The sequence below is a fragment of the Phasianus colchicus genome, chromosome 14 (assembly GCF_987193195.1).
Source record: "Phasianus colchicus chromosome 14, bPhaCol1.hap1.1, whole genome shotgun sequence".
Lineage (NCBI taxonomy): Eukaryota > Metazoa > Chordata > Aves > Galliformes > Phasianidae > Phasianus > Phasianus colchicus.
In genome coordinates, this window is record NC_143449.1 from 9,166,677 (window position 1) to 9,223,897 (window position 57,221).

General features: G+C 46.1%; 1 protein-coding gene and 1 long non-coding RNA gene across 9 annotated transcripts; one reads left to right on the forward strand and one right to left on the reverse strand.

The window, feature by feature from the left end:
* Positions 1-11,687: 11,687 nt before the first annotated feature.
* Positions 11,688-52,870, forward strand: LOC149916001 (uncharacterized). Of its 8 annotated transcripts, none has more exons than XR_016471049.1 (7): positions 11,688-12,004; positions 12,456-12,519; positions 14,785-14,877; positions 38,234-38,365; positions 39,793-41,149; positions 42,437-42,581; positions 50,424-52,870. XR_016471049.1 is itself a non-coding variant. In XM_090150198.1 (5 exons), exons 1-5 carry the CDS (start codon positions 11,978-11,980, stop codon positions 34,858-34,860), a joined length of 369 nt encoding a protein of 122 aa, XP_090006324.1. In that variant the 5' UTR covers positions 11,688-11,977; the 3' UTR covers positions 34,861-37,811. The 8 variants fall into 8 exon arrangements, 1 of the variants encoding a protein (XP_090006324.1); XR_016471050.1 differs by lacking the exon at positions 50,424-52,870 and adding an exon at positions 45,264-48,591; XR_016471052.1 differs by lacking the exon at positions 50,424-52,870 and adding an exon at positions 43,786-43,947.
* LOC149916002 (uncharacterized) lies at positions 22,438-22,997 on the reverse strand. Its single transcript, XR_016471055.1, has 3 exons — positions 22,910-22,997; positions 22,748-22,818; positions 22,438-22,518 (listed from the first exon to the last, which is right to left on the reverse strand). It is a non-coding gene; the product is annotated as an uncharacterized LOC149916002 (long non-coding RNA).
* Positions 52,871-57,221: the final 4,351 nt, after the last annotated feature.

Here is a 57,221-nt window from a genome sequence, read left to right on the forward strand (position 1 = left end):
TGTCCTTGGTGGAGGCCCTCTGGGCTGAGAAGTGCTCCTGGCTCTTCCTATTTCAGGAGAAAGAAGCAAGTGTAGAATAATAATTGGAATGAAAACCTACGAGCCTAATTCACCCTGGCAGTCTATGATGGAGTGGTGGCATTGTGCCAAGGGTAAGCTGGGTCCTTCCTGTTTATTTTTGTAGCTGAAGGCCGCCATGATCATGCCAGTTACTTAAAAGAAAAGTTTGTCTCCCCATCCTGCTAATTAACAGCCTCTGAGAGGCACCCAGAACCCATCTCTGGGGCCTGGAGCGCTGCAAAAGCATGGAAAGGTTAATTGAAGGCAATGGGAAAACAAGAATTCAAACTTTAACCTTCTTAGTCTGCCCTTGTTATGCTAACAGCGTGGGGCAGGAAGACTTAATGACTACTCATCACCCTGCTACCTAATTAACCTTCTGCTCTGAAACACAGAGAGCCTAAACAGGGATCTTGCTGCAAGGGTTAAGGAAGATATTGCTAAACTCAAATCTGCTTGGTCGGTGTCTCTTCAGCTTTTGTTATAGGAATTAAGTGTTTTTTCATGATACTTACTGCAATCTCCAGTAGTGCTGCTGAACACCTTGTTTTGCATCAGCTCTCTTCTAGGAGCAGCTGGGAGCTTTGGGGCAAAATAAGAGAATGAGCCGAAGTGTCTCAGTGGGCCACAGCCATGTGATGAGAAAGAAAAATACAGAAGCCAGAGCACAAGTGAAATTATGTCACCCCAAGCCCCCCTTGGAAGTGCAGTGTTCTGTAAGGCTTATCTCAGCTTTGTTGGCAGGGTATGAGCATCTTGCTTTGATGTGTCAATGAACTGGAGAGAAGAAAGAACTTTTTGGAATTCATTAATTCATCTTCCAGAACGCTTAACCAGAGTTTAACTTCTTTCAGAGCCGCTGCTTTGCTCATATCCTGCCTTGTCTGTACAGAGAGATATGAGGTCATTGGCACAGATGGACTTGGACTGCTGTAAGTCCTGGTGTCTGTACGGTATGTTGGTATGTGGTGTACTGGGAGAGTGTCTGGGAAGGGTATGAGCAGTGGTGAAGTAATGTTACAACTCTGTTTGCCTTTCTTCTCTCTCCCTTCCCAGAAGCTGCTTTTTTCTGGTGTCCTGCCACGGCATGGATGCCTCTCGTATCACATAATAATTGAGATTGGAAAAGATCTCTGGAGGCAATCTGGTCCAGCCTCACACTCAGCCAGAGTCTCCTGGGTGGCTGCCCACAACCCAGTGATAGCTGTGAATACTTGGCCTTCTGCTCATGCCTTTGTCTCCCTAACTCATGAATGTATTACTGTAGTACCAGGTTCCTCAGACCCCCAAACCATGATCAGGCATAACCAAAAAAGTTGACAGAGGTTAAAAAAAAAAAAAAAAGCATGGCTATGTACCAAAGCCAGAACAGGTGGTGGTCAGGATTTCCAAAGAGAAGAACCAGTCCCAGCTGGTGTGCATAAAACCTGCTGGCACCTGTGGCAGCTGGGACTAGGATTAAGGGGGCCCTTAGGTTCCTACTGTGGATGAAGCTTTCAGGAGACTTCACCTGTTATCAGCTGCAGCTCCAAAGTGACAGCTGTTTCATTTAAGCATAGTATCCCCTGCATGGGGGTGGTAAGAAGCTGAAAGTAGTTGCTGCCATTGCCTTATATCATTCAGTGTGTCTGGAGCAATTTGATATTTATGCTGGGAGCCACCAAAGAACTGGTAGAGGACCTTGGTAGGGATGTCCTTGGCAAGGTGATGAGGCTGGGAGGGAGGGCTGAAGGTAAAGCCTTCTGAATGTGACATCGAGCTGAATGACAACGGGTCTGAAAAGTGCACAGTGAATTTTTGGACTCCACGGCTATCAACTGCTGTGGCAGGAACATCAGGGACCAAGTCAAAGGACAGAATATGGGATAACTCCTGCTTTCCCTTTCCCATGAAGTGGGAAAAACTTCTCCATGGTGGGAACTGGAGCGAGGGATGAACAAGGAGGCCTTTTCTCCCCTTCAGAATGTGGGTTGCTGTTGGAGCTATTTGGAGATTGTCGCTGCTTGTTTTGGCCCTGACTTGAGTGCTTTGGCCACCACCTTGCTCAGGTGGCTATTTTTGGTCTTGCCAGGAATGGACTTCCTGAAGGGTAAAATGATGGAGGAGAGAAAATAAACTTCATGTTTTCTGATCTGTAAATAAATAGGAGTTTTTCTTAGTCTTTCCCAGGGTCGGTGGTGAATACAAGCAAGAGGTGGAGAGAGAGTCCTTGTGTCCCATGTCACTGGGTGGCCCTGGTGACAGAAAAGGTCCCTTTGGGCAGACCTGCCTGATTCATGAGGATAAAGAGTGAAAAATCACGGCCTTGTGGTGAGGGATAAGGGAAAATCAGCCTGCCTTTATGGGGTTTAAGAAGAATGAGGCCAGCGGTTTCGTTTTGACAAGCAGCCTTTTCCTTGGTTCTTGGCCTCTTGCTCATACTTGCCACATGTAGTTTCTCAAACAGGGATAATGGGGAGGAAATGGCTGCTAATTGCACAGTTAATCACAGATGCTAATCTGCATCCTTGCTCAGATCCCTGCCAACTTTCTGGCTGGAAAGAGCTGTGTGGCAGAGATGCAGCAAACCCATGGTGATTACAGCCCTGTGTGCAGGTGGGAAGGAAGATCTCATGGGGACTTGCTTCTCTAGACAGCAGGATATGGGAAAACTTACTGAAAGCAGGGAGGAAATGTGTGTACTTTGGGGAAAAATCAGTCTGGGGTGAGAGGTAAAACAGGTTTTCCCAGTTAGGGGGATTGGAAAGCAAAAATTAAGTCAAACTAGTTGTTCTGTTGGCAGCTTAAGCCTGGTGCTGGTTTCTTGGTTTGTAGTGTGATTTGTTCAGGGTGGCTCTGGGAGAACAGGAAAGTGTCTGGGCTGGGGATGCTTCTTGCTGGCTGCTGCCACCTCCTGGGGGCTGACTTTGGCCATGTGAAGCTTTGGGGCTGCTGCTATTGAGATCGTCCCAGGGAAAAGGAGAGGCTTCCAAGAAGAGGGGAACTTTTCCTGTTGGAAACACGTTTTCACAGCCTGTTTCCTTAATAAGCACAACGGGGAGATATAAGCATGGATGGAGGGTTGTCTGGGGAAGAGTTAGGGAGATCGCATAGCTGCCTTGCAATATCTGGTTTCGGGGCCGTGGCCTGAAAGTAGAGCTTGCAAATGACAGGAGCCCTGTTATGGGTCAGAAGCAGATCCTCGTGGAACAGCCCTGGCCCTGATTTCATTCAGCTCCTGCTGGAGACAATGTGTCCTGTGGCCACGCATTTCTGGGCATCCTGGCTGGCTTCTCCAGGACTTCTCCCAGCATTACCAGAGTGGGGAATCTAGACCACAGAGCTACAAATCTGAATGGCACCTTGGAGTAACGATGGTGAGAGCCTCTGCTCTGCACTGCAGCTGACTGCTGTGACCTCGATGCTGTTGGGCACATTGGGCACTGGGCATAGCGTTCTATGTGCTACCAAAGCCACCAGGAGCCCACTCACTCCTGCAACTTCCAGCTGCCAGCACCCAGCCTCAGGGCGAGGGGCTGGTGTCGGCCAGAAGATGGTGCTGGTAGGAAAGTGATTAAAGACGTCGCTCCGTTTCTGCCAGCAGAGTTTGGAATTGTTTCCCCCCCCCCCCCCCCATACGAGATGCTGTAAAAATAACTCAACATGTTTAATGGTCCCGAATCTACCACCAGAGTTATTTATTGCATCCAGCAGGTTACTGAGAGCTAAACTGCAGTAACTCGATACTTGCGAGGCAAAGGCTGCTTCTGGGCAGAGGATTCTCTGGGTCACTAATGGAAGCATAACCCTGATTGATAACGGTTTTAAGCTTATTTATTTTTCCCCAGGATCCTTCTCACAGCATCCTCCTGCCTGGCTTGGCCAGACTGCCCCTCGGTGGGCTAACTCTGGGGATTCCCCAAGAAGTAGCAAATAGTGAGCAGGGCTCCATTTCTGGGGAAGGTGTTTTATTTTTATTTTTGGATAGGTGAGATTCCTCTTCTGAAGGCAGTAGAAATGCAGAACTGCCTCTTTCTGTTGTAGCTATTGGCAGGCCTATGCAGTGCTGCTTTCGTGGGGTTCTGTCACTTCTGCAATAGGTAACGAAGCCACACCAGCATCTCTGATCCTTCTGGATGCTGCTGCTCACTGTGGCCATGCTCTGATTCTCCTGCCTGCAGGGATCTCAGTTCCTAGTGCAGAACATAACCTGCCCCTATCCTATGGTAGGAAGTGGTAAAGCCATTGACTATGTCAGTACAGACTCCTCACATCTATGCACCTGCCTGAGACTGTCAGGAGGCAGAGGTGGTGGCAGGTCCTTCTGGCCTTGAGCAACAGGGCAGGGACTGAGCCTATGACACTGCTCACATTGAGATGCACTCACCAAAGCTGCTTGAGTGAAAGCAGCACCCTTTTCTGCACATCCTTACCAGATACTAGCTCCAGTCTGACCCCTGCTGTATATGGAACCCGCCACTCACTGCCATTGTGGTGGCAAGATTCAAAAAGCTATTAGAGTGAGCAGAGCTCTGCTTTAGTTAGAGTGCTGTTTCTTTATCACAATCCTAAGCCTGCTAGTGGCTCTCATGTGGTTGTCTAGCAGCCTCTACACAGAACAGAGCTTATTGCATGCTGAGAGCTTGCACAGGAGCTGATTCTATGCCCAGTCTTTTAAGTGAGCCTTCCAAGCTGGGATAATTTAAATGGGAGATTTCCAGCTGCTTGATGGAGCATGTTGTTGAGTCCTCCTACCAGGATCACGCTTGAGCTAACTGGAGGCCCAATTCCATTGGGGCACCTTGGGGAGGCCACTGTGGGGCTCCACACTCCAAACTGCAAAATTGAGCCTTGAAGCCCTATTCCTGAAGCACCCAGGAGGCTTGCAGGTGACAAGGCAACCCTAAGCACACTAAGCCCTGCTCTCCAGGGTCAGAATGTGTTGCTCCAATTCCAACAAGACTGAGGGGACCAGTACGGTCTGTATGCTCCTGTTGGTGACTGAAAGCAGCTTTCCAGTACTAGCTGTGCCTTGGCATCCCTACCTTCATGTGGAGCTACTGAGGGTCAAGCAAAAGGTCCAGAGCTAAATCCTGCTTTTGTGTCCTGGGTTTTTTATTGAAGAAAACCCTCCTCTGATAAGCTGCAGGCCTCTGGCTGTGAGGGGGCATGTGGAGTTCTTTGTCTGAGCTGTCCTTGAGCCCTGCAAGCATCGCTTCTGGAGGTGATTCCTATTTGGCTTGGTTCCTATGCTGGGACCAAGCCAGTGTAGGGGCAGCTAAGGAATGTGTCCCTCTTCCAAGAGATGCTGAGACTGGCTGCTTTTCCATGTTCTCCTCTTCCAAATCTCGCACCATCCAAATCAGTCCTGCCACCATAATTCAGGCAGTCTGTAGGGATATCCCTTTATATCCACACTGGTTTTGAGGGCTTAATCCTGGACCCAGCCTGACCAACGATGCTATTTGAGAGCAGCTGGCAGCACCTCCTCTACTTGCCTAGCTCACTTCTGCCTGGCTCCTGCAGTTCTCTGGCTTCTCCAAGGCAGCACAGCAATCAGGGCTGTACAGCATCATTAGTGGGGCCAATCCTACGGTTTTTGTGTTTGGGGAAACAAATCAAACTCTGAAGGTTTTTGTGCTTGGATTACAAGCATCTATTATTCCTGAAGGTCAGTACTTGCTCTGGACGGTCTTGCATCTTCCTTGGGTACCTTTTCTCTGTAGAACTGTAGGGCAGGATGTAAAGGAAGATGGTGAGATGGGCTATGGAGCCTCCAAAGCTAGTACGTGCTGGTGTTGGTTCTTCATGTAGTTTGGTCTTCAGCCTTGAAGACCATCCATGTGCAGATGGCTTTGAGCACTGACTCAGGATGAGCTGGAGAGGCTCCAGCATGACTTGAATTATGTCCATGGAGCCAGGCTGTTCCAAGAGTCAAAAAGGGATCTGCACCCACAAATCTGCAGGGAAAGGGAATGTGACTGCTGCAGGGGATATAGCCCTCCTAGAAGGAGGGAATGGCTCTGGAACTGATTCTGATCTTATCAGAGAATTAAATCACTATCCTCTAGGATAAGTGCATGTTTATGGTCCCAAGGCTCCTGAACCACATCAAATAAGTAGGCGGGAGTCAGTCCCAGGTGCTGAGCAGTGTCAAAGGGAGAGGGGCTTGTCTTTGTATATTGGGACTGGAGCTCCTACAGGACTACTGTCCCTTCCGGAGTGGGGGATGCTCAGTTTGGACATCCTTTCTACTGCAAACCATCTCCACTGGGATCCCAGGGCCTATTATAGCCTGATTAAATATTAAAACAATTCATTTTGTACTTAAACTGTTTTGAAGGCTCCTGCTGATGATGACTTTGAAGTCTGTGGCAAAAGGGTTTGCTCTCATTTTTTCCTCCCCCCCTTCACCTCCATCCCCACCTTTCCCCAGGCAGGAAGCAGAGGGTATTTCTCTTCTACCGTTTGCCCTCATCCAAACCACGTGGCTCTGCACCAGAAGAAGATGCATGAAAGGCACCCAGTCACTGGGATATCCAGGACAGTGGGTGGCTTATAGGGGTGAGCTCAGGGATTGTCCATCTCTGTACTGCCTGGAGTCTACCTGTGGCCGCTTCTCCCTATCCTATGTTGCAGCAAGAAGGAGAGGATAGTTCCAAGGAGATCCAAACCTCCTGGGGGGAATGCCCAGGGTGGGACCCTATCACTGGAGGGATGTTTGAACACCTGGTGAGCTCAGGGCTTAAATTTCAGGTTGTACCCTATTTGTTTTTTCACCATCCGGTCCCAAGAGGCCTGTGCCTCCTCTGTCTGCTATAGATGAAGAAAAAGAAGCCAAATATTTTGTCTCTGCTGAAACAACCTTCCTTCTCATGCCTTCCCTCCCCCTCCTTCAGCCCCATCTTTTACATCTGTTGTATGTGAAATCCAGCAAACTCTCAGCAGAGCTCATTACTCACGGCCCACTGCTCTGAAGAGGGCTGAAAGGTCCTGCACGTAATGATTTGGAGGTGATTTGTATTTAAGATGCTTGGTTTTCAGATGCTGGGGGAGGAGGAGGGAAATTAAATAATTAAAATCTGGTGGGGAAGGGATGCAGAGAATCCTGGATAGAGGGAGAGGGCAGCAGCTTTTCCTGATCCAGAAGTGTTTGAGTTAATAGTTATCAGTTACACAGAGGCTGGGTTAAAACCTAAGAGTGGAGGAAAGTTATAGAATCAGTTGTGTTGAAAGAGACCCTTAATGGCCATCATTCCAACTCCCTCGCAGTGAGTAGGGAGACCCACAGCTCCATCAGATGCTCAGAGCCCCGTCTCCAAGGGATGGGGCACCACCACCTCTCTGGGCAAAATCTTCCTTGTGCCTATGTAGGATGAGAGCATGCCTCAGGTGTGAGGAAAATTGGTCTGTGTAAGGTGGAACAGAGTGCCATAGCAGTCTTGGTGGGATGTGGTCATGTTTTCAGCAATAAAGCCAATTTGCTTCTCACATCTTTGGGAAATCTTGCTGGTCCCAAGTGGTTGGCAAACTGCTTCCAAAAAGAGTGAGCAAGGCTGGAGAGTAGTACCCATGCAGGGCAGGCTTGGTGGCCCTGAGCCATACAAAGAATGTGGCTTGCTGATACAAAATGTGCTGTATGATCCTCATGGAGCAGTTCTCAAAGTCTCAAAGCAAAGGGAGAACCCATGGGTGCAGCTCATTTTGGGTGGAGAGACTGAAGCAGTGAGGGTGGGAATTAATTGCTTAGGAAAAGAGCTGGTCATCTGAATGCCACTTGCCTGAAAGTTCAACAAACTTAGCTATAGGGCTGGACTTGGTCTAAAACAGTTCCATTCAGCCTATTTCCTTCTCTTTTGAACAAATGAACAAAAAACCTTTGTCTGATTGCTCGTGCTGGGTCCCAGCAGGACTTGTTGGCTTCTGGAAGCCAAGGGACGCATTCATGGTTCATTCTGCCCTTGGACTTGAGGCTTCAGTTCCAAAGGCTGCATTTAACCTTGACCCTAACTTGTGCCTGGGAGGAACCTGTACCTCACCCTGGCAAACCCGCAGGTACAGATTTCCTTCCCGATGCCAACAAGCTGCCAACAAGCCCCTGGTCCCTGGAGGCATGCAGATAGCCCATTAGAGCTGGGGAGGCCACTTTTATTCAAATCCTCCAGCCTCAGATCTGAGAATCAAGTCAGATTAAGCTGCCTGATCCGAAGCTAACGAGTCGGGGAATTAGAGGCAGAAATCAATAGCTTGGGAAGATCTAATGCTTTTACACGTGCTGACCGTGTATTTACTGGCTCTGTACAAGGAGTACGTAAGTCTGAGGAACATCCCCTTAATTCTGGTGTTTAAACCCATGCAGGTTCTCCCCCTGATGTGGTTTTATCTCCCAAGGCACGGATGCTGGAAGTTGTTTTTTGCCTGCATCTTCTCTGAGCAACACACTTTCACTGAAAAATACAGTGCTGGAGCTATGAGCCTGGCCTTGAAATAAATAAGTGTAAGAAAATTAGTTTTTCTTAATCTGCCTGAATACCTCAAAAAGCCTTTTCTGCCGTTTTCTGGGGTGAGGACAAACAGCACTTTTGTTCTCCCTCCCCCCGGCGCTCCCAGGCTGTGCAGCTGGTGCCCCGCTCTGCCCGCAGCGGGAGGCTCTGTCTGTCCGTCCCTCCGTCGCTGCGTCCAGCAGTTGGAGCGGGTGCTGGCAGATGGCTGGGGAAGAGCAGGGCTTTCTCTTTGGAGGCTGCGATTAAAAGCGCTCCAGTGATGCTCGTGTGGGCTGTGGGTTGTCGCTCCCAGCAGCCGGTCAGGCTCCATTGGGGACTTAAAAGGGGAGATGTTAGTGTAGCAATGAAAGATGCTGTTGGAGCCCAGATCAGATCTCAGGCTCAGCAGCTCACTCACAGGGCTCATTGTGAGCACTGGTGCCCAGCAGATACGGCCCAAGACGTGGCTTAAGAGTGATGCTGAAAAGGGTAAATCATTTCAATTTCAGCAGAAGAAAAGTGTGTATTTAAGAGCAACCATTCCGATGTTTTTCTAGCTTCCAGCAATGGAGCATTTAGGGTGTCCCATATCAGCAGGTTAACTTGTTGCCTTAAACATCTTAGAAAACGTATTATGTTGCACATAAAGAATAAATAGAATAAAAACAAGAAATGTCTGAAGTACGGCACTGGTAGAAATATTTTCCTGGAAAACAAAAATCAGTCGTAAATAGTGTATTGCAGAGCTGCACATGAACAGCTGGAATGAGCCCTAAATATTTATTATTAATACCAAAGCTGTTTATTTTTTGACATATTAAATAGGTCATATATCTCATCTAATAAAACCTCTGTGTAAAGCACTGGCTCTGCTGGGCTGGGAAAAGATTTTCTTTTGAGGTCTGAATAGAGCGAGAATGTAGGAGTTCTTACGCTACTCAGAAAATAAAAATTAAAGCCTTTGGTCATATTTGCTCGGGTTGGTAAGATTCTCCTTCCCCTGTGACCCAGAAGTGTGCTCGGAGTAGGGGATATGGGTTCAAGTCTTGTCTTATCCAGGGATTCCTTGTGTCAGGATGGATAAACCACTTAACCTAGACTGGGCTTCATTCTAGAAATGGAACTGCACCAGTGCACCCACTGGGATGATAAAAGTGATGGGGAGGCACACAGTGACAGCAAGTACTCGTCTGCCGCCTAGGAGACATCATTAAGCAAATATCTACAAAGCTGCCCCAGCTTCAGAAGCAGAAAACTCAAAGTTGGCTGGATGCTTAAGGGCATTAGGACCTAGTTGCTGCCAAGTCTAAGTGCTGGGGGTGGAAGAAACATTGTACAACACCCCCTGCATTTTAAAATCCCCATCCAGTGGCATTAACCCCACATCAATCTGCCTAAGTCTTCCAGGAGCTCAGGAAAGCTGAGTATCCTCACTGAATTTCTTTCCAAATGCAATGAAGCCTCTATTGCTAGCCTCTCAGCAATGGCACTGAGATGGAGAGTTGACTCTCCTTTAGCCACCAGGTGGTATTGAGCAACCCATATCCACCTTTCCTGCCTCAGTTTCCCCACCTTCCAAATGACAAATTTCCTTTTGCTCTAAGAATTTAATATAATTGTATTAGCAATCCATGGCCTTAGAATCATAGAATCTTACAGATTGGAAAAGATCACTAAGATCATTAAGTCCAACCATCAATCCATCCTCACTAAACCATGTCTCTCAGTGCCACATCTCCAAAGAACACCTCCACAGATGGTGACTCCACCATTCTCTGGCCAGCCTGTGCCACTGCATTACTGCTCTTTCTGAGAAGAAATTTTTCCTAATATCCAACCTGAGCCTCCCCTGGCACAATTTATGGATGTTCCCTCTCTTCCTATTACTAGTTACCTGCCAGGATTATAAATATAGGAGAGCGGAGTTGGGAAGCATAAGGGAGTGAAATATAGGGGTTTCAACAAGTCTTGTAGGGTTATGATAGGCATTTGAGTTTAGTTTGCTGCCTTCAGACAGGTGTTGGTGTTTCTGAAAGACAGCTATTTCCAATAGAACATTTTTGTTCTTCAGAGCTGTAAGTAGCATTGGTTGAGCACGTCTTCCCCTGCTGCATCCTTGTGAATGCCCAAGCTCATCATTGCTGGTCCCACCATCCTCTCCTGGATACCATTAGGGCCTCCGACACTCTGCAAATTCTCTTTGCTATTTCTTGATTTGTTTTCTGCCCAATCTCGACCTCAATACAAGAGCCAGCCCTGGACTATCTGAGTGAAGCATGTCCACTGGCTCGGCTCATTATCATATCTTGGTGGAGATTCTGGGTTTTCAGCCGATTCAGTTTGTACTCAAGTCAGACTATGCATGTGTTTGGACACTCGCTGGCCTGGCTTGGCTTTGTGTATGTTTGAGCCTTACAGGATGCGTCCCAAGTAGGATTCAGGTGTGTTTAACCAGGGCAGACTCAACCATCTTTATTTTCATAGAATCGTTAAGGTTGGAAAGTTCTCTAAAATTATCTAGTCCAGTCATCAGCCCATTATCACCATGCCCACTAACGGTGTGCCTCAGTGCCACATCCTCACATTTCTTGAGTCTGTTCCAGTGCCTCACCATTCTTTCTGAGAAGAAATTTTTCCTAGACTAGAAATTTTTCAAGACTAATCTCATTATTCCCATCGACTGCTGCAATGAAACTTACATGCTCCCCCAAAAATTATTGAACCCCTTCCAGAGGAGCACGTGGGTTGTTGTAAAGCAAAAAAAAAAAAAAAAAAAAAAATCTTCTGCCACTCAAATCCCTCCTCTGTATTCCTGACATTGGCTACTCTATGCGTAAATTCACCCTGTGCTGGTTAACTCCTGCGCTAGGGCTGAGCTCTTTTCAATGCTCCACGTAAATGCTGCTCACTGTGTATTTACATTGAACGTGTTGCCCCACTGTACATTAACATTTAAAACAAAATCGCCAGCCCCATCACAAGCACCACTCTGAGGGAAGGCAGCACAGCGTAGACATCGTGTAAGTAATTTGTTCAACATTGGTGATAATAAGCTACGCGGAGCAATAAGAACGTAAACACAGGGCTTTGTGTGAGCGTGTGTGTTTATTTTTTTTTCTCCCTTTTTCTTCTTTTTCTTTTCTTTTTTTTTTTCCTGAGGAACCTCTGAGGGAAAAAAAAAAAAAAAAGCCATGAATGATTCATAGATGCAAGGGGGGAAAAAGACGAAGAGAGAGAGGGAGAGAAAGAGAGATTAAGAGAGAGAAGCTTCAAAGTGACTGGAGCGGATTTGAAGTCCTGAGCGTTCCTGTGCTGGGCAGGCCAGCAATTCACCAGAGAGACCCCGTCAAGCTCCCCCCATCCTTCGCCCCGGCCTCATCCCTGCTGCCTCCTCCTCCTCCTCCTCACCGCCAACGCAGCCTCCCAGTCGCAGGTTCAAAGTTCAGCAGCATCTAATGATGGGAAGGCCTCCCAAACCCTCTGTGAGTGGCATCTGTTTATAGGCACGGCCCTTCCCTGGTGGTTTAGCCTGGCTTAAAATAAAATAAAGTAAAAGAGGGGGAGGAAGAGTGGAACAAGATGCAGGGTTCTTTAAAAAAAAAAAAAAAAGTATAAAAAAATCTACTGGTGATGAAGTGCCTTTGATTCTGAATATTAAAAAAGCCCATTAGATTTAAATGTAGTGAGAATATTAACGCTACTGCCTTGATTTGTATTCACTGGCTACCACGGGTACACTTTGGGAACGTGAAAGAAAAATATGGCTCATGCCTGGGTGGGATGCTGGCTTTCCCAGCAAGGAGCAGCCAGGACAGAGGGTCGGGTTGTCCCCTCTCCATCCCATGCTCCTGGCCATCAGAAGCATGGGGACTTCCAAAAGCATGACTGGTGGGATCACCACCTGCATGGTTAAAACTCATTATTCTTTTGCAGAAAAATTCAGGCATTTCAAAACTTGGTTCTGCTGTGACCGGAATAAAGGAGTATTTTCTTCCAGGTAATCCAAGTCTCAAAATTATTTTTCCCCGTTTTATTTAACGTAATTACATTTTTGCTCCTTCAGCTTAATGATATAATTGAATTAAATGCATGAGCTATCATGGCAGACCTGCAGAGGAAGTGAGTGAAGTCGAGGGCAAATCCTGTAAGACCTGTTATTGTTTATATGTCACAAAATAAATGACACAACAATGAATGGCTAATACTCTAATTAGCATTACACGCTGACTTTATTTTATTAATCAAAGGCTGTAACAGTCAGTGGTCTAATGAAACAGCTTGATGTTTTAATTCTTCCAAAAGAGAAAAAGAGATAAGGGCTAAGCACTAATTAGAGTAGCAGCTGATTTCTAGAAAAAAAAAAATCTGAAATTGTTGCCTGGTTGAAACAAGGATATCAAACACTGCAAATATTCCAATTTACAAAATGAAAAGAACAAAAAATAAAACCAGAAGCTTTTAAGATGTTAAGAATAGAAGAAATAATAGGTAGCTGTTCTGTCATCTCATAGTATGTCCTGACTTGTCATTAGTACTACCAAGTACTGGGACATGAGGTGTTCCAAAAGAAATAGAAAGAAATCATATTGAACAAATAACACTGTTCCAAGTATTAGACCACAGTTAATATTTTGTATCATAGTGCAGTTTCAGGAATTTCTAAAATAGTTTTAGGATTTCGAATACCCTAAATCCAATGGAAATCAGAATCAAAAATTCTGGCAAAAATGTTTTCATTTTGGCTTGAGCTTTTTTAGAAGGAAAACTTCAGTGCTGAGGTTTTCTAAGGGGCCACATCTAAGCAAAGAGCTGGACAGTTGATGGAATCTCTAATGAATAGGTGCACAGAAAAGGTTTGTTGTCTATTTTAACGGGTGACTCCCTGGCAGCGTGTGTCCTCCATGCAAGTGGCCCATTGCTTAGCTTGCCCCTGGCAACTGGAAAGACAATATGGATGTAGACTGGACAGCCACACTGTGGGTGTTCCTTGCAAACAGCCAGCTGCCAAGTCTCAAAAAATTAAAGAAAAGTCAGACTGGAGTTGGAGCGAAGCAGCTGATCTCACCATAACAACGGCAAGCATTGAGTTAGACAAGTCCGGGTTTCCACTCACAGTTCTTTGATCAGTCTCAGCATACAGGTGGATTGCAAGGTAAGGAATAATTCATCATCAGCATGAGGTCTGGGTACATCAGGACACATTGATCATGATGTACTGATCAGTCCATTATCTCACGCTTCTCTTGTTCAGTTCTTGGCATGTTAGTGGACAACCACTTCTACTTTGTCTGGTTGTGTGCTTCACCCAACTTGCCTGCTGGACTTGCTGTGGACACGTGTCACTCAGTGTGACATTTACACTTTTCTTGAACACCTCCAGGAATGGAGACTCCACCACCCCTCCACGCAGCCTTCTGATCATCTGCAGAACTTACTGACCACTGTGTCTGAATCTCTAAGTATCTATAGAGCAGACAGGGCGTAGCAAATTTGCAGAGCAGATGGTCTGAGATGTTCTTGGACTTCAAACAGAGAAGTCTGAGGAGAGGGACTAAGCATAACTCTACTCCAAATTTGTTAGCAGTGCCTTGAAAATCCCATGTCTATGTGACAAACAATGCATAATAACTGGCATAAAGTGGGTTGTACCACCTCCCAGTTCCTCACTCTTGACGTCTGAGCTGAAGTTGTATTCTTTTAGCAAAAGCTCATGAAGTGGTTTATCTCAATGATGTTGGACCAGCTTGTACTAGCAGAGACTGTGTGGGTATGTTGCCACTGTGTAATGTGATTTCCCCCAGAGGAAAATTCCTGTTGCAATGCACAGGCATATAAGGAAGCACAATTAACTTCTCTGGAGGAGCCTAAAGCCTGCTTTCCTTGAGTGTTGTGTAATTAAAACCTCAGTCTTGTTAATACATTAGTGAGATGTTTGCATATAATTCATCAAATGTTTATGAAAATGCGTAACAAATAATCTTGACAAACAAGTTGCTTAATTGAGATAAGGGATGGGAAGCCTTGTGAATTTTTAATAAAAAGGGGGAAAGAAAGCACGCTACGTTAATCAGATGAAGTTATCTCATTCAATATTTTCAAGTGACTTCTCCAGTGCACATTTTATTTAATATATTATACAAAAGGAATAACTTGATCCCCCAATGAGATCTGTGTAGAAAATCCTCTCTTGCAACAAACACAGCATTTGGCTTAAGGCATTCCCGAGCTATTGATCAAAATCCTATTTTTTTGTTCTTGACAGATAAGAGCACTGAAATTTGCCTGGGATTTGCACTTTCTCTAGCTGGAAGAGGAATGACTAACGCCTGGCCAAAGCCTGAGTGTCTTTCTCCAAGTAGGTAGTTAACTGTTGAACAGAATCAGCAATGGCATCAATATACGCACCATGGAAGCTGGTTAAGCTTTGGAAAGAAAAGGGTTCCATTCAGATTAAAAGCTTCTCACCCATTGAATCAAGTGAGAACAGAGCTATCCCAGCATGACCACCTCCTCCACGGCTAATGCCCTTCCCACCATACTATTTTTCTGTTCAGTTCATTAACACAACAAAGTTCAATTAGGCATGTTTATTTTTGGCCTGAACTTTGCTTGGTAATTCTTGTTTCTATTTCAATCTTGAAAAAGAGCTTTTTAGTCCTAAAGCCTCCTTGTCTTGCCCAAAAGTGTCAGGCTTTTTTTTTTTCTAACTAGTTTGCAATGGCTTGGAGGAAGAGTGTGTGAATCTGTTCCTATTACAACACTGGTGTAAGAAATCTCCATCTACTAGATAGATACCTATGTGCCCCATAGGGAGAGACAGTCTGGACCCAGATTAGCTTGTTTTCCCCCCTCCCCCCTCCCACCTCCTTATAATTAAAACGGGATCTTACAAATATTTAAACCTGAATCCAATGGGAAGAGGTAATGGACTAGATGGTTCAGGGGCAGTTCTTCCCTCTCCTCTTCCTTCTTGTCCTATTGTGTGTGGGTAGGAAGAATAAATCCCACTTTTCTCCTTGGTCCTACACCTTGACCAGCTCTGTGGGGAGCATGACTGGGTTGTAATGGAATGGATGGAACGAATGACTTTGGTGCCAGCTTGGGTGGGAATTTGAGCAACCTGGTATAGAGGAAATGTCCCTGCACATGGCAGGGCAGGAAAAAGATAACCTTTAAGGTCATTTCCAATGCAAACCATTCTGCAATCCACAGAATCATAGAATCCCAGAATTATAGGGTTGGAAGGGACCTCTGGAGTCCAAGTCCATCTGCCTGCTCGAGCATGTTTGATGATTCTATGAATACCTGTGGAGGATATAGAAGGAGCAATGGCATAAAGTCCTCATTGTCACCTGTGATGCAGTTTGCTGACCATGCTGACAATTCCTCCTCTTCCCAAATGTCACTGTCACTGTTGCACTTCTGAGCTGATGTTTTGGTATCTGTCTGACTAAAGACTTCCAACCTTGCTTTCTTGGCCTCTACACTGGGACTGAGTATTTATTTATTACCAGCCTCACGGTGGGAAAGTTTAATTCTGAAACATGAAAACCTGCTGTTCAGTGGAAGTCCAGGGTCAATAATACTAATTCTCCCAAACACCACTACCATCATTGGCATTGGATCAGAAATGCCTGTGTCTTGGCTGAATACGGGGTTAAATCTGACCCATCAGATCTGGATTAGAGCACCAACACATCATCTTTCAGTCATTTTGTATTTTCCTGCTGGGCCCTTGTGTCTCCTGCACAATCCTTCTCTCATCCCAATTCCTGCCATCATCTTGTCCAGCTGCAGCCATCCAAGCACATCGTGTAGGCCTCTGTTGGTGGCCAGAAGCAGGCAAGAGGAAGCTGCAATTAGGAGCTGGAGGTGAAAATTGCTCAGAATCAACAAAGCTCATCCTGGCACGTATGATTGCACTCCAAAAGTACTTGCACAGAACAAGCCAGTGATGAAGAAACATAGACTACGTAGTTTAAAAAGCTCCCAGCCCAGAGTCAGCATTTCTACCCTGACCTGCCTCATGTATTATTTAGCACGGACTTGTTGATGCGCACTTATATTTTTTTCCCTGTGGAGTTGATGATCTTCCTTCCCCTTAACAGCCTTGCTGCTCTTTCTCTGCACAGACGCCATGATCAGTGGGCTGTGGATGGACCAGGGCTGGGCAAGTTCTCACCACTGGGGTTAAAGAACACAGGGTTAGAGGATGGGCATCATGGCCATACCGGCACTGGCAATGGTAGGGCAATGAAGTGTGCAGCAGAGATGGGAGAGGGGTCTATGGAAGAAAGAAAAGTGGGAGAAGTGCAGTTGGAAGTGAGTGGTGTTAATGAAATATTCAGCAGTGGTGGGCCTAGACGCATTGCCGAAATTGCAGAAGCAGAGATGATTAATATTTAACAGGGTAAGCTGCCACTTGGCTGCTTTCTGCACATAGATTCCACCCCCACGTACACACACACCACCTCCCTCCGACTTCCCACCCTCTAGCTCCCCCAAATTCCATCCTCTGCCACTCTACTCTGACTCAAGCCAATGGATCCCACCACCGTGCTCTGCTTGGGGGAGGTTCTCAGACCCTCCATGAGGTTTGCCCAAGGGAGATCAGGTCCAAGGGCTGCCTGGTGGGAAAAGTGCCAGGATGGGGGGAAGGTAGTCAAGAGAAAGCACATCATTTATTTTTCATGTGGATGGGAGAGCAGGTTGTCCTATTTAGTCACATTAGATGCTCTGTTAACACAACAGGAAGAAAAAAAAAAAAGAAATAGAAAGGATGAATTAATGCTTGCAGCAGAAGGAGGCTGCTCTCTGGTTCTCTGGGCAAACAGGAACTGGTCTTTCAGGGGGTTAAGTGTTTTGGCTCCAGTTGTGTCTCCCATGGGGTAACCCATGTAGGTGATGGACAGCTGAGAAAGGGAACGTGCAAGGCTCTTCGTCAGCTGGTTTGGTGCAGGTGGAATGGCCCTAGGTGTGGACTGATATTAGGTATACAACCACCTACCCCTTCATCTGCAGGGATAGGTGACTCCCTAGAAACTCTCTTCATGAACATCTGCACAGTTTCCTTCTGGTCATTTTGCAAACCCTCCTGAAACTCTTCTCTGCTTGGACACCTCAGGAGATGTGACAGTGTTTGTACTGTTAGTGTGCTCAACAAGCTGTCACTGCATTTTGAGCTTTTTAGAAATCAGTGTCCTTCTATCTGCTGCCTTCTGTTGTGCATTTAGGGAGGTGCTGTTCAATCTAGGAGTCATCTTTGTGTTCAGGATCTGTGATGCCCTTGGTACAGATAAGTCTTAGCCCATTTGTGCAACCTTAGTGTCATAAATCAACTGATTTATTAAACAAAAATTACAAGAATATTTGAGGTCCAGCTACTTACTGGAGTCATTAATTTGAAAATGACTTGGAGTAAATGAGTGTCTGAAGTTGCAACTGGGACTTGGAAAGATGTAGCAAGCCTGAATCGGTACAGATGAGATTTCTGAGAGCAGGTTCGTGTCCCACCACAGGGGTTCTGCAGATATACTCAGTGAGTAAACATGAATCTGTCATGGGACAGGTACGTAGGCTCTGTACAAATTACAGCTTCTTTAAGAGCAAAGTATGTTGTGGAAAGGCTGGTCTTATTCAGCTCTGTCCATGAAATCAGGTAGGAGTGTCCCACTAGAAAGGAAACCAGGATGTTTCAGTGCATTTTGAAAAGCTGAAGAAAACTAAATGAGGGTATGAGAAAAATCACTATACATATTTTCTTTCTCCCCGTATCTTGGTCTGTATTTGAAATGTTAGAAACACTGAAGCACCATCTTGAAGCCTTCTACTTGGCTTCAGTTCCAGGACCAGTTTTCAGGTATTTGAGCCAATTAAGCATCATCATCTAGTCCATTGTCTTCGCTTTTCAGCTCAAGGCAGAGCAGCAGCATACTGGAGGAGCTCTGGCATGCTTCAATGAAATGACTGCCTTTTTCCATGCATGTCAGGATGTGACCCAAAGGAGAGAATGGAAGGTGCCCTGGGGATCCAGGTAGCAGCTCCAAAAGTGGAAGCCAGGGTTGTTCATATCTTACAGGGACAGAATCAACCACTGGACAGAAAGGAAATCATAGACAACGTGGCTACTCGATTAGATATACAGATTAAAGGAAGAGGAGTCAAAGTTGTTGAGGAAATAGGATAAGATGGCCATATGCTTGATGTTCCCCATGCCTCATGGCTGTAGCCCACTCATCCCTTTTGCTGGCATGCCATGGCAAGGGTTAATGGGGATGGATGTAGAACGTGAAAACCAGATGCAGGCAGAAGCTGGGCCGTCTGTGGCAGGAGGAGGAACCCCTGTCGAACGTCCCAGAACTAGTGAGAACAGACAACTTGATTTCTATTGTGTAAGTGGGGATTTGTCCGCAATGGTATAGTAACAACTAGAATTAGAAAGGAAGAAAGAGTGAATTCTTCCTTCATCCCAAGTGTGTTCCCTCCAGGGCAAAGGTCAAGTGCATTGTGTGGCTGTGTTTGGATTCAGAATAAAATAAGTGACAAAGGCGAAAACCTGGGGCATGCACAGGGACTGAATAAAGAGAAGTGTGGGCTAGACACCAGAAACCACTCTCTCACCCTAGGGGTCATTAACATGTGCAATAGGTGACCTCATGACATAGTGCGGGGGCAATAGAGACACTAATGTGAGTCATTTATATGCTGGCTTGAGTGTATTCAGCTATCGATAACAGCATTTTTCTGAGCATAGTGACCAGCTCCTCTGGTAAAATGGAGATGGTCCCACTTGCTCATGCAGTATGCCAGCAGTTACTCTCAGCTGCTCAGCTGTCTTCTCTATTTCTTCATAGGGGAAAAAGGAAAAAATAAAAATAAAAAGGCAATGCACAGATTGTCTCCCTGTTCCATGTGGATTTCATAGACAGAGTCCATTCTGTGCTTGCTAGAGAAAATGCTAGGCAAAGGCTTCATCATAAAGCATGAAATGCTGATGGAGGTGAAATTTGTCCAAAGCTTTTTTAGAGAGAGAATTCACTGACCTAATAAAACTCTGGTAAATGGAGCAGGATGGAGGCCTCAGAAAATTCATCTTTTGTCTTGAAGGTTGTAAACCCCTTGCAGGTAAACATCTGTCTTACCATTCCTCAGCATCTCCCTTTCCCACCTCCTGACTAGCTCAATGCTGGCTGATTCACCCTTAGCCTGCTGCCCAACTTGATACCAAAGTAGGATGCTGCACTGCACAGACCTCACTTTCTTGGCTAAAGAGTGGTTCTGGCATAACAGAAACAGTTGTGGAAGAGGTGAGGGCAGGTGTAGTTTAATTCATGAGAGAGTTTCAGGATGCACTACATATGGAATAAGTTCTAGAAACTCTACAGAGATGCAAGTCCTTATTACATCTCCACTGTCCTTAGTCCTGCTTCCAGCATCTCCAGCATCTGCAAGGAGGCTCTCAAATGACAGCCTTTAGCCTTCTGAAATAGATTAGCTGGCCCCCACTTTGTCTGAAATGAAATCTCCACCAGGGGATGGCTGGTATGTCCCTCTTTTCAGCTGGAACGAGGTGAGGGACTGAGCCTCCTTGTATGAAGTGCTGGTCAGAGAAATGAGCATATACCCTGAACTGAAGGCTAGCCCCATCAATACACACCTCGTAAGCACACTTTGGGCGTGGAGAATTTGCATCTTTGCAGGCATTTCTGCAAAGCAATGCCTGCTAGTTTATCCTAGTTTTGTGAATAACTGTTGCCTGCACCATGGTGCCTTCTCTGTGTGTGTGCACACCTCCCTGCTCCACCACAGTAACAGCTAATCCTACAGGCCAATTTAACAGATTTGGCAGGAATATACAGATCTCAATGACACTGTGATCCTGAACATTTCATGGAAAATAGAAGCCATATGAAGAAACTGATCTCATGAACTTATTGAACGAGGGTCTGTTATCTCAGGCCAGCACTCATCAGGCACCTGAAAATTTGCCCAGTTGAGGCCCTGAATATCCCAAATGCCTGCTTCTTAATTATGTATAAGAGACTCCTGCCACACAATGGAAACTCATTGTGGAGAATATTCATTTAGCTGGTGGCCCACCAAGCGTTTGGTCTTCCTCCAGGATGAAGCACCTGTCCTGTGTGCAGCTTCAGTACAAAATCAAGTCTTCTCCTCTACTTGCCAAGAAGAAGAAGATGCACGAATGGAGGAAAATGTGATGGTGAACAGAAGAGCAACTATTTTCTGTCCTATCCTGAGTCTTAGCGCTTAGGGTGAGTTTTCACTACCGTAAAACACAGTGAAGAGCTTCTCTAGCACTATGACACAGCTTCAGGCTTGACCAAAAGAGTTCCTTAGACTACTGACTGATTTCACTTATTTATTTATTAGCCAAGGGCTCCTTTGAGGTCCTATCATCTCTTTCTCAACTGAATTTCAGATAACCTTTCTTCGAGCTCAGACTCTTTGTAGCTGGCCAGTTTTAAAGATCGTTTTGAGCTGCAAACTTCAGATTTGAAGCTGGATTTGGGTTTGGGATTTTGGTTCTGACCTATTTCATTCTGTGATACAGCTACTCTCAGAAGACTTGGGATGTTCTTGGGAAAGTTAATTTCAAAATTATAGGAATAAATGATGTCAGATGGCTTTACACACTTGCTTTGGTGCAGCGTCTGATGCACGGACTCACATGTGAATGATCCAAATAATTTATTACAAGTTCTCACATCACGTATATACCTTCACAAGTTTTCTTTTTCTAGCTTTCCCATCCACCCCTACAACTTTCCCATCCACCTTTACATGTGAACAGAGCATTCTACAAAACACACTTCAACCTTCACACAGGCGCTTATCCAATCAGAGCCGTGAGACATTCTCTCTTCTTCAAGAGGTGTCCTTGGTTCTCATGCTGTTTATCTTGCTCCACAGCTTCTGCTCTGAACAGTTTTTCTTGTATTCCCACACTTTGGATCTTCATGAATAGTAGATCTCTGGACCGCTGAGTCTGGGTTGAAGAAGATAAAATTCTGCCCAGCAGTTTCATCTTTGATGGTTATGATAGAAACACAGCCCCAGAGGGGCTTGATCTTTGCCCTGTTATCAAGATTTTTTCACGGTACATTGGAAAAGGCTTCTTGGAGGTCTTGATAGAAACTGTGGAGAAAAGCTATCAAGAATTGCCATACTAACTCCCCCGGCCTCAGCAAAGGTGCTGCAGGGTGAACTGTTTGGAAACAATTAACATGCTCTTATACCAACATGACCTTTGAGAGTGCCAAGCATCTTCTATGGGGCCTGTAACTCAAGCATTAATAATGGATTACCAAAATCAACCAGCTGCAAGGGAACCACTTCTCCCTGCTTAGATAATTCTCCTCCCAGAGAAGAGCTATTGATTTTGATACTGATTCCTTCCTCCCTCGTGGAAGGGCTACACCCCACCATTGCTATCTGTGACAGTGAGCTCTCTCCTGATCACACCCACCACACACATCAGCCACGTTTCTCTGCACCAGCAATAGAGACACCCCTCCAACACAACTGAGACTGCTGCTAAAAGCAATGCGCACTTCTATTTTCTCACCAGATGATTCAGTCAGCTTTGCACTTCAGCAGCTGTTTCCCACTGGTCTGCAACAAGTAACATCTCTGAGCACTGTGGAACTGGTTAGACCCACATCAACTTTGCGGCATCCATAGTACAAAGAATATGGATGAAAATCATTTTGGATGATGCAAGCTGGCTTGTGCAAGCACCCTCATATGCTTGTTCTCTTGTATCACTTCCTTCATCCTTTCTGCTCTAAATCCATGTTTGTGTTTTACTGCTTGTGTTGGAAGTGGTCTTGGGAAACTGCTCTAGTTGGCTGTGTTTGAGCAGAAGGATTGGACCAGATGGACACAGAGGACCCTTCCCATCTCAGCTGTACTGTTCCAGTTGCTGGATTTGAGATGGAGTTCTGGGTTCCTTTATGACTTGCTAAAGCTGCAGTCCCTGCAGGGGATGGAAGGAAAATGAGGACCTTGAGCTTGTTTACATCTTAATTAAGAACTGAAAACTTGTTTCCGTTTGGTCTTAGGCCAGTCAGAAATAGGAATCACTTGTAAGTGTGTGTTAGCTGTAAACAAAAATCTTATTTTTGTCTGTTTTCCAGAGGAAAGCGGGGCAGGGAAGGTGAGGGGGAGAATGGAAGGTATGTCATCACAATGCGTGTGTCACTTACCTTTACACCCAGTGATATATGAACTTGTTGGCCACCTTCAACTGTGTTTAACTGCGGTTGGTAGAAGTGGTCTAAAAGATACAATAAAATAAAGCAATTGGATGCAGCACCACAAGCCCATGAACAGACTGAGATAAGGCAAGCCTGCAGCATGTGTTCAACCTTAATGAGACACTGGAGAATCCAGCTGCTGGGAAAGCTCTGGGTGTGGGGCGGCTTCAAGTCTGAGTTCACACTGCTCCAGACATCAGAGAAGCCAACTACAAGAGGCAAACCTGTGGGGAATTGGGCTTCATTAGTACCTCTGCTTGTGGAGTAACTTGTTTTCTTGGAGCATCTTTCATCTCTTTTTGGACACAAGACGTGGAAACAAAAGGCTGGATTCATGGCGGGGCTTAGTGCTGCTACAGTATGGTGGGAGCAAGGATCCTCTTCCAGACAGCGTGCTGGAATCCAACAGGGACGATATCTGAGCTGTGGCTGTGTGGATGGGTGCTGAGCCCTCAAGCTGGGTGAGGGAGCCCTCAGACTAGATAGGAAGAGGAGGCTTGTGAATCAGGCCCGAGGAATACCTGTAAACCCTCTTTTATACTAGAAACCTCAAAATGAGATGTTGAGAGCATGAAACTTCTTTCTGAGAAGAGTGACCGAAACAAACAGCTGAAATAAGTCCATGTTGCAGGTAGAAAGGAAGCCCTGGAATTTGCTGTTCTAAGGTATAAAAGCTATTTTGACAAAATAAACACCCCCCTCCCCTCCGTAATCTTATCTGCTACGATCATTTTGCCTCCTGGTAGATCCGTCCTCCACAGACATGTCTTCAAAAATGAATTGTATTCAACTTCTCTATGAAGTTTCATTATGATGTTACTGTTAATAGACCATAAAGCAACAAATCTATGACCCTAAATTCCAGAATCTGCAAAAACTGCTCTTACTTGGCTCCTGTCCATCTACTGATGTGCCCAACCATGGGCTACTCATTGCCATGAGCTTCTGGCTCTCCGCAAGCTTGGCTGCTCACCATGTAGCAGCAGGATGCAGAGAGGCAGCTCACATATGAAATCCTTGCCCAGAGTCAGATGGTAAGATGGGAAATCCAATCATTTTATACCGGCCAGTGAGTGAACACTGCTGAGCATATGGGTAAGTCAATAATTGGCTTTAATTAAGTAAAAGTTCTTTCATTAATATCTTTTTAAATGGATACTCTACAAAATCTGCCTGGGGGAAATCTCAGGATTAGAAAAGCCTTATGGTATATATTACTGCAATATAACTGGGTTAGGTTGAGATACCAGCAGGGTGCGCATAGGAGGGAATGGGGGGAGTATTTGGACAGAGACTCATTATCTGCTCTGGACTGAAAGGAACAAGAATATTAGCTTAACCTAAACCTGAGCAAGTCAGATAGATATTTTTGAAGGTAAAAGTACAGTCTGTGGAAGTCTTACGGCTAAACCAGATACTGATTACTTCTGCTATCCATCTTACATCACTCATTGTGTCCTGCAGATGGTGTGGTGGAAGCACAGCTGAACCACAATATTCCCACCAAGCTCGATTCGAAGCACCTTATCTCACTCGGGAGTTTCACCATGGTCCATGGGCTGACCACTGACATCTATCATTTGAAGCTAGAAAATGTCACCCCAGGCCCACCTACCATGCTTTGGAGGGTGTTGAGATGGTAAATGCCTTTTCTTCTGAGCCAAGGCAAGATTTTGGTCCAATATCAGCAAGTTGACACGTGCTCCAGAGTGCCAATGTCAAACCAAACAGCAAGTACCATCCAATCACGCATCATGAGCATGCATCAGTGGCATTTTCAGTCTAGCTCCACACGAAACGTAGACACAAGAAGAACAGACATGTTGGTTTCTTCAGGTGAAAAGACAAGCACTGGAAGGAGGGACCCTATCCCCAAAGTGAGCTCATACTCAGAAGGGTGCCAAGGGTTTGTGTATTTCTATGAGCAGTGTCTTCTGGTTTCAGGCTCCATTTCCCTTCAGATCCAAATGGAAAAGGCTGCGTAATCTTCAGACTGATGCTTTTTATTTTTTAAAGGGAATGGTGTTAGAAAGTGTTGGCGGTCTCTTCCTCAGTATTGGCTGCGACAGTCCAGGAGTGGAAGGCTTCTGATTAACACATTGTGCACGTAACCTGACATGTTGCCCAGTTTTAATATGCTCTTTTATCAGGTCATGCTGTCCCTTTGAAGGTTCTTTGCATATTGCCAGAGCACAATATCTACAAACAACTCCTGCTTCTTCCCTTCTCAGTTACTTACACCCATGTTGACAATTTAAATACTGCATCGCCTGATCACCCACGAGTTTCTCTTTTGACTTGTCTTCTCAAATTAAAAGCAAAACAAAGTTAAACAGGAGGCTTCTTCAATGAGACTTACAATTATGGAAACCATGACCAACCTAAATGATAAATCTGGCATCTCCTCCTTCATGAGCTGACTTTTACTTGCCTGAAACATACTGATGCTAGGCTGGTGCTCACTGCAATTTGCATTACTGTAAGTAACCAAAATTCTTGCTTCAACTCATTTGTTTAGTGCAATTTCAAAAATATGAATTTAAACAAACCAGGAATCTTTATTCCCAAATGAGAGTTTGCATAGGGCAAAATAATAGTGAGTAATAGTTTGAGCAGCAACTGGGGCAATTGTATGCACCATCAAAGGATCTTTGTGGCCATAGATCTGCATTTTTATCTCTATGCAATGGTGTGGACTTGTCTCTTCTTAATAAAGCCCTAAAGGCTAATTTTCACTGACTATTATGGATCAAGGAATATTCTGTTTATGAACATTTTACTTCAGCCAAATACAAACTGTTGGACTCAGTGAGCCTCATGGTCTGCAGTGTAGAAAATATTAACCTATCCTCCAATTTTAGCCTTGTGGAGGTGAGAAGCCTTCATTGCAACTGATGAAAAAGAACAGTTCCTTTGGCAGGCAGTTGTTTCCATCCATCCTGTGTATCTGATTCAGGATGGGTGAAGCAGCTTTGGGCAGCACTCCCTACTGGTCCAGGAGGATGCTGGAGTTATTTTCCTGAGTCACACCCAGTGCTCCCCCTTCAGTTAGCGTTTCTCATGCCAACTCCCTTCAAGCTCCTTTAAAATCCAGCTGTCCCTCACAATACTGTTCTATCATTTTTTTTCACACTATTTCTGTCACATCTGGCAGCTCCTTGTGCCGGGACTGGCACTTCTTCTCATCCTGGTAAGCTCGTGCAACCAAAGGCTGAGATCTAATCAGTGGCCAAGTCACCTGCCTACGATCCCAATGAAAATGCTCTGGAAAACACAGCTGGAGGGTTAATGAATTGGCCAAGCCCAGTGTCAGAGCATGCAAGGCTAGATGTAACTTGTGCTGGTTTTCATCTCTCTTTTTCCTGGTGCTGCAAGAGAAGACAAGGCAGATCCTTTGCGTGCTCCAGAAGATCTTTGCCTCTCCAAGGATCCCCCAGCAAATCTCAATGGGTCCCTGCATGCTTCCATCTCGGGCAGAGGTGGAAGCCAACGTCCTGACTCAACGCATCTAAAAAGGAGCAATCCTACAGCCAACAACTTCTCCTTTCACCCCTGCCTAGGGCTGACCCCGTAGCACTGACTACCTCTTCTGTTGAAAGCAGCTAGATTTTGGCATGCTCCTGTAAGGAAACCCTTTTTTCTTTTCCTCTTCTTCTTCTCCTGCATTTTGATGGGGCTGGAGATCTCTCGGAGGAAGACGCTCTTCCCTTTTTATCAATTAGGAGCACACACGCGCTCTCTCGCTCCCTCTCCCACCCCTACTCTGCTTTCCTCCCAGCTCCCCTTGGCTGCTGATTTCAGACAAAGATGTGTGAGTTCTTTGATCTGCCTGGCAGCCACCGCTGGGGGATTGGCTTGGAGGTTAATTACACACAGGCTGTCTCCAGCTGTGGCAGGAGCCATTCGGCTGGAGAGGGAGCTGTCCCTTCTCCCCCCTCCAGCTACAAACTTCAAGGGGACAGGAGGGCAAGGAAGGTACCACTGAAACCCCTTTTGATATGACAAACGGGCTCCTTGCTTGCCTCTCTGGTTCTTGTTTTGTTTGTCTAACTGGTACTTGAAATATGGATGAGCTCTCAGTCCTGAGGGCCCAGCCACTGTCTTAAAACCAACTGGAGTTTTGCTCTCCTGTCTGTCTTTCTCTGCCTGTCCACGTGTCCTTGTCCAGCAGCCCTCTGCCCACATGCCCATGACTAAGCCCGGCTCTCAAGGAGAAGCAAAACCTGGACCCCGTGTTTGAGCAGCTGTGCAGAGATGAGGAGCCTCATCTGCTGGAGGAGAGATGAGTTGGTGGCTGGTGCCCGGGAGGTTTGCATTCTGTCAGTTCCCCTCTCTGTGCCTGAAATACTCAGAGATTTTCTTCTGTTTATTCTTCTCTTAAAGCCACTTGAATCCCTCTGTGCCTCGGTTTTCCAATCTTCATAATAAAAGCAAAATGCATTTATCTGCTCCTCAGGGTTGGATTGAGGCTGATTGATTTGCTTGTCAAACATCCCAAACTAAATAGTGTGGCACAAGAGAGCTGTTGGTATAATCCCTCTGCATTAGCAAAATCCCTCTCAAAAGGAGCTTACACAGATGCTTCAAGGCAGGTATAGATGGATTTCAGATGCTTTTCAGTGGCTCCTAGGCATCTCTCTTGGCCTCTGAACTCTCACATGATATTTAAGTGTGGGGCTGAGGTCCCCATGCAGTGAGATCTGCAGCTGACAACAATCTGCATCCTAAGGACATCACACAACCTAGACTAGACCTATCCAGGAGTGCAAACTCATATTCAGATCTGCACTCCCTTCTGTGCAGAATAAGGGCAAAATTCAAATTTCTCATTTAAACAATGTATCTGTAGTTGTCAAGAACAACAGCCAGCTTGATTGCATGTCAGTGGAAGCCATCAACTATTTGCAGCAAAACATGCCTGTCTTGAGACCTTGCCTGAAGCCAACATGCTGCTGTGCTCATCTGGATTGTGAACAGATCTGGGAGCCAAAAGGCAGAAAGCTCACTTGTGCACTACCATATTGCTGACTAGTAGAAATTTGAGTGCAAGGACCTGTGGGTCTGTAGCAGAAATACTAAGTCATGTCCTGAACCAGTGATTGAGCACCTGGTGGGAAGGCAGAGCCAACCCAGGGGAGCTCAGGTGCATGCAATGTACCTGAGTGACCAGAATGGTGGAGCCAGGATCCACCCCTTCCCAGTCCTCATTTAAGGGTTGGCACTGAAGGCAAGGATATCTTGCTGGAGATTTCTGCTTACTGGAGGTCTTCTGAGGGTATAAGTAGCTTATTTTCTTTGTTTCTGTGCCTACTGCTGTTGTATTTGAGCAAACCCTCACTTGCTGCTGCCTGGGTCCTTGCTGCTCTGCTGTTACTGCTGCTCTTTCTGTTATGTTGTGGAGTCCTACATGCATCCCTTTGGCATTTGAGCTGGTGGGGCAGTTGTCTTGCACAGATACTAATCTTGTGTCTAATACTGATGTCCTGGTTAAATAAAGAGTTGTAGCTGAGCTTCCCCTTTCATTCCTGTTTCCTCCCTCATAAGCTGCTGGGTGGAGGAGAAGCAGCTGAACTACTGTCACCTTTCATCCCCAGAGCCACTCATGGGAGATAAGGGACTGGGAGTGGCACCCAGGACTGTATGTGTCCTGGTGGGAAGAGACTATGCATCCTATGGAATGAGGCATGTGAGGTCATACACAACTCAGCCCGCTGTGTTGAGGAGTTGCTCTGTGCTTGCAGGGCTTTTCACAGGTTTGTGATGAGTAGGGATACCACTGACATTCTACAAAATGTTCTTTTTCCTTGAGTGACAGCTGGAACTGACACTTGGAAGCTGCTCAACAGCTCCAAGGAATGAGGCTAGTTGGAGGATACAGACATACAGCCTCCAGCTGCAGGCAGGATGGAACTGATGTCAGTCAGCCTCAAGTGCTACTCAGGGCTGATGGCACTGGGTCTGCATGGGTGAAACACGGAGTAACATTCTCCCCTCCCTCATGTCTGCGACATGATAATGAGTGACAATCAGCTGTCCCTGCTTGTGCTGTCCAGACCTTCTTAATGTGATGCATAGGTGACAACCTGTTGTGATACCCTCTCCTATTGGCAAAGCTGCTGGGGGACAGGGGACTGGTGCTTGAAGGTTCTTTGGAGACAACATTGAGGATTGGCATACACCTCCTTGGGGTCTGCTGAGAAGGCTGAAAGGCAGATGTCTGCATGAACCAAGTGTCTCCACACCCACTCCTCAAACAAAATCCATTTCCTTTCTTACTCCTTGCAGTAGAGCTCATAATAATTTAACAAATAAGGGTATCTACTTATACTGAATTAACACTGTTTCAGTGTTTCTCTTGGTCTTCTGGGAGGACTTTCCCATTTCTCATGATATAGTTTGTCTTCTGAGTGGCTATTCCATGTGTTGTTCTAGCCCTTTAAGATCTAAAGGTTGTTTGACACAGTAAACATCCCAAAATCATCTCAGGCAGAGAGGTTTGGGGCTGCGTAAGAAAACATCAGCTTTTGTTTGGCCCTGGAGTAATTGTGATACTCTCCTCCTGGAACATGTGAATTTGGGGACTTGGGCTATTTCATGAAAGTTTGAAGCTTGTTGGAGGATGGAGTGGAGTTGTGAAGTCTGCAGAGCATCTGGTATTTGCTTTGTGACTTGTGATGGTTGGATATCATACTCCAGCCCTAGGTAAGTTAGAGACTGCTGGCATCCCAGCCAGCAATCTCATGGATACAGGCACTATGAAGTAGTTGTGTTGGGAATGAGCAGTGGATGAACAAACTCAGCCTTGTGAGTTTACTTCTCTTCAATACAGTGTGATTCTACCTCATGTTAAATCTAGAAGATGCTACTTCTGCAAATCTCACACACCTGTTGCAGCCCAACAATGCTGTCCAGCAGAGATAACTACAAAAATTACATATCCTTGGCTTGCTGACCACCTCTGGATGACATGTGAATATCTAGGAAACTTTTGCCTATAAATCCATTTTGATAGAGTATAGAACATACTTGTAACTACTAATTCCCCATTGTGAATTCGATTTCTTGGAGTGTTTCTCCTCAAGCTGTCTGCAAATGAATGTACTCAACAGTATCTCTAAAAAGACTTCTTTGTTTTTGTCTGGCTGAAGAACTTCTGTGACTGTAGGGCAGCTGGTTGGGAAGGATCTATGGAGGCAAGTCTGCTTGGAGGGTTCAAACATGCAATGAGTTGTATGAAAGCAGGTCTCCAGCAGTGTGTAGGAAGGCATGGGTATAGAAATAATCTTCACTGGGGTTATGAAGGTCAACAGTGCCCATAAGAGCATCATGTTGGGGCAGAAAGAAGGGTTCAAGCTCTTCTGGCATGAAGTCAGGAAAGCTCTCACTGGAGCTGCCTTCCTCCTGCCAACTTATGTAAGCACTTCTTCCCTGCATTTTCCCTTAAGTCACATCTCTCAGCTTGTGCTAGGTGACACATCTCACTGCTCGTAAGCACTGCTGCACCTGCTTGCTCTGAAGTAAGGGGGGCCCTGAGAGCAAATCCCCCCAGGGAGGTCTCATCCAGAGAGGGAATGGTTAATCTCCTGAAGCTATGAACCCTGGTGGGCCTTTTTTTCTGCAATAATGAGAAGTGGAGTGTGCACATTGCAGTGTGATTATTACCTGTTTATTTTTTCATGAGGCTTCTCCGCTGTATGTCACTCTGGTGTCATCATCTGTAAACACATTGATTTAACCATTACTTTGGAACAGCACTCGCCTGCTCCGCAGACTGGATACCTGTCCCCTGAGGGCACCAGGAGTGACAGAGAGGGCTGAGAGCTCATCCTTGGGCTCTGCTTCGCTCTCTGCAGTACTCATCTCTCTTCTCTACTCTTCCTCTTTGCCCTCTCATCCACCTCCTCTTTCCATTCAGCTTTCTGCTCCCTTTGTTTTGGCCACCAGCCCCATCTGCTGCCCCAGCCTCATGCTCTGAAGATGCAGCAGCAGCTTGGAACATCCCACCTGCAGACATCCCATGAGGAACAGCACCTGGTGATCTTCACCTCCCCTCCTCTGAAGGTGTGTGAGCAATCCAACCTGTACCTTCTGCATCGTGGAACAGGCTGCCCAGGGAGGTGGTGGAGTCATTGTCCCTGGAGATATTCAAGAAAAGGGTAAATGTGGCACTGAGGGACATGGTGGGAATGGGTTGATGGTTGGACTAGGTGATCTTAGTGGTCCTTTTCAGCCTTGATGATTTTGAGATTTAGGGAAAGCGTGGTTGCTGAATGGAACATCCTAAGAAGGTATCCCAGGGAGGTCCCTGAGTTGCTTCTCCCTGGATAACAAGGGAACTGACCAGCTCATTTCTAGACTATTAACCATTAGCATAATTAACCACTAGAGGTCTGAAACTGTACCACTCACGTCTGCAGGTGGTGGCATATGGAGCACCTGGGCACTGCTCTGCCTTCAGTCAGCCTGAGCTGGGAATTAGGTACCGTTATAAGGCTAACATCCACCCACTATGGATTTGGAAGAGTTGGGGGAAGCTTTCAGAAACCAACCAAGCATTAGTGCCTAGAGTGTTTGTAGGGTTATATCTACCTGAAGTCATGAGTGAGACTTTCCTCTTTTGTCCTGCCTGTGTGTCTGTAAAACCCCACCCCGCAGGGAAGGGAGCTTTCCCCAGGCTGTGTGCAAATTAGAGATGTATTGAGTTAGGAGGGCTGGCTGGTGGATCTGTCATATTGTACATGCTGCCATGTATGCTATAAAGGACTCGATTCAGACCTTTACACCTTAAGTGAGTACAAGGGGCTTAATGTGCAGGGCTATGAAGCAGCCAAAACTGCTGAAGAACAGCCCTCTGTGCCAGTATTTTAGTTTCATGGTGGTGTTTCTTGCCACAGCTACTGCACTCTACTCCTTCATGCAGTGCTCTTTAGAGCCAGCCAGGCTCAAAGCCAGTGGTGCCTGTCTTCACTGCCATGCTGGTGCAGAGGGAAAGCCTAAGGAGAGGCAGAGGACATTTTGATTTATTTTTATGACTTCCACAGACAAACTTGGAGAGGAAAAAATGGGGAAGAATCTCAGAACATTGAACCCTTTTAATAAATTAACTTCACTGGTTCTTCCCTGTTGTGATGCCCATGGCGGACAAGCACCAGGAAGACTCCTGGCTCCTCAGTCATGCCCCACCAGTGCACTAGTTTGTTTTGGGCTTACCTTGGAGGAAGGGCCCAGAAGGACAACAGGCTGTGAAGCAGAGTCAGGGACATCCCAGGGTGATGCTGTGGCACTCTGAGCCACGTTTCATTCTTTGAGTGGCATAAAGGTCACCAGGAGGCATGCCCAAGTGACGTTCTCCATCAGAGGGGTGAGGACTGCCAAGGTGGTCTTGGCTGTCTTCACATGAGTGCTGCCTGCTGAAGTGTCATCATGCTAAGTGATGCCAGCTGTTTCTTCAGCCCTCAGTCACATCAAGTTGCTGCTCTTGGGCTCTGCTTTGCTCTAGAAGTTATTCAGTGTGCTGTGAGCTGCTTCTTTACTTGCTCAGAGCAGCCCCTACTCCACCTCTGCAGTGCTATGCACACGAATCCATTAAAGCCTCTGCAGTGCTCCAGAGCTGAAGGACCTATCAGTACTGTGCTGAAATGGCTTTGCTAATCTCTACTGTTCAAGAGGGAATCAGCAACAGTCCCCGAGGGACCCTTCTGTTCTGCTGTCGAGGCCCTGGGCTTCTTAGCTGAGTATAACAACTCTGAATGCTTTCGCAAGAGTGCTCAGTGTGCATTATTTATCATTGTCAGGATTGTTACACTTCAGAGTCACATTCACCTGCCCATTGCATCCTGCAGGTATTGCGGCATGATGCAGTGCTTTCATGGTTACAGTAGCTCTGGTGCATGGCCTCATCCTGCAGTAGTATGGGGTTACTATGAGGGTGGCAAGGCCGTGACAGATCCAGGCTTTTCCCTAACAAAGAAAGAGTTCAGATGCCTGCAGAAGTGAGGGATGCTGCAGGCAGTGTTGTGTTAGACAAAAAGTCAGGAAAGCATTCATTGAGGCCAGAGGATGAAGGGGAGACAGTGAGGAGGGCTTGTGGGAGGAAGGAAAGGTTTCTCCTAGCTATCTTCAGCAGCATAGCAGAAAGTTCTGTGTCTGAATGCTAGCAGGGGAATTCCCATTTCCACGGCAGGCAAATGGAGTAAGAATGGAGATGGGTGTAATGGTCCACTTGTGGAAAAACTAAAGAACATCAAGAGCAGTGACGTACCTTTCAAGAAGATCTTAAGAAGGTTGAAGACCACTAGCTCTGAGGACCTCCTAGCTCCTGTGGGATCAGGGCTGGAGGCGTAACAAGCCCACCAATGTCTTTCAGAACTGGAAAGTCTTATGGCAGGTTTAGGAGATGTCTTTTTCATCCTCAGCATCACTGGGAAAGGGATCTGGTCCTGGAATCAACTCCCTTTGTGGATTGGAGCTTAAAGCTTGGGAAGTCCTTTGAGAATGAGATCATAGAATGGCTTGGATTAGAAGGGGCCTCAAAGACAGTGTAATTTCAAGCCCTCTGCAGCAGAGAGAGCTGCCAACTACTAGATCAGTCTGCCCATGGCTCCATCCAGTCTGGCCTGGACACATCCAAGTATGGACCATCCATAAAAATCTTCAAGCAGTCTGATACTTGCCATGGGTGCCCATGACACTGGTTTTGTGGAATAGGGTTTCCATGCTCACCACCACCCACCGCAGCTGCCTCCTGCCAGACAGGGGGCATCCCATGGAGGACAGCAGGAGCAGAATGTGGGTGAAGGAGAAGGTGCACAAAAGAAGAGGAAAAGAGAAATCCAGACTAGAAAGCAGGGAGCAGAGTAAGAATATACACTGGCATCCTGAATTAAGAATTCCTCCCTGAAAGCTGCCCAGTTTTAGCAAGTCCTTTTCTGTCTTTAATGAATTCTGGTTCCCTTCCCCCTGCTGACCCCAGAGAAGGTGGAACGTTTCCAAGAGAAGGAGGGAGGGAGTAGTGAGAGAGGGGCTTGGAAATAAAATCTAAAAAAAAAAAAAGAGGAAAAAGAAAAATAGAAAAAAAAGACTCCTCTTTAAAAGTCACTTTGCATCCCCTCCCTGAGCGGGAAGGGAGCACGGGTCATGTCAGAGCCCTCCGCCGATGTGCCTTGCCTTTGCCGTTTTGCTAATGACACTGGAAATATGCTAAGGAGCCGGCTGCGAGGGGGCTTTTCTAATGCGGTCACTTCCTGGGACCTCAAAGAGGCTTTAATTGCGGGGCCGCGGGGACGGCAGGTGTGCTTGTCATCTCTAATCAGTGAGCTGGGTGCACTGGGCTGCTGCGCTGAGAAAGCGGGTTTCTGGTGCTTCCCCTCCCATCCTCGCCCTCGTACCCCCCAACTTTTCAACCATTGCACACCTGTCAAAATGATTATGGGAATGAGACTCCATCATGGGCAGAAAGAACAGATTTGAGGGAAATCCTCTTTCTCCCTCGCTCTCACCTTTTTTTTTTTTTCTTCTGTCTGTGTTTTCTTTTTTATTCTTTCGCTCACATTTGCTCGGATTAAGGGATGGGGGGGAGGGGGAATCCCCCTGGTAAATGGGACCTAAACATGTATTGTTGTCAGCAGGGCTTTACCCTGATACAGTCTGGACTCATAGCAAGATTTCCATGCTGGTAGCTCACGGATAAAGCTGTAATGTAGCAAATGAGAGGCAGTCTCTGTGAGAAGCAGCAGCCACCTTGCACGCCACACTGCTTACTTGCACACAAATACCCTCAGCACACAGACACTTATTCCCCGATACAGAAGCTCAGCACTCCCTGACACACAAAAAATAATGCGCAGATGAAATTGGTCACGCTTCTTTCTCTATCTTGGGAATCAGCACCTAAAGGCACAAACATGTATGCAATTGCACGGACCCCAAATGCACCAGCACGTGTGGATGAAAGAGAACCACTAAATTCACATACATCTCCCCAACTACAAGGGCAAACATCAAATCCCATGCTAATTTTCACTGAATCAGTCTTTTCCTGCCCACCCCATAGGACAGACTGAGAGACAGCAGCTGGGATGCAGCCATCCAGGGAGATGCCCGCCTGCTGCAGACAGACAGCTGGTTGTGCGGATGGACGGACAAGTGTTGAGCACTTTGACGTACTTGAAAAGCTCTCTGGAAGCCTCTATCAGCTCTGGATGTGGTCACCAACCAACTAATAAGGAGCAACCTTTTCTTTGGGGGGGGGGCTGTCCAGGTGATGGAACCTTCTTCTAGAACTGTAAATAAATAAACCCTGCTGGGACCTGAAGCACAGGTTCGGAGGACAAGCAGAACTTGTTGTGCAAGTTGAAACGTGGTGCTAAGTAAGGTGGGGGAGCTGCACTATATGTATATTTTATACTACATGGAAAGTGACTTTTAAAGGATCTCAGGTGATGTTGTGATGACAAGTGGACCCCAAACTACTCTGAAACAGTCACTGCTATCTGGTGTTGCTTGGATGTGAATAGGTTTATTCATAGAATCATATAATTATTTGAGATGGAAGGGACGCTTCCGAAGAGTCATTCCAAATCCCCTGCAATGAGCAGGGGCGCCTACAGCTCCATCAGGTGCTCAGAGCCTGGCTCAGCCTGACCTTGAGTGTCTCCAGGGATGGGACGCCCATCACATTTCCGAGCAACCTGTGCCAGTGCCTCATCACCCCTATCGTAAAAGCTTTTTTTCCTTAAATCTAATCTAAATATCCCCTTTTAATTTGAAACCATTTCCCCTTGTCCTATCATAAAACACCTTGCTAAAGAGTCTGTTCACTTCTTTCTTACAGCCTCCCTTAGACACTGAAAAGGTTATTCTGCTTGCCTTCCCCTTCATTTGCTGCCTTTTTCCTTCCAGCCTCCTGCTTAGTTGTGCAGATCCATGTCTCCTGCTGCTCTCTCCTGCTGGAACTCATGTCTGGCTCCTGCTCTTCCTCCTGCATCTCCCATGTGAACATGCCCCTTTTCCGATTGCCTCTAAAGCACCAGAACAAGACAAGGGGGTAATATCACGTTCAGATGCTTACAGTGAAGAAGCTTTCAGTACCCTACAGCTCCAATGTACAAGATACACACACACACACAAAAAAAAAAGTGGGATAGATCTCAAAAACTTTTTAAGTTGCAAATTTCCTAATATCAAGACAAATAGATCTTGGTAACTCAATAGACAAGAGACATAGGAGATGAGATGCAGAAAACATCATCTTACACAATGGCTAATGATCATCCAGGAGTTCTTTGTAAGGTGTGGAGAGGAGACCTTGCTATCCCTAGCTCTATCCCTGCCCAATGACTTTTTACATTGGCTGGGGTAGCATTTTCAGAGAAAACAGTAGAGACTTTTTGATGAGAAGCTGTCACCATGGCTTTAGGCAACATCTGGGGTTTGCCTTGGCTGATTTCTGTGAATGTCCAAGTGCATGGAGGTGCAGGATCCAACTTACAGTGGAAACAGAGCATACAGGCAGATTACAAAGAAAGGGATGAATGCCCTTTCACAGAACAGGAGATACCAGAGAGACCCATAGGGATGACCAAAGTCCATTCCCTGGTTCGGAAGGACAGCTTTGACCCAGGAAGGGTGAGTGGAAGCCCACATTTCAGTGCTTGGTGAACCAGCAATAAATAGTCTTAAATACGTGTTCAGGCCTCTATTTAAACCTCCACCTCTTATCAAACCTGAGAGCATGAAAAAAAGAGGAAAAGAAGAATGTCTTCATATGGGAGGCACTGCTGCAAAAGCAGAACTGGGGGGAAAAGAAAGAGAAAACGAGTGAATGAGTGAGGACAGAAGAGCTCATTTTTGTCTATTGAAAAGATTCTGTTTAATAAAAAATTGATGACATTTTAGTTGCTGAGATAGGCCTGTTCTCCTTTAACATGAATCCCGTCATTCTATTTTTCATCTCAGCTCCTTTCTGATTACCAGTCAGGCCTTTTTCTCCATCTCCCCAGACTGTGGGATCCACCAGAGACTCTCCCACACGTGGCCCCTTTTGAAACGGGCTCTGCTCAATGCAGGAGGGAAAAGAAAGTTTAGTCCTAAATAAGTAAACAAACTAAACTCCTTTTGTTATTGCTTGAGTTGTTGGTTTCTTGGGTTTTGGGTTGTTTTTTTTTTCCTATAAAGAATAATGTAAAGGATTTCAAAGAAGAGGAGGAGGGATCGTTAAGGCATGGAGAACAAACTGTTCAAGCTTCATCCTGTGAGCGTAGGCACTTCAGAAATTAACCAGGGTGCTCACCATCTCTCCTAAGAGAAATATGGGGTCTTTGGAAACAAATGAGAGGATGTTGTAATTCACGTGGCAGAGAGAAGTTAGCCTGGGCATGCTTCTCAGTATAGAGATTTGTGTTGGTTCAGGAGGTCATCAGTCATACTAGGGAATGGAGAACCACTAGGGAGTAATAATATGAAGATGTTACTTCTTCCCAAGGAAATATCCAAGCCAAATGGTACTGGACACTGGAAAAGTTCCATGGGAAGGTGTGGTGAGATGGAGAATCCCCCACTTCCCATGACTGTTTGGATATCTTTCAAACTGGAACTGGAGTCACATTAGGCATTGGGATGAAAGAGACACTCAATAGAGTGACATCTGACTTTCTCTCCTGACAAGACTCTATCAAATATGTCATTGACTTCTATAGTTAGAGCAGAGTAAAAAATAATTTCTGACCAAAATAACTAGTGCTTCGTATTGCCTGCAGTAGGGTTGTGCTTGTGGGTGAGGAAAGGGAAAAGCACAGTCCCTCCCAGCTGTGTGCAGGAGCACCAACATCACCAGCCATCCGGCTGGCACTGAGATCACTGGATTGGCTTAGACCTGTGCCCTTCTTCAGGATTTACTGGGTGAGGATTCAGCTGCAGGAAGCAGAACTGAAAAACTCATGCAGGACTGCTGTGGCTTGCTATGAATTTATCTCATTTCCTCTTTAACTAGTGGGAAAAAGACGTACCATGAAAGCACTTCAGCTAGCTTCTTGTTCTCCAGATTCCCAATAAAGCCAGCCAAAATTTTTCATTTTTTGGCAGATTAAAGTTCTGTTGGATTTCATCAGATCTTCTTTGTTTATTTGCTTGTTTTCTCTTTATTCCAATGGGACTTTGATTTTCTCAAATCTGGTTTTTATAGGAAAACCAGAAGGGAAAAAAAGTTACCAAAGATATTTAGAATTTTTTTTTTGTTAGTTTGTTTTGTGTGAGTCTGCAAAGCTGGTGCGTTGCTCTCCCTCAGATCTACACACAGCATTGGAAAGTGCAAGCACTATGCAGAGGGTGGTCCTAAAATTAATGATGTTGGATGTCTGGTGGAAAGGATAAAGTTTGCAAAGCACTGCCGTTGTTTTTTTTTTCAGACCTATGTGCTTCTCTGTTCTTTTTCTCCAGGTAATGCATAACTTGTTCTTGTTCTTGCTGTGCTGGCTGGATTAATCAAACCCCTCTGGGAAGTTCTGCCTTCATTCCCTGCAGTAAAAACTCGACTGAGCAATACTGGACATATCCATCAGAGCTCACCAGGTGCTTCAGACACTCCTTATTTCAGTCAGGACCATCTGATTTATTTAAAGATACTTTGGGAAATATATTTAACAGATGCATTTTCCCAAGCCATCTCTCTCAGCCATTCAACTGAAAGGTAGTGTAGATCATGAATGTCGTTCTTTCTTTAATACTTTGTCACTATTAGAAAACAAGAGTTTGGAGGAAAAAAAAAAAACCAACATTTCATCATCTCCAGTTTCTACCTCTAGCTAATCTGATCTGATACTGGGGATGTCTTTTTCAAATAGTATTATTAAAATGCCAAAATTTTAGTTAAGGGCATTTTGTAAAGCATGAAGGACTGTGAGAATATATCCCGTGCTTTGACACTGCTCTGCTGGGAGCAGCATCAGCCTTCAGAGAGCTCAGCCTATCTCTTACGGAGGAATCAGGGGGTGAGAGGACCTCAGGCTGATCACAAGACTCAGGTGGGCATCCTGAAAGTGGGGATTTATAGCAGAAAAAAATGATGTTTTCTGGAGGAGCCACAGGCAAAGGAGAGAGATTGCAACAACCTGCTTATTGTTTGCAATAGCGAGCCTACTGCTCTACCACTTACTGATGTGTCTGTTAGAGACACTGAGAATAGCTGGAGTCATAGGCAGGGGATGCCAAGCACTGCAGACCTCATGATGTTTAAGTTAAATCAAGAAATAACCTGGCTCATATACTTCAATTCAGCCTACCCCTTGCAACGTGTGCATCTCCCAGACTGCTCTCAGATCTATGGGCACAAGCTGTATGAGAAGCTCCAGTGCCACTGCTTCCCAACTCAAGGTCTGGACCATTTCAGGAGGAAAAAGTGCCACAGAAGAACTTTCTGTCTGTTCTGAGGCCAAGAGTAGGAGCATGGCTCAGAGAAGAGTCTAGACACTACGGAGAAGACAGGATGGTCTGCAAGGGCAAGTCCTGATTTCTGCACCAAAAAAAGGTTCTGCAAGCTTAGCCTAATTGCACCGAGTGTTGGCAGCATGTCAGTGCTGTAGAAAATCAGGAGAGGTTAAGATCTTGTTAATTTGTACACACACAAGGGGATCGGGAAGGACTGGAAGCTGGGGAGGGAGAAAGGGAGGGCGGATGAAAGGAGGAGGAGGAGGGAGAGGACTTGCACATGAAAATGAAGGGTTTATGTGTGTGGGGGGGGTCCATTTCCAAAGCAAGAATACAAATGATCCCAACAAAGCCCAAGCTGTCCTGAAACCCTGTAGCCAATTAGTGCACATCAATATTTAATCAGATCTCGCTATTGTGCAGCCTGGACTGTGCTACCCCAGCCCCTGCCACACTCACTCTTTCCCATCACAGACACACTGTTATGACACATAATGATATTGTCAATGAATAATTTAGAGCAGTTTTTCTTTTCTTCTCTCTCTGTCTCTCTCTCCCTGTGCCCTTATTAGCAGAAAATGTGGAACAACTTCTGGGAGAAGAAGGAGCTGCTGCTCTCGTGATGCTCAGCGCTGGCCTGTCCTTCTGCCCTCTTTGGACAGCTGTAATCCAGGGATTCCTGCTGCCAGAATGGGCAGGAGATGGCCTCTCCTTACTGGAGAGACTGGACAAGGAAATGAGTATGAAGGTGGTCTTGGAAAAGCCTGCTGAAGCTCCTTGGATCAAGACACCTGAAGCAGCAGGACTCAGGAATATTGGGGAAAATGCCAAGTGAAAGTGATAGATTTTCCAAGAAAACTGCTGCAAAGTCTTCTCTGCTTGCACCTTTGCACCTTTCCTTCCACTATACGGAAGCAGGGTCCATTCGAGGATGCAATGGACAGAACTGGCAAAGATCAGCCTTTTGTTGAACAATTCGTGGGCATAACCCACCACACAGACACACATGTGCAAACTAATGCTGATTCTTTCAACATTATCATCCATTTGTGTTTGGAAGAAGCATAAAGCATGTCCACCCTCCCGTTTATGTATGATATTTGCCTGACCAGGCTCTATTCACTTGCAAGATCTCATCCATTCAAGATGGATAAGTGAGGTAGAATGGTGTGTCAAGGTCCTACAAACACTGATGTGAGCAGTTACTGGCAGAAGCAATGGGGTCAGGGAGTGTTAAATTGTGCCTCTACCCCTATCAAGTTGAGCTGTACCTCCATTCCTTGCACTGAACATCACAAAAATTATAAAGCAAGTCATGTTGGAAGCATCATCTTACAATTTTCTTCTTTCACACATACACACACACGCACACACATTAATCTGAATCTGAATCTGAGGAAGGTAGCAGTAAAGTTTGTACAATTTTCCCGATAGCTTCAACTCTCTTTCCCATACTATCCCATTGATAGCTATTTTATGATCCCATCCTCCCTGCTCACACCCCACAAGCTATTCCACATATAACTTTTAATCTCATGTAGAGTGAGCTCCCCCTTTTTCATTAGTAATTTCCAAACCTGTTGGCTCATGTCAGCAAATTGGGGTGAGAAATCTCAGACATACAATGTTCCTACAAATTTTGTGGGTATAAAAGATAGATGATGGTTGGACTGATGGCTTGATTGTTGGTCTAGATGATCTTAGTGGTCTTTTCCAACTGTAGCAGAAATGCTGTCACAGCTTGAAGCAGTGATTGAGCACCTGGTGGGAAGGCAGGGCCAACCCAGGGGAGCTCAGGTGCATGCGATGTACCTGAGTGACTGGAAAGGATGCAGCCAGGATCCACCCCTTCCCAGACCAATTTGAGGATTGGCAGTGGAGGTGAGGGCATCTTGCTGGAGGTCCCTGCCTACTGGAGGTTTTCTGAAGGTGAGCAGCTTTTTCCTTTATTTCTGTGCTTACAGCTGTTGTATTTGAGCAACCTGTCCTTGCTGCTCTGCTGTCACTGCTGTGCTTTCTTTTGTGTTACGCCACCTTACTTATTTTTTGGTTCCATGAAGTTGATTCCTGCATTATAGGGAAGGGTGGGCTCACTTCTCCTTGTCAAGCCTGATATGGATGGCAAGGGAAGAAGTAATTATCAATATTTCTTCTAATTTAGAGAATTTTGTTTAGAGAAAAAGTCTTTTCCCAGTATCTTTGTCACTATAGAGAAGCTCCATTTGGCTGAAATTGTTCTGGGGAAATAAAAGCCTGTCCTGGTTTCATGTTCTAAAGCACAGGAAATTCACTTGTCCTCTGACTTGGGTCTCTGATATAGTGACCAATCATCCATAGTTCCTACTCACACCTGCAGTACTTATCAGCTATTTTTATGCCTCTGCAAGCTCCAGTTCACTGCTCTGTCTGGGAGGGATGATGCAGTTAGACCAGGAGCCCAAATACTTTGTTCTTCTGGCCTGTGAAGTCAGCACTGTGATGGGAATGAATTCTGGAGCATCTTTGCAGGCACAGCATTAATGGAAGTGCTTAGTGGTGTCTCTTGCTGTCCTGACAAGCAGATGGCACCTGAGTTTTGTCTCAGGCATTTTTTTGTATTTAATTTGCATGCTTTAAGCTATGAAAGCCAATGTCTGGTTACACCCCCAGGCTTCATCTCCCTCTCAATTTGCATGCGGCGCTGTAACAAAGCTAGCAACTTTCTGTCCACCCATCCACGTCACCAGCACAGCATCAAAGATCCTGCATCCTGTCTTGAAATCATTACTATTGGCAAAATAATTGCAACAACAAAACTACTAAAAGCCCTGTTTGCACTCCTTTCATCTTGGCTCAGCCAGGATCTAGCCAGCCTTCATAACGTACACTTTTAAAAGGGAAGAGGAAGAAGGGAGAAGAAATCTTATCCCTATCCTCATCTTTACCAGGGCATCATTGGCTATTCTCATGCTATAAAGCACAACATTATTTGAGTTTAGGAGGATTTTTTTGTGTTTGTTTCTGAAGCAATGAGTGTCAAAGTTGATTATTGATTGAGACTGGGGGATCTGAGGACTGCATGAGGAAAAGTGCCTGATTATTCATACCCCTTTTCTCTCTTCTTTTCCTTTCTTTCCTTTGCACCACGATTGGATTGATCGACCCCATCTTCATTATCTCCCCTTCTCCTTTCTCTCTTCTGGCCCCTACTGGGGATTCCTGACTAAACTATGGCAGGGCTCAATTGATCCTCTGCAATTCACTCGCTTCTCGTGAGGAGGAAAAACTGCACCGCTGCATAATTCAGAAAGCAAACACAGAGAGGAGAGGGCGAGAGGAAAAATCAATACGGCTACAACTGATCCTGCAGATAAATGAAGTGGTGAGTGCTGGCGAGGCTGAGGATCCCTGGCAGCAGCAGGAGTGAGTGTGGAGAAAGTTCAGCAACTTGAAGAGGGATGCAGAAGTTGGATAGGCTCAAAGCACTTTTGGAGAGGGTCAGGAAGGAAAGGGAGCTGTGGTCTAGCCCTGAAAACACCCTGAGGCACAGGAGATGCTCAGAAAAAAACTTCTGAGGAATGGAGGTATGGGAACAGGCTGCCCAGGGAGATGGAGTCACCATCCCTGGAAGTGTTCAAGAAATGTGGACGTGTGGCACTGAGTGATGTGGTTAGTGGCAATGGTGGGGTGGGTTGATGATTGGATTAAAGAATCTTAGTGGTCTTTTCCAACCTTAATGGCTCTATGATCCTATGTGCAGGAGGGACTGCACATCACTATGCCATATTTGCAACTGCCTCCTCTCTCCCTGCTGGGAAACTATTTTTCCCAACTGGATAGTAAAACAGTCTTTTTCCTCTCCATCCTCATCCTTCAGGGCTGTTTCCCAGCTCAAGCTGGGTTAATCCCACACTGCACCCCACAACCTTAGCAGTTCCCAAATACCTCCATAAATAGAGCAGGATCTTGGCAAGAAAACTTGCTATGTCTGAAGTAGGAAAGAAAATGAAAAGAGCTCCAGGCTGTGCAGTACTGAGCCCTAGGGCAGAGCATCACTGCCCAGTGGAGCTCCTACCCCATGGACCACTTGTTGCATTGTGGGAGAACCCTGACTCCCAGGAGGCAAAAGTCACACAGGCTTGTCCTGTAGAATATAAACCTGCCAGGTACAGGGCAGTAAAGGAATCAGGAATCCTTCCTGCATGGGGGATTTGGGCTGCCTGCAGGGCTGGCTGGTGGTCTGAAGGGGAAGCAGCAACCCTTTTTCTACTTATCTGAGTGATGAGTTGGTAAAAGGAGTGGGCAGCTCTGTAAGGGATGTGCTAGGCAGGTGAGGTGTGGGTGTTTGTACAGCACCAGAAGCAGTCTCACATCACCCTTCCTTCATATCCGAAGTAGCAGAAATAGGGATAAGGGAGTCAGGAAACCAGGAAATAGCATCTCTTGGATTGTCTTGGCTACATGGGGGGGTTTGGCAAATGGTAAGGGCTATATTCTCTACTGAGTTGGCCATGGCTGTGCCATCTTCCTGTTCACACCTAACAAAACTATGCCAAGAGTGTGCAAAAACCTTCTATTTCTTTTAGGTGGCTGAACTTAGGATCTACCTCAATTTCTAGGAGGGGTGCCTGACTCTCATAGGGAGGCGCATGCTAGCTTCTGGCTATTGAGAGCTGCTAAGTGGGCTGAAAATGTTCGGTTTTGCCAAAGGGAAACAAAAATAATAGCCTTATGCGAGGGAGCTGCCCTCGAAGTCTTCTCAATGTCTTTATTTCATCGCCTTTGTTCTCTATCTGAGATGATGCAGCAATGATAAAGTTGGAGCACAGAATTATCTGGGCTTGAAATCAAATTTGGGGTGAGGACAGTAAGATAACACTGCAGCCAAAGCTCTGCCTGAGCAACCAGGTACATCCTCTCTCTGAAGCTGAATTTTAGTAGCCAAACCATTTCTGCTCTTAAGCAACTCTGAAAACATATTACTTCTAATACAGAGAACTAATACATTAAATCCTAAAAAATATATATAGGAATCTCTGGGCCATGTAGACAGTCCCATTAAGTGCCTAGAAATGACGTAGTGAGAAGATCCTTGCCTGTGGCAGTGCGCTGTCATTGTCAGGCAGTGCTCAGCCCTTTCTGGCTGGTAATGGATCCCCGGAATGCCCTGTGCTGGTGTCTCCAAGTGTGGTGAGATCTGCAGAGCTGCACTGAGGTTTCCTGAAGCTGGGAGAGAGAAAAGGCTTTTAAGACAATGTTGCCCTGTATTTTAAAATGATTTAAGAACCCAAAGAACAGCCCAGCACTGCGTTTGCCAGCAGAGGGGATGGATTATTGTCTTAAAAGCTTTTAAATGCGTGTGATAGAAAGGGGAAATACAGCTGCCTCATTGAAAGATATTGCTGTGGTACTGGCTTCCAAGCTGCCAAGCACCACTCTAACTCTTATTTGCAGCTCAAAGATAATTCTGCTCCGTGATAGCATCTTTAAGGTTCTTAATTCAGACACCCAGGAGAGGGGTTTCAAATGACCTGGGGTGATAAGAGAGGATGTGAAGATCTTAGGGCTCTTTGGTCACCCTCATGCCTGAGTGAGTTCTCCTCAAATGTTAGAGCTATTTGGAGCTTAGCTCCCTTGTGCAAATCTTGCCTTTTCTGGTATCCACAGATGATTTCAGTATCTAAAGGGGGGCTGTAAGAAAGAAGGGAACAGAATCTTCAGCAGGATCTGTTGTGATAGGACAAGGGAAATGGCTTCAAACTAAAAAAGGGGAGATTTAGACTGGACATAAGGAGGAAATTTTTTACAATAAGGGTGGTGAGGCACTGGCACAAGTTGCACAGAGAGGTGGTGGTGCTCCATCCCTGAGACACTCAAGGTCAGGCTGGATGGGACTCTGAGCACCTGATGGAGCTGTAGGTGTCCCAGCTCACTGCAGGAGGGTTGGAAGGAACTCCTGAAGGCCATCAGTCCAACACAAAGGGCTCTATGTGAGGCTGATTGCAAGGTGAGACTTTCCCTACTGGAGCTTCCAGCAGAAACACAAAACCACCTTTCTTTGCAGGCACACTTGTGCAGCACACTGTACCCCAGACATGAATGGAGAATAGAGAATGGCACAGAGAGCCTTGTGCAGGAGGTCTTGGACAGCTGCAGAATTCAGACATTGCTTCTCCTTGCCCATCCCTTTGCTCTCAGAGCACTCACAGCTGTGAAGCTCTGAATCAACACCTCTGAGACTGCTTTCCTCCACTGCTCCAGGAAGTGCTTGGATGAGTCTGTCCCCCAGCACTTAAATGCTGAGGGCTGTGCTGTGTGCCTGGGGCACTGACTCCAGATGTACTGTCTTGGTGCAGCCTGCAGTGCTACCCCAAACCATATTCCCAGTTACTCCCTCTGTGCCAAGCACTTTGCACTGAACAGTGTCCAATTTTCTGCTCTGCTAAAACTTGCAGCGCAGATCTAGGCTCCTCCACTTGGTTTTCCCCTGTGCTGCTGGAAAACTTGTGCGCATCCCAGCTGTTCACTCACATTGGAGCCAGCTGCCTCTCGGCTGCTGTTGGCTTTCAGGCTATTTGCTCTTCTGGTCCATGCAAGATAGTACTTGTCCTGAACATTCTGCTCTCAGAAACTGTTGGATCTGCAGAAAGTGATAGTTATAAGAGAGTAAGAAGCTGTACAGCTGGAGACAAGATCCAAATTCCCACAATTATTTGTGTTGTTGTGTGCTGCTTGGCCACCTGCCCACCTGGTGGTGGTGCCAGGGTCTGAAGCATAAAAGGCTCTGAGTAAATTCTGGTCAAACCTCTGCAAGCCATTATCCTACATTATCCAGGCAGGAGCGTGTCCTTTAAATGAAAGCGATCCTGGTGGCTTTCCCCACATTAAATTCCTTGTATGCTGTGTGCTCCCCCTTCTTTCTGCCCTCCAGGGATGGCTTTTGTCTTCTGCTGCTGTGCTACACGTCTCAACTTTTGTCATCCCTCAGATTGCCTGAGGCAGTGGAGGTGACCTTGTTGCTGAGCTTTCGTTTCCCTTTTACATGGGAAGACTCTTCCTCCTTTGAGCCGCTCGTCACTGCACTGTGAAGCTCGTTTTCCCCTCTTGTCATAACACGTCTAGCTCAAGCAGGATTTGGCCATGAAAGACACCAAAGAGAGGGCGTTGTATCTCATGTGAGCAGCATCCACTCTGCCTGCTCTTTAGCCATCCTGCAGTTGCAAAAGGCTGTGTTTGAGCCCAGGACTTAAAACCCCCTCCCAAATATCTGTCTGCTTCTCACCAGGTCCTTCCTACCCCAAAAATAACCTCGAGATGGGATACAGAGTATAAGAGGCTGCTCAGGGTGAGTTGTTGCAGGGGGAATGAGTGTAAGGTATTGGACAGATGCAGGAGAAGTTTGGGAGCTTTGGTGGCCAGCCTGTGCCTGATTACCAAAGCTGATGTGGACACACTGTGTACCTCTGGCCACTTGTTTCCTCGGTCTGCATTTGTTCTAGCTCTTCTAGGTCTTATTTGAGAAGGGAGTTAAAGCAATAAAATTGCTTCGAAGAAATACAAGTTTTGAGTAAATGAGCTTGTGGTGGCTGGTCTGCCTAAGATTCAGTCTTTCATGGTGTTCACTACTTGTGTACGTGTTGAAGCATGTGAGCTCAGGCTGTCCTCAGACTAAGCCAAGATGGATGCCTTGTGGTCAGCCATGTAAAACAGCCCAGAACAGATGGATGGATTGTTTCAACTATACTTTTGAATGAGAAGAACTCATTTTTCTGCCGTGGGCAATCTGGGCTGCATCTATTCTGAACTTGTTCTGAGGAGTAAAGTCAGAGCCATGTGCTGTTCAGTCCAAATTCTGGGGCCTGTGACTCAGGAGTAAAACCAGACTTCTCAAGTCTGCAGCATCTGTTGGGCCACTGCATCTTCCTAAAGAGAGGAGAGGATAGTCCTGGTTTGGGAACAGCAATATTTAATGGTCCTGTGGAGTTGAGCCATGGCTGTCACTTGTTTTTTTGACACTGATTTGAAGATTTTTAGATGTGTGAATGCAGAAGGGAGTATGCTGGTGAACAGAAAGGGCAATGAGACTTTGAGCTCTCTGTGAGCCCTCACTGCTGCTTGTGCATCCTGTTGGTCCATGCTGGTCCTGCAGACCCATCTCTGCAGAGCACCCACTGGAGAGAGTTCATTGACCACCTCTCAAGATCCAGATGCTTTATCCTGACTGCATGTATGCTCTTAGCTGAGCATAGAAGAGCTGGTATGATTTCAGATGGGACCAGAGAGAAATGTTAACTCTTAAAAAAACAAGGGCTTTTCTCTGCCCTGGCAGACCTGCATGTGAATGTCCTGTTCCACTCCCTGTCTGTGGACTAACATGTCACTGATAATTGACAGTAAGAGCAAAAGGTGGATTTTCTGCATAGGCTCTCAGTGCTATTTGCCCAGTGGGATTTGTTTACTAATAGTGACAGATGAGCCAAAAGGGAAATTGGGCTCTGTGTTCAGTTAATTAATGCTTCTCTCCAAAATGTTGAGCTTAGTTCCCAACGCTTTTCTTGGGTGGGAAGAATGTCAACACCTGAAATTCAGCAAAACAGCTGTAAGGGCTCTTCCTCCTCCAGCCAGAGCCCTGCAATTCAGAAGTGCATGGTCCGAAGGACTCTTCAGCTATTCTTTTTGATCCGGCAGCCAGGAGAGGGAGCTCGGCATCCTAGTCCCAGGCTCCACTCGTCCAACATCGCTGAAGACAATGTTGATGATTCTTTTGTTCAACAAATAAAAGAAGTGGTTCCCACGAGGGAGCCGTGTTGGCAGCTGCTTTATGCGGGCTTAGGGGAATTGCGGAAAATCGATGCTTGCCAAAGGCAAAATGGACAGCACCAGTGGAAGAAAACAAAACTAACTCTCAGGCTGCTAAGAGATTATTGCATGCTGAGGGACCCGTTTTGGAAGTCTGGAGTGTCTTCAGTCCTCACAGCCACCGGTGGGAGCATCGAGTGCTCAGGACCAGTGGAAGAGCATGAGGCTCAACTTGGCACCTTGGGCTTCTATCACCAAAAGCCTGAGGAAAGTCCTCTTGGTAAAAACCCTGGGTTCCCTCAGGAGCACTGGGCACTCACAGTCCTACTTGAGCTCAGCAAGAGCAGTCGGATATCCAGTGATTTTTATATTTCAGTGCTTAAGCATGAGGATAGTCACCTAGCGTTTGGTGTCAGGAAGTTGAACGTTCAAAGCATCAGAATGGAAACAGATTCCCAAATGTACTGAACAGTGGTGGAAAGAAAGCACTTTATAAAGGGATAATTATTCAGTGCCAGGCTGCCGGGAGTTCAGTAAGATTTCAAGTGAGACACTTGTAGAGATAAAAAATATTTTTTAAAGAGTCCCGTACTCCTAGCACAAAACTTTCTGAACTTAGTGATGTCATTTTAATTGATTCTGACTATTAACTGGGCTGTGATTCCTGGGTTTATCAGAAGTGCTATTTCTTTATTTCCTTTGGATGCCTAAGATCCTGGGAAGAGTAAATTGTGAGCCTGGCTTGGCTGGCCAATTGAAGACTTAAAAATGTCACCCTGTGTGTTTCAGAGATGTTCCTTAGTGCTGTTTCAGAAGGCCTCCACAAACTTGTAACCATCCTATTTCAGTACAAGCAGTGCTGTTGTGATTCCCCACATCCAGAGATGTTGGCTCACCAGCAGCCTTTGGTCTTGAGGGTATCTTTTCCTGATGTAATTTTGGTTCTATTTCTCCTGTAGATGTTTGTATATGTGTACATTGATCCCTGGTGATGGATTTCTTCATGGACTGTGTTCCATCAGCCATTCCCAGAGCTGCTGTAACAGCACAAACACATGTTCCAAATACATCTTCTTCCAAATCCAGTGTAGGTAAGGACAGAGCCTGGGACAGCCAGCCTAATCCTGACAGATATGTTTTTCCTGGGGTGAGGGTGAAGAAGTTATTCTGAGAGTGCCAGATGGGCTATGGGAACATCCTAACAATACTTGCCATTAACATATCCAGTGCTCCTTCACCTAAGAGCTTTCAGGCTGACTTGCATCCACCCTGCGGATCCCTGCGGGGTCAGGTGCTGCCTAAGCTGAATGAGAAAAAGGATGCAGGCACCTTTATTGGGGACAGCTCAGAGCAGAAATCCAGTGACTGAGAGTGTTGGGTCTGCTTTTGGCTGAGCCAATCCCCTTGTTCTCTGTGAAAGCTCAGCGCAGGGTGAGGACGTGCCCCATTAACCTCCCAGTATGCAGAACCCAGTGATGTCACCCGGCTTCTGGTGAGTGTTGTCAGACATGGCTGGCGTTCCTCCATCAATATCTTCATTTACAGTGGCACTTCCACCATTCCTAAAAGCATTTGCCATTTATTCAATGGATTTCTATACCTGTGTGGATCTCACTGACATGAAAAATGTGTTTTCTGAGGATACCCTCATCTTGGAGAAGAAGCAATGCTAGAAAGACTAAGCATCTCACAGGCAATTCAGATGATTTGTACGGTCCTCATCATTAAGCTCACACAGCAAAGCCATCAGATTGTGTGTTCCTTCCTTTGGGTTGTGCCTCTGCTGATGAGCTGTTCTCATCCTTACAGATTGCAGTGCTGTGAGATACCAGGTTGGATATCAGGAAGAGGTTCTGCACCAGAGTGTGGTGGACAGGGAACAGGCTTCCCTGTGGGTTATTGAACCAAGCTGCTGGAGTTCACGGGGTGTTCGGACAATGCTTTCAGACTTATGGTCTGGTGGTTTTTTTTTGGGGGGGGGGGGGAGGGGGGCTGTCCTGTGTGGTGCCAGGAGTTGGACTTGATGGGTCCTTTCCAACTTGGGATATTCTATAATTCTATGTGGCATGAGGTGATTTCTTTCCTACAAGCCCTCTCAGCCATCAGAAGACAAAACCTCTTTCCTAAGATCCTTCTGTCAGACAGGTGTCTTCCATGAAGCTTTTATATTCAGCACCAGTAAAGTGAATGAGTTGTATACAAGTATATTTAAGTTATTACACAATCATTTGAGTTGGAGGAGACCCTTTAAGGCCATCATTTGAACCCCTCTGCACTGAGCAGGGACACTTCCAGCTCCATTAGGTGCTCAGAGCCCATCCATCCTGACCTCAAGCATCTCCAGGGATGGGGCACCACCACCTCTGTGGGCAACCTGTGCCTCACCACCCTTACTGTAAAAATGTTCTTTCTTGCATCCAATCAGGATTTATTCACCGACTTTCACCTCACGCTTGAGGAATGGTGAGCAACCTCCTTGCTTGTCATTTGTGGTCATGCTCATTAGCAGATCTTCACTCCTTCATGAATATTGAGATTGGAGCTCATTTGCAATTGGTTGGCTGTATCACATGGCCCATCTCTGTCTCCTGGTTGGAAGGATGCCCATTCAAATAGAAGCGTGTTTTCTGGGACTGCTCACGTATTGACTTTGAAATTTGTTTCCCACAAACATTTGTCCTCACAACCCAATTGCTTCGATGGTGGAAGAAAGCAGGCATAAAAGAAACATGGGCATTTATAATTAAAAGGGAAAGTCCTTAGCTTTGTTGAATCTCCTACCGGAGGTGCCAATTAGAGCCTGCTGGATCCTGGATAGAGACACCTGCCAGCTTCTCTCGGTTCGATGCAGGGAAGTGAGCAGCAGGCACCACACCTGCAGCCCAGCAGCAGGGTGTGCACGAGCCCAGCTCTCCTGTCCTGCAGCCAACTGGGCCCCAGAACTTTTAGAAACTGAAAGGCTGAATGAAAACATCAAATACCAAGACGGTTTTGCAGGAATATCAACTGGAAAAGAAACGCACAACTGTACCAATACCATCACTGGGCACAGAAAGCTCCAGATTTTGTAGCTTCCAGACAAAGTCAGCAGCAACCGTCAGAATCTGTGTTTCAAGTCCGACCTTCTGCTTTTATCTATATTTTAAACCCCACACAAGGTATACAAGGCGAATGTTGCTGTTACAGTCAGAAAAGCCTAAATAATGGATGAAGAACAGAGGCTGCAAGGAGGGGGGGTAAAAAAAAAAGAAAAGAAAAAAGAAAAGGAGAGAAAAAGAAAAAAAGATGATGAATAAAGCTTGAGGAGAAAAAAGGAAGGAAGAAAATAAAGAGAGGAAGAAAGAAAGAAGAAGGAAGGAAAGAAAGAAAGAGAATGAGAGAAAGGGGAAGAGCACTCCAAGTCATCTGGAGAGGCTGACGCCATCCGTGGAACACTTTTTGCCCCATTGCTGTGGTGCAGGACACAGGATATTGATCTGGGATGTTATGGGAATTGCTGCTCTCCATCCAGGGCCAAAATGGAGCATCTTCTCTGCTGCCTTTAGAGTAGCCTGAGCCCATCCTTTAAAGAGGATACATGTAGGAAGGAGAGATCTGACGTTAAGCATGGTGAGCAAAGGCTGGGCAGGGTTGTGTGGTGCTCGGAGGTGCTAAATGTCAGCAGCATTTATACTCTCTAGCACAGAGATGGGAGTTTGTGGGAAAGAGTTTTCCATCATGCAAGCACAGACAGGGAACAGCCCAGGCTCGCACTCTTCTCCAGGCTAAAGCAAAGATCCTTCAAGGGTCTAAGGATGCTTTTTGCCTTGCTCTCCATAATTATACATATATTTTGCTGTTCATGACTAAGAGGGATAAAGCAAGACTTGAGGCATGGAGGTGATATTTGTCCATGGCAGTGTTTAGCTTCACCTGAGCCCCTCTAAAGACAATTCACATCTGTTGCCATAATGCATCAGTCAGTGAAGAGAAGAGTGTTTGGGTGAGTTACATACATGGAGTAGCTTGGAGGCCCCCCCTTACGGCCTCACCAGCCCACAGAGGGATGCTGGCCCTGGCATGCAGGAGCCAAGAGCCTTACAAAGCACAATGCAGCCATCAAGGCTTGGCTCAGAGGCAAGCTGCACTTCCATTCTCTGCAAAGTGCACAGTCACTTTGCCCGTGACTCCTGGCTTGTTTTAAGTGGATTCTTTCTATCCCTGGTTGTTTTTCAGGTGCTCATTTTTCCCAGCATCTTCTTGCCAATCAACCTGCATCCTTTCTCCTCTTTCATCTTTGGAAAGGTGCCCAGGACAGGTTCTTAGCAACTCATCTATGCCACTGGTCATGGTTTGTAACACAAAAGTGACTGCTTGACTCCAAGCTCCACCGTGATGCACCGTGATCTGTTCCCAGCCACCAAATGTTTGTCTCATTGGTGCTCAGAAAAATTGCAGACCCACCCCTCTGCTAAGAAAGGGATTTTCTTGACTGTAGAAAGAGCAAGGAAATAGCAAGCTGGCAAAAACTGAAGGCATGAAGGTTGGTCTGGGAGGACATTGATCCATCAGAAAAGAGACAGAGATGTTCCCTCATTCATGAGCAGCATAGTAAGCCATATCAATACAATACATTAGTAATAAATGGTGGGAGAATAGGAAGAAATAGCACATCCAAAGGGGATACTCAAGTACAAGTTCTAAGTGTTTCTTCTACCAGATCTGTGTCAATCATCTTCTTTAATGAAGCTTCAAACAAAATCTGTCTGGTGCATCTGAAAGTTGCTGTAGCAGCAAAAGCAGTACAGTGTGGGCTCATTTCTGTGTCACCAACTTGATCCAGCCCTGTAGTAATTTTTCCTCTTGCTGAGGACCTGCAAGCACTATCATGTAAGGACACTGATATTTGGGGTGATATGATGCAGGTGGGTATCCCAGCTGTAAGCCTTAGAAAGGTGTCACCTCCAGGACCAAGGGTGGCACTGCCACCCATGACTTCATTGGAGGTTTAGGATGCCCTTAGGGTCCTCCACCTCATAACACTCCCTGTTCCACAGCTGGGAACACAGCATGGTTTATTGGAATATCCATGGGAAAATCCAAGATCTTGGGAACCCTGTGAGATTTGCTATGGGGTGTAACCTGCAGAAAATTAAAGCTTAGCATTCACCTGGTGCTTGTAGTCAAGTGGTCAAGCTGAGCAGAGAAAAGCATTCAGCATGTGAGAATTGAGTGCAGGGTGCAGGTGAGAGGAAGGGACTCATTTGGGTTAAGCTCACATTTAACAATACTCAAGACAAGAAAAGCAGAGTTAAAGTCCACCGTGAGCCTAGCTGCTTATTTTATTTGTGTCCCCATAGGCTTTCCAGAGAGCAAGGGGAGCATTTGTGTAAGACCTAGGTTGCAGGAGGATTGATGCAGGGCGCATTCACCCAGCCATCCTGAGAAGAATTTGTGGCTTTGGCTCCTTTCCAGGCAGAAGAGCACAGTCTAACCCTCTGGCAAGCGTGCAGGGCAAAGCTCCATTAACAAATGCACCAAGCAAGATGTCCCGCAAGTGGCTCCTTAACTATTAGCAGGGAAGCACTTGGTTGGAGGATGGTGAAGTCCAGCACATCTGTGAGTGAAGGAGGGAGACGATAAAGGCTGTGAAGGAATTGGTCCAACTCAGGTTGGATATTAGGACAAAAAACTTCTCAGGAAAGGTGGTGAGGCTGTGGCACAGGTTGCCCAGGGAGGTGATGGAGTCACTGTCCCTGGGGTGTTCAAGAAATGTGTGGATGTAGCACAGAAGGACATGGTTAGTGGGCATGTGGGGAGAGGATGATGGTTGGACTTGGTGATATTAGAAATCTTTTCCAACCATAATGATTTATAATTCTATTATCTGCACAGCCTGCTAAAGCCTGGTCATCAGGAGTCACCAAGGATGTCATACAGTGTATCCTACCATGCTCTAGTCTCAGTGAAAAATCCAATAAACTGAAGTTTTTCCCTAGAAGCATGTTAAAATCCTAGTCTGAAATAAAATGAACTGAACTGGGGGTGTAAAAGCACAGACCCAGCCTGTTGAGCTTAGATGTTTGTTTGGGAAAAAGAGGTCAAGCCAAGAGGAAATCCCATTCCATCACCCAACAGAGCATTCACCAGGGCTCTGCCCAGCCAGGATTCAGAAATCTCCTCACTCCCATGATTTCAGCAATTGAAGGCCATAGGCAGAGTCTGCAGTGCCTAAGTTTTAATTGAATCTTTGCTCTAAGCATGGCACAAAGAACAAAGCCCTGCAGAGGGAGCTTTAGGGTTTCCTTAATTTAACCAAAATATCCTGCAGCCCACTTACCAGCACATTATGAAGTTTTATCATAAATAATTTACACTGAACTACAATTGACATCACAAAGCATGTGGCTGGTTCAGCGAGTCAGTTGTTCAGCAGGAGGGTGCACAGCCACCATGGCAAACATCAGGCCTTTCCAGCAGCAAGGGGAGGCTTAGTGCAGCTGCTCCTGGTGCCCAGCACAGCAGATGCTTAACAGCACCATTCCAGACAAGGAACAAAGGTAAAAGATTGTTTCTAATCTGATAAAAGGGTTGATCTGGAGAGGACTATGGGCAGGATTTGGGATTGGGTATGTTATGGTGATAAATTTGTAGCTGTGCCCTTCCAAGCTGGTGCAGCATCTTGTTTTGATGCTCTCAGGTGAAAGGCAAGCTGGCTTTTCTGATCCTTTACAGTCACTTCTGGCAACTTCTATAGGATGTCAAGAAGGGAGGTCCATTCTCAGTGGTCTAAGCTACTCCCCACGCCCTGCCTGGCAGAAGGAACCTGCTCTGTCCAAACTGCTGTCCTAGGGGTACTGCAGAGCTGGCTTCCAGCAGTGTCAGTGCCACCTGGAATGATGGTCTTCATTCCAAGAGAGCTGACAATAAAATTTCTAGAGGGAAAACTTCCTGTACCAAAAAAATGCAACAAAAACCGAATAACAAAAACCAGCCAACAAATATACAATCCAAAAAAAAGAAGAAAAGAAAAAGCCCACACCAGAAAAGCCCACACCAGAAAAGCCCAATGAACATGTCTCACATGTCACAAAGAGCCAGAGCAGCTTTCATGCTGTCTTCCTGTCTCACAGCAGAGCTGGGCTCCTCCATGAGCCATGGGAAACACAGCTCAGCATTCCATCAGCGTGCCTCCTGCATCCCCTGGTGCTGCTTTGCACCCCTCGGGGCTGTGTCCCTGCCTCCCCACCTGCCTTCACACCTGCAGCACAAAGATGGCAAGCAGAGTGGCTGCACTTGGAGATAAATTAGTGATGGGCAGAGAGCTGACCCTGCATCCTGCTGGTAGGACTGCACAGCTGCTGCAGGCTGCAAACAGTTGCAGGGCAGAAGATTCCCATGGTTTTGACTGCAGAGAGTATCTAGATCCGATCTGCTTCCCACCCCCTTCCTTAAGCTGTGGCTTTTAATAGAGACATAGAAGCAGCATGCTTGAAGATCTCGCTTAGATCTGAACCAAACAGCACAGCTAAGGTAAGGAAAAAATCCATGTGAGAACCCAGAGGTTGTCAGCACTCTCTTATGCTGGCTGCAGGAGAGCAGTGCAGCGCTAAGCCTGTGCATGGCAGGCACCAAGTACAGCAGCCTGCGAGGGAGAAACTCAGGCAAAGACTATTGAAACATCTCCGGGAAGAGCCATCAGGAGCCATTAGGCCGTGCAGAGGAGGCTGTGCTGCCTGCGCATCTCCCAGCTGGGAGCCTTCAGTCTCTGATGGGAGAGGCTGGAGCCGGGGACTCTTTTCTGCTGTTGGTTCAGCCCCAGCCTGTCTGCCTGAGCAGACCCATGGGATGGGATAGATGAACCCTGAGGCTCAGAGCATGCGGTTAGCCCATTCCCTGAGGGGTTTCCAAGGGGCTGCAAAAGGTGAGGCTCATCTGATGCTGACTTGATTTTGGGGTCTGCTCCAGCTTGTGCCATCTGTCACAACACGTCCATCACCGTCAGGACAGGCTGCTGCAGTATGAGGCTCTTCAGGACCCAAACTCAGTAGGTTGGTTGGGGTGCCCAGCTGGTGGGAGCCAGCCTTCTTCCCAACCTGTCCTAACCTGCAGAGGTGGGAAGCGTGAAAAGCTCTTCCTGATCCTGCTGAAGGATAATGCCAGGGCATCAACCCTGTGACAGTAACTACGGGACAGTTTCTTAACACAGAGGGGTCTATGTTGTCCTGAAATAAGTTGAGAGGTGAGCAGAGGGCATAACTTCAGATCTGTCTGCTAGTGGGAGTATACAGGTGAGGACAACACAGTGAGAGTTCTGAGAACACCTCAGTGGCATTGATTTATGATTTCTAGTACATCTCCTTCTCTGTGTGCTTTACAGCACTAAAACTTTCCTGTGTCTACAGAATCCCCACCCCTCTGTACGGAAAGGTCACCAGACGTTTCCTCCTTCAGTTGGAGCTTTGTTTCATGTGGGTTTGCATCTCCACTTAACCAATAGATACATGCAGAGAGGAGGATGTGCTTTCCTGGTGTTGGTGATGAACGAGATGGAGGTTCTGCTAGGAGGGTTCAGACAGGTGTTGCTGCATTGCTGAGAGCACGCTCTGCAAAGCAGACTCTGATTCATGTGCAGCACTTGGGCTGTCACAGAATGGTTAAGTGAGGTTTTGTACAAATACATATGCTTTGCTTTTTCTTCTGTAAAACTAAATCCTGCCTTGCCTGGTATAAATAAAACATGGTTCTTAGTTGACATTTTCATATTTCTCAGAAAGCACTCATTTACTTCGGGCTGCTGGAAACTTGGGTGAGGTGCTGCCAGTGAAATACCGATTTCAGCTCTGATCTCTCCATCTCCAGGATCCCAATGTTTCTGCAGTCCTGTGTGAGCTCACTGGTCTCTGACCCACAAAGGGGCACGAAATTGGATCCTACAGCCCTTCCTGAGAGATTATGGCTGAAAATAAGGGGATGTGAGCAGACCCCAACCCTGGACTCATCCTGAAGGGCTTCAGTAGAGCTGTTGGTAAGCAGAGCTCTATTCTTCTCTGTGGTGTGAGACCAAGACCGTGGTGTTTGTATTGGGTAAAAAGCATCATATTACATTTCTGGAGGTCTTTATTCAACATTAAAAAAAAAAAAAACAACCTGTAAATTTATTTTTGAAAGAGTGAGTGTGTAAAGCACGGAGCCGTGTTGCTGTGTTTTTGAACATGTTATGGCTCTGGTCTTGCTAAAGTTT

Bases quoted from the DNA above. Each gene is read 5' to 3' on its own strand.
- LOC149916001 (XM_090150198.1), top strand. From the start codon at position 11,978: ATGATGGGAAGGCCTCCCAAACCCTCT. The intron at 12,520-14,784 runs GTAATCCAAGTC...TGTTCTTGACAG, and splicing joins AAAGGAGTATTTTCTTCCAG to ATAAGAGCACTGAAATTTGC. The intron at 14,878-24,262 runs GTAGGTAGTTAA...TGTGTCCTGCAG, and splicing joins GCCTGAGTGTCTTTCTCCAA to ATGGTGTGGTGGAAGCACAG.